The sequence below is a fragment of the Arvicola amphibius genome, chromosome 6, assembly GCF_903992535.2.
Source record: "Arvicola amphibius chromosome 6, mArvAmp1.2, whole genome shotgun sequence".
NCBI classification, from domain to species: Eukaryota; Metazoa; Chordata; class Mammalia; order Rodentia; family Cricetidae; genus Arvicola; species Arvicola amphibius.
The window spans coordinates 133,075,161-133,147,249 of record NC_052052.2 but is presented as its reverse complement, the minus strand read 5'-3'; the positions used below and the strand labels follow the sequence as shown (position 1 = coordinate 133,147,249).

At 44.5% G+C, this 72,089-nt stretch overlaps 1 protein-coding gene and 1 long non-coding RNA gene across 2 annotated transcripts; one reads left to right on the top strand and one right to left on the bottom strand.

Annotated features, from left to right (window-relative positions):
• The first annotated feature begins 25,552 nt into the window (after positions 1–25,552).
• LOC119817838 lies at positions 25,553–46,775 on the top strand. The gene is made up of 4 exons (XR_005285953.1): positions 25,553–25,681; positions 27,677–28,339; positions 28,691–28,820; positions 46,669–46,775. It is a non-coding gene; the product is annotated as an uncharacterized LOC119817838 (long non-coding RNA).
• A 15,041-nt stretch (positions 46,776–61,816) lies between these two features.
• Positions 61,817–62,818, bottom strand: Fam50b (family with sequence similarity 50 member B). Its single transcript, XM_038335578.1, has one exon. The coding sequence runs from the start codon at positions 62,816–62,818 to the stop codon at positions 61,817–61,819; it is 1,002 nt and encodes a 333-aa protein (XP_038191506.1).
• Positions 62,819–72,089: the final 9,271 nt, after the last annotated feature.

The following is a 72,089-nucleotide window of genomic DNA, read 5'->3' as shown; positions in this document are numbered from 1 at the left end:
CCCACAGGCTCTCAGTTAAAATAATTAATATTGCCAATGTTAATTAAAATGACCTTTAATAGTTAAAGTTTATTACCTAATTTCTAATTAAAAGGAAATGGTTGTCCTATTGCTTATCCGTTTAGTAGCCCCAGTTTCTGTTTTGCTAGTTCTTGAACCTGGACGAAGATAAAGGAGAACTCCGGGGGCTTGCAGTGTGCTTAATATACTGTAGTTCACTCTACTACGACCTCCAGTACCCAGAACTATTAAAGTTACCCATCTTCTCTCATCCACAACCACAAGCAGCTATTTATAGACTTGGCCAATGTGTTCTGTACACAGCTTCCCGCAACGGCTGTCCAGGCACAGTTTGTCTTCTCTGGAGGGACACAACATACCACGGGAAACTCAACAGCACTGCTACTATGCACTATCTTACCCGCCTCCCGCCCCCTGCACTTCATCCGGCATTATATCAAGGAAACATTCTGCCAAAGGTGGCCCACCTAACACACTCCTTAAGGAAAAGCTAGCACACAGTGAGTCCCCTTCAGATTCCACTGACAATATATTCATCACTAACAAATTCTACATGAATCTAAGTACTGTGGCTACTGACCACAAAGCCTGTCTTAAACGGGGGTATCTCCCACAAAAGACTCTGACAGCTGTGCGAACTTTTAAAATAGTGGCTGGGGACTGTTGAGTTTCAAATCCAAGATAACATATTTAAACATATCAAAGCAGACTGCCAGGTCCTCCCAGCATCCTTCAGTTCCTACCTGTTACAGGATATGGATCACAGCCTACCCTGAACTCTAACAGGGTCTTGACACAGTTGGAGGAGTTCTTGTAAAAACCAGTTTGGGGGTGGAAAGGGTTTATTTCATTTTATAGTTATAGCGCAATACCAGGGGAAGCCAAGGCAGTAACTAAAAGCAGGAACTGAACCAGGACCATAAAGGAATGAGTGCTGCTTACTGGCTTCTTTTTTCATGGTCTGCTCAGCTTGCTCTCTTATACAGCCCAGGACTATCTGCCCAGGGGTGGAAATGTTCACAGTAGGCTGGGCCATCCCACATCAACCATCAAATCAAGAAAATGTCCCCAAAGTTTTGCCTACATGAAAATCTGACGGAGGCTGTTTTTCAATTGAGGTTCCCTCCTCCCAGGTGATTCTAGTTTGTGTGTCAAGTCAACAGAGACTAACCGGCATACCAATTATGTAGAAACCCTGGAACCCAGCACCATACATCCTGAGTATGGTAGTGCATGCCTTTAGTTCCAGCACTCAGGAGAAGCTTCAGAAGTTTAAGATCATCCTCAGCTAGATCTCTAGTTCAAACCCAGCTGAAACTGACTCAAAAATAATTCGATTTAATTTAATAATTAAAAAGTGAGGAGGCACTTCTATCAGCCTGACACCTCTTTTTGTGTCTCCCAAAGTGCCTCCCAGATCACTGTCTATGGCCACAAGTCATTCAAGGGCTTCTAATAGATACAGCCCCTCTCAATCCTGTGTTCTACACTACTTAAGTTAATGTGACTGGCTACACACAACACGGTCTTAAAAATACTCTCTCAGACCACATCTGTCTGTCCATGGCACTTTGGGGCATACAAATAACCTTAAGACAAGATGCAAGTCACCTGGATCCTCTTGCATATTCCACCCTCAGGAGGTGGCCTCACCTGTGTTCCTTACCAGATGCTATAGTGCCTGAGGAGGTCCCCTTTCCTAGACTGTTTAGCCACCTGAAAACTCCCTTGTAACTGAGAGAACTGCTTTGGGAGCTCAGCAAGTATAGAACCAGACTTGCCTCCATTAAAAAATAAGTGATTTTCCCTGGCCAGGACACTCCTGATGAAGGATGGGCCACTTAAAGCAGTTGGCACTTGAGACTTTGGTCAACAAATGGCCCACTTCCATTTTATTACCAGTTGTTGGGCCATTGCCCAAGAGTTTCCATCAACCCCAGCCCCGCTCCAAGCCCCAGGCAGAAAGCCTCTGAAAATTTCTTGCTCCATACATCCCTACATGTGAAATCAAAACCACACATATCTCTACATAAATTAGGCCACAGCGCAAGGTCTTGCCAGAACACGCCTTCTCTCCTTTGGAGTTATAGCTGTCATTCAGAAAAACTGAGGCACATATATCACTCTTAAGTACACAGGCTGCCTCTTCATGAAGGTCACTGTAGAAATTTCATATCCACGATGAGGCTCTAATAGCTGCTCTGGTTGGGAGGGATTATGGCCTCAAGCAGGTGCCTTTCAAATCCTAGCATGGGAGTGGGTGTCGGTCTTAGACTAACTTAAAAAACTCCTCATCTCCCTTCCTTATATTTGCAAGATGTTGTCTCACTTCTTTGTACGTAATAACTTATTATAGAGAAGTCCCATTTGATGTGTTTGTCTGTGTCTTCATCAAGTTTTAGTGATCTCCTCCTGCAAAGGCTAGAGGTTCTCTACTCCTAGTATGTCCAGGGAACACTCTTGTCTTCCAGGTGGGGTCAGAGAGCAGTTTGCTGTAAGGCACGGTTCTACAAATGAAAAATGGAAGGACAGGAGAACTTAAGAAAGGTGACCCAAAACTCAAAGAAACAAAGATCTAATGTGGGAAGATGCTGAGAGTTTGAGACCTGCCTGGAATTCTTAGTGAATTTTAGGTTAGCCGGGGCTACAGAGTGTGCTGCTGTTTCCAAAAACTCAGCAACAACATTGGTGTTAAGAAACTTAACATGTTTATAACAAAAGTACATCTCTGATTTGAGTTCCAAGTTGTCTTTGCTTTTGTTTGCTATGAATGATATAAAAATTCTAATCCCTCCAATCTGTATTGCTTTTTTCATTCCTGTTTCAGAATACCTGGCAGAAAGAGCCTCAGGCAGGATGGCTTAATGACTGTGGTACAGTGTACTGTTCGCCTGTTCTTCGTGTACTACGGTACTACGCCTGTAGTGTGGCACCTGCCCTACAAGACAGTTCACTAGTCTGGAGATTTAAACATACACACAGAGAGACAGTGAGACAGTGACAGGGGTCATCCCTGAAGCAAGAATGCCCCCTTTATTATGTTCAGGGGCAGCTTATATAGTGTTCTGGCCATGCCCCAGCTCTCCGGATCTTTCAGCTGCAGGCCCACCAGAAATCACTCCCCTGCCATCAGGCTCGTGCTCAGAGCAGCTGCAAGCATAGGGAAAACCAGCTGTTTACTCCGGCACAGGAAATTCAGGGTCCAGAGATCCATAGCTTGGCCAATTAAGATGCAGAGAGCTCAGTGGGAAGACTAGACTATACCCCTCAGAGGCTCACCCCAAGAACCCACCTCCTCCAGTCATGTCAGTTACCTCAGAGGTTCCAAACTAGTGGGGACCAAATGTCCAAACTCATAAGCCTGTGGGAGACATTGAGCCCTAAACCATGGCGATGGAGTCTTAGCATCCATGCATTCAATGCTCCCCCTTTTGCAGTGTCTGGCTTTGTCCTGGCTCAGAACCATAGTCAAATGACACGGGCTTCATTGTTTTCAAAGGGCATTTCCACTTATCTACACAGGTTTAAAAGAAATATAGATGTAGAATTCCTTCTTTCTTTGAAAGAAAAATTGTCTCCAGGACTGGGATACAGCTTAGTAGTAGAGCAAATGCCAATCGTGGTCCCTAATACCACAAGATAAAGAGAAAGAGGAGGGGCGTTTGCATTTCCAGGATAGGTAGTAAAATAATTTTCTGAATTGTCACAAGAAAGGTGACTGAGGACCACAAATAAGACTTCATATCAGATTATCAGATGTTCTTTCATTTTGTACCCCTATTTCTAAATCACAGGCTGGAGTCCCAGAGTTCCTAGTTTTCCTTTGTTTTTTTTTTTTTTTTGTTTGTTTGTTTGTTTCTTCTGTTTCTGGATTGGGAGCTTTAATCTCTCCCTTTCTCTCTTTCTTCCTTCCTGGTTTTGTGAGTGTGTGTGTATATGTGTGCGCATGTATGTGATACCACACCCATGGAAGTCATAGGACAGAGTCCTTTCTCTCCGTCCTCCATGTGGGTTCTGGGGATCAAATTAAGAGCGGCAGCTACTTTACCTGTTAAAACTATTTTCCCAATTACCCCCTTTCTTCCTTCTTTCTTTTATTTGTCCATCTCCCCCTCTCTTGAAGATTTAACCATTCTGGAAGCTTGTTGTGGCTTCATCTCCTCCTTTGTAGGAATGGGATTGGCTAAGCACAATGCCTGTCTTCTCTTGGGTTCCCCTTCACTGTCTCTCCAACTTTAGTGCTTTTCTTTGAGTGGTTTTACTAGTCTTCTACCTGGATGCAGAATGTCCTCACACCTTCCTATTCCATCCCCCACATCAGCTGTGCAGTCTGATGAGCTACAACTGATGAGCCACACTGAGTGTCTTCATCACCCAGACTCTCCAAGTCACCTTTTGTGCATTCATGGTGTGTATTGACCTTCCTCTTCAGACTCCCAAGGAGCCACCAAGTGTTCTATGACAAGACCATTGCAGATACAGGACACAGGAAAATTGGCAATTGTAAAAGATCCTTAAGATAACGCATTAACCAACTGGTGCATTTTCCATGAAGGAGTGCTTGTGGTCTAATCCCTCACATAAAATTGTCCTTTATAATTTCATACATATATACAGCGAAATACGATCATATTCCTTTCCCATGTCCACTCTCCAATTCTAACTTCTTCTTAGGGTTCTCCTACTTGCCTCTTTGCTTAATGTCTTACAATGGGAATTAAGTTTGAATGTGTACATTGGTGGAGACATTTAAACTACGACAGGAACTGAACAAACTTTGGAATTTCTAGAGCCAGTCAGCAACAGATCTAGGACTTAAGGTGAGTCTGACTCTTCCCCCCCCCCCCATTTCCCTCTGAGTCTCCCACTCCACATACTGACTCACTCCAGTGAGGTGGTGTGATGGTTTGAATAAGAATGGCCCTCATAGGCTCATATATTTGAATGCCTAATCAGCAGGGAGGGGCACTATTTGAGAAGGATTAGGAGGTGTGGCCTTGTTGGAGGAAATGTGCCACTGTGAGTGGTATTTGGGTTTCAAAAGCCTAGGCCAGGCCCAGTCTCTCTTTTTCTCAGCCTAAGGGTCAAAATGTAGCTCTTACCTACTGCTCTGACAGCTCCCTGCTTGCTGCCATGTTCTTTGCCATGATGATAATGGACTAAGCCTCTGAAATTGCAAGCAAGCCCCCAACTAAATGGTTTCTTTCATAAAAGTTGCCTTGATCATGGTGTCTCTTTACAGCAATAGAACAGTGACTAAGACAGGTAATGTCTGCTGTCATCCAAACCAGGCTGAAAAAAAAAAAACATAGGAAAGACACTTAGAGAGGCACAAAGACGAAGGTTTGCCCATTCCATTTGTCTACTTAAGGCAAACTTTTAAATACGATATAAACTTTTGGAGGCTCTGTAATTATTAGAAGCCCCATGGCAGTCAGGGGGAGGGACAGACTTTCCATCCATCACCAGTTTCACTGTTTTGGGACGCTCAGAGTTGCACTTGTCTCTCTAAGCTCGTCCCTATCTGGCAGTGCATTATGCTTCCAACTTTGGGTCTGGAGTTTGCTTTGCCCTGGCAGGTATCAACAGTAAGCATCCATGCTTGGCATACTCAAATGGTGGGTGAAATAAAAAAAAAAAAAAAAACAGCTATACCCTTCGTCTAGAGCCTGGAACACAGTTGCTCTGCAGACATGAGGGGTCCCTGTAAGGATGATGGCCTTGACGTAGCAACGTCAAATTTTAGCTCCTGTATAACTGTCATGGAGCCTCCACGCAACTGAGGAGATGGCCGCTCAGTGCTCTGGCTCCTTCCATTCATATGTTACCACTCCTGATTTGCTGTTTCAAGTCACATCGAAGAAAGCATTTATTTAGTGGACAGCCTATCACAGGACATCTGTCTGCATAAAATGAGCCAATTTATAGCCCCCGCTGACAGCTGGTTTGAAGGGAAGGCTGTTTGCTTCCGTTGATTACAAGGAACAGGGATTGATTTAGCTCATCAGCCTGTGGTAGCAGATGTTAGAAAGACCCCATTGTGTCATGATCCCAGGTCTCCAGAGACTGCCACGTCTCTGCAGCAGAACTTCCTGACTTTGGCATGATCCAACGGAGATCGCTTAACCTTCCACTGACCCTTATGCTATTTTTAAAATGGAGAGAGAGAGAGAGAGAGAGAGAGAGAGAGAGAGAGAGAGAGAGAGAGAGAGAGAGAGAGAGAGAGAGACCATTTCTCCTTGGTAATGAGCTGTTAGGAGAGGGGAAGGGAATTCAGTAGCATCTCTTTCTTAGAACTCTATGGACATCAGAAAAGAGATCCTTCTGCCAAAAGTGCCCCAAAGGTACAGTAGCTGATGCTATAGTCACAGACAATATTTAAGGTGTATGGTGACACTGGCTTTCTTCCTTCCTCTCCTTTGCCTCTAGTGGTGTGGGGGGGAGGGGTTGGTATAGGACCTGATGGTATAGTGTCTAGAAGCTTACTTCTAGAAGCTTCCATAGAGCTGGAAACTTCCTTGAAAATGCCCCTAATGCTCTTCCCTGGGGACGGACTACAAGGACCATAGTCAGTATAACTTCTAGAGCCTTGCAATGGAGTCAAGATTCCCCAAGGGAATCAGAGGGGTAGATGAGACCTAGGGCATTGTGGAGGAAGGAAGAAGGGAGGTTGGGAGCAGAGGGGAAGGCTCTGTCATACACTGGCTGAGCAGAGCGATGCCAGATTAGTGGGAGATGATAGATGTGCAGTCTATTCTGCACTCTATGACTGTGTCTGAGGGTGAGTCCCCTCCTGTGGCACACATCTGCTAGGACCACCTACTACTGTTGCCAGGGGATCTGCTGGCCATCCTTCTTGCTTTCACATGTTAAACCACACTGAAGCATCTGAGCCATTTTGGGTTAGTGGAGTCTCTGAGAGGGGAAACTTGGAGGTGGCTGAGTGTCATGAGACTGTTCCTGGGGTATACCTGAACAAATAACGTCTTACCTCACACAGGAAGCCAATGCCAGACTAGCACAACAATACCACCAAGTTCAGCCTGGTGAAGCAATGAGTTTACAGGGTCGCTAACAGGGAAAGAGAGGACCCAAAGTCAGCTGCCCGGTGCCATCACGATCAACTTCATGAACTTTAGAAATACCTTTTTCTCTGCTGCTCTCTCTGAATCATTCATTTTGGCACCCTCATCTTACAGATACAGAGACAGTAGCCTGGAGAACTCAGCTTGTTCACAGTGGGGCAAGAGCTGAGCACCCAAGGCTCCTGGTTCCACAGCTCCTGCTGTGCCTATTACACAGCACTTGAAGGAAGAAAGAGCCCCTGTGGTGTTATCCTGGGAGTTCCACTGCCCCCATGTGCCACCCCCTCAATGGATGAGATATTCACTTTTGAACTTGTCAGATACCTGTGGTAGAGAAGGGAGAGTTGAAAAGAGATTGTTTCCCTACTCCAGGAAGTACGCTGACTTGCGTGTACTCCAAGCCCAACATTTTCACAGCCCAAGAGCCTTACAGGGATCAGGATTCAAGGACTGCTGGCCAGGGCTATGCCTCACATTTCCCAGAAAAAGTATGCTGCCCTGAGAAACAGCTGGTTTGTCTCTACCTGCACAGCTTGGAAGGTTCAGGAAGCCACATCTCTATGATAGGGTCGGCAGCAGTCGCTGAGGCCTCACACAAAGAGAAACACCCAGCTCATGTGTTGCTCCCTGGTCCTCGGAGTCAAGACACCTCCTCCCGCCTTCCTGCCCCCACCCCAAGCCACTGGCTTTGAATGAAAGACAGCGTGGCCAGTAAGAAGAGGCCTGTTCATTTGGTCCTTGTGGAACACCTTCTGCCATCTACTCCAAAGCAACCGCTTCCCACTGCTGCTCAGTGGGATGTAAGCTAGGAATGAGCGACTTCACACCTTGACCTCTGTCTGCTTAAAAAAAGGGTGACAGGGAGTCATTTCCTGAAAGGGGAAACATGACGGACAGAGTAGCTGTCAGTTATTTGCTATCGGGGTGATATTTATGGGATTGTCTGTCCCAACTCGGGCACTGCCAATGAATGAGTAGTTCAAAGTGGCTCAGAAGCCAAGCCCAAGGCTGCTTCTTTATTTATTTTTATTTTTTTGGTTTTTCAAGACAGGGTTTCTCTGCAGCTTTAGAGCCCAAGGCTGCTTCTAAAGCACCATCCTGTTGACTGTTTAGCCAGTGTGTTCTGGGGAGCTGAGCCTTGCATCATTTGTTTAATGGATTTGTTCCCCTTCCCCTGGAAACAGGAAGAAGAATGTCGGCTTTCTCCTAGGGTCTTTGACTGCAAGGCTCATGCAAGTCATTTTCCCAGCCTTGCCCAGCAAACAAAGATGCTTCCATGCTCGCCGGCACTGCAAACACCCTTTCAGCGGCAGCTGGTCCTGGGATTAGCTTCCCCTCCCCCTGCCCTTGTCCCAGCGTAAATCCTTAGACCTCGGCTTGGGTTCATTCCTTCCCTGCACACAGGCTCTTTGTAAATGGGAAGAAGAATCCACAAAATGTTACCCCATGTCCCTGGGGAACCAAGAGGGAGGAGTGTGTTTGCACCCATTCTTGCACCCGCTGCGAGCCAATTCAGAAAGCCGGTGACCTTACCCAGCTATGTGGATTCTTTCCAGAAACTGCTTCAGCCCCTTTCAGAAATTTAGCTACTTAGACAGCCTGCGGTATCTCCTGATGTCTGGAGAGGGCTGGTGAAGTAACCCCTGATAACACTGCCACAATGTCACCAGGCAACACCCCCGGCCCCCGACAGCGAGTCCAAGAGTGATTCCTTGTATCTAGGTGGCTGCCAGGACCCCTCTTGATGGCTCAGCTGAGACTCACAGAGATATTCATAGCCCATGGAGAACAGCTATCTAGCTAGGGCACCCCAAAGCATCCAGAATTTTTGATGTATTGTCTCATCCTGCATCTAGGTAAAACCTAGAGGCCTGGAGGAAAGCCACCAGATGTCTATGGATATAATCAGGCTGCTTTATTAGCATTACCTGTGTAAAGTTCCCAGAAGACAGAAACAGACACAGTACCCTGTCTCTCTGTTTTGTTTATCAGAGGGAGAGAGAGAGAGAGAGAGAGAGAGAGAGAGGGAGGGAGGGAGAGAGGGGAGGGAGAGATAGGGAGGGAGGGAGGGGGAGGGAGAGATAGGGAGGGAGGGAGGGAGGGAGGAAGGGAGAGGGACGGAGGGAGAGAGACAGAGAGAGAGAGAGAGAGAGAGAAGAGAGAGAGAGAGAGAGAGAGAGAGAGAGAGGAGAGAGAGAGAACCTAACAAGGCCAAATAACTCAACTTTAAGATTATGGAAACCTAAAATATTTCAGACCAGAGCCAAATCATCAGGGCTATTTTTAGTTCTTTGGAAGGCTGTTCACTGACTACACCTCCCTAACATCCTAGTGACTACCAACTCTTCCAGTGCATTCCCCACTGACCATTAACTTCTACCGATGGGAAAGCGACACCGGTGATAGACAGCACCTGTCCCTGTCGCAGACACTGCCGTACTTTGCTGCACCACCGCTGTGGTCCCCACCACTGCGTTCTGGAAACACTCTGATTTAGGACTGTCTTGTTCTGGAAGTGATAAAGCATCATTGTGTAACCAGTTCCATGGTGGAGGTGGTATTTGGGGGAATCGTGTTCCTGGGCCTGGTCATGCATATCTGGCTCCAGAGGGAACTGCTAAACTGAGCAAGAACTAAGCTTTTGCATTAACACCTGCGGGTCTTAGTGGAAGTAGGATTTTGTTGGTGTTTTAAGAGCTCTACTGTCAAACCGGGATTAACAGGAGCCTGAGCACTGTGTGAAAAGGAAAAGCTGCCAGGTGGTGGTGGTGCATGCCTTTCATCCCAGCACTTAGGGAGGCAGAGGCAGGTGGATTTCTGTGAGTTCAAGGCCAGAGGGAGTTCCAGGAAAGAGAGACACAGAGAAACCCTGTCTCGAAAAAAAAAAAAGAAAAAGAAAAAAGAAAAAGAAAAAGAAAAGGAGAAAGGTGCAGTTGGACTGTTTGCGGAAGAGAGTCCATGTTGCCAGCATCTCCAACAAGTCTGTGTTTATGTCACCTCCACCCTTGTCTGTCTCCTGCACACTTCCTGTCCTGATGGGTCCTTTCCTCTCTGGGAATTGCTGTGATGTAGATAAGTGTCACCCAGAGGCTTGCATGTTAAAGGTTTCCTTCTCATCTTGGCACTGGCGAGAGATGGTGGCACCTTTAAGTGGAGTGGGGGGCGCTAGTCTTTATTTAAGCCATTCAGGGTACAATGGAAGCGAATTATGGGATTCCAGCCTTTTCCTCTATCACTCTCTTTTCACGGCTAGCCATGATTGCTTCACCAGAGGCCTGAAGCAATAGGACCAACTGACCATGGCCAGAATAGTGAGCCACTTTTCTCTCTTTTAGAGTGACTAGCTCAGGTGGTTTGTTACAGCAATATAAAGCTCACTAATACAGGAGCAATGCTTAACACTTGGGTATGTGTTCAAGGCACTTTTGGTTCACATTTTATTTTCTTAAATCACACTGCCAATTGATCCCAAGTTTCCTACAAAAAATAAGACGGGCAGGTACTTTTGTCTTAGTTATTTTTTTCTGTTGCTGTAATAAAAAACATGACCAAGACAACTTCTAAAAGGAAGAGTTTGTTTGGACAAGAGTCCATCAACATCACCATCACAGCAAAATGGCAGCAGGTGGACTTGGAGGCCGGACAAGGCAGCCAAGAGCTCACATCTTGAATCATAAGCACTAAGCAGTGAGAACAAATTGGAAGCGATATAGAGACTTTAAGTGCTCAAAGCCAGCCTCCAGTGACAAACTTTTTCCAACACAACTGTTCTCCCTAAACCTCCCCAAACAGTGCAACCAGCTGCAGACCAAGTAAGTGTTCAAATATCTGAGGGTATTGGTTTATAAAGAGAAAAGGGTTACCTGGCTTACAATTTACAGGTGTGAATCAGACTGGATGATTTATTGATTTGGTTTTCGGTGGAGGGTACCAGGTGATAAGAGTATGCCAGAGCCACCAGCTAATAGTGAAAGCCAGGTAGTGGAGAAAGACCGAGAGACAAGAGCTCCACAGTCCCCTTTGAGGGTAGAGCCTCAGTAGCCTAATGGTGTGGGATGCCCCTCTGTGTGCTGTGAATATGTTTTATTACCTTTGGTTAATAAAGAAGCTGATTCGGCCAATAGCTAGGCAGAATAGAGCCAGGTAGGAAATCCAAACAGGGAGACAAGGAAAAAAGGGTGGAGTCGAGAGAGATGCCAGTAGTCACCAGACGAGTAAGATGCCAGAGAATTATTAGTAAACCATGGGCCATGTGATGATGCACAGATTAGTAGAAATGGGTTAATTTTAATATGTAGAGCTAGCCAGCAAGAAGCCTGAGTCATCAGCCAAATAGTTTGTAATTAATATTAATGGCCAAATAGTTTATAATTAATTTAAGCCTCAGAGTGACTGTTCAGGACTTGGCGAGCAGGAGAGAAACTTCCAGTTACAGTCTGAGGTCCTCCCAATAGGCGCTAGCTCTTAAAAAGTCATAGCACCTTCCAGTAAACCCTGGGGACCAAATCGTTGATGTGTGGATGCTTAGATAGCATCTCTGATATTCAAACCACAGCTCAAGCTAGTCAGTAATTGGAGTAAGGATGATATAACAGGCACCTTGGGCTTTGTTGTATCTGCGCTACTATGACAAAGTACCTTAGCCTGGGTAATTTATATACAACATAAATTTATCACTCGGTTCTGGGGTTCAAGGAAGCCCGAGGCCAAGGCGCTTGCAACTGTAGTGCTTGATAATGGCTTCTCTAATGAGGGTGTTAATCTCAGGGCTGAGGTGTAGCTCAGTGTTAGGACGCTTGCCAGGAATATACAGTGTCCTAAGGTCAATTCCCAGCACTGGGGAGTAGGGAAGGCACTAACCCCATTTGTGTGGCCTCATTACCTAACCACCTCCTAAAGGCTCCATATCTTAATTCTACCATGTTGTGATTAGTCTCCAGCGTGTGAATTTTGAAAGGACAGCAATATTTACACCATGGCAAGCATGTTTTATTTGCTCACAGTGTAGATGGCTTGTTGTACTAATATGAAGTTGTATTGTTCACCTTCCCGTAGGGAAAATGGAACTTGGAAAAATTGGAGTGTGCATTATGCAAATGCTTTGGAGAGCAAGCAGTCTGTCACTTTCTCTTTAACAAAGATGCATTTGTTGTTGCTTCTTAGCATCTGTGGAGGAGGTGGTCCAGGACTCTCTCTGAACACCAACATCTGGGGATGCTCACGTGCCTTATGTAGAACCGTGTAAGATTTATACCTCACCTATACACACCTTCCCCTCCTTGTTAATCATCTCCAGATTACCCATAATTCCTAATTCAATATAAGTGTTTGTAAATAGCAACTCAGCGAGTAGTTATCATATGGATTGTTTAGGGGATAATGGCAAGAAAAAATAAAACATCCTGGAAAGCTCCACACAGATGCATTGTTTTGGGAGTATTTTCTCTGGGCAGTTGGTTGAACGTGAGGATGCAGCACAGAAGACTGAACACTCACCAGTAAGTCCTTGTACACAAGAAGTCACTGAAAGGGCTGGTGCAGAATGTTTGTAACGCCAAAGCAGCAGCAACCTAACCCTCCTCAGGGAGAATAAACTGGTTTGTTCACTCAGTGCCCCGGCTGGAATGAAGGTTTTCAGTCTGGGAAGATTTCAACAATGTCTGGGCGACATAACACTGAGAAGAAAAAGCAGAAAATACAGTGGGTTATCATTTATGTGCATCTCAGAAGCAGTCACAATAACAATAGATGTCAGGAACATGCACAATCCAGCAAAAAGAAGTCAGCCCCTGAGGTTGCCGAATGGCACAATGGCCGCCTTTACACGCAGGAAGAGGACTGGCAGCCTGGGTGGGTGCTTTTGCTATGTCAGTTCTTGGTTATTGTTCTGAGTCTGGAAATGGTACCCAGTGCCTAGTGCCTTGTGCAGAAGAGTTCCTATTCAACCATGATCAGGTCCCATGTTTTAAATGGAAGAGAGTACAGCAGTGACTGAATAAAATGGTAAAATTTGTATTTTAGTGGTGAAATACAGTTAGAGACAGTATATAGATATATGTTATGCTACTTTTTGTGTATTTGAAACACTTCATGAGTCAAAAATATAACTTCTATAATTTTTTTAAAAAAATTGGAAACAGGAGAGAAATGTATCAAAATGTCCATTGTTGCTTGTGGCAGCAAGGAAGGAATGCATGGCTTCTCTCTTCCTTGACTTTCTACATTTTATGACTATGTTATTTTTATAATGAAAAAAATGCAGATTTAGGTTTCTTTTAAAAGTGATTACATGAAAAAGAAAAATGAATGCACTACCGTGACAGAGTTCCTGAGGCCTGTGGCTTTGCATTGGCTCCTGGCAAATAGGGAGCCCTTTGTGAGGTGTGATTAATAAAATCCTCAGGGCAGCGTGCTAGCAGGCCGTATGCCAGGCTCATGTCACACAGTGAGCACAGTGTTACCTACGCTGACACCAGTATTTCCGCAAGACCCAATTGATAAAATCTTTCTGAAGGCATCATCTGTGCCAAATGGGGAAAGGTTCCCGCTGGCCAGCCAGCCTCCAGGCTGCAAAGGAACAGAGCAGCTTTTATTCAGATTTCACTGCTGCCCATTTTAAGCCAACATCTTTGTAGCAACCATGTTAATTCAACACGGATTTTGCTGCATTAGGTCCTGGGCCTATACAAAGGCATATCCAACTGTCTGTTACCTGAGGTCCTTGGAGGCCCTGAACTATAAATAAAGGTCCTCAAAGCTCCAGAAGACCAGCATCCTTTGGGGATTTCCAGGAATGATGAAGCTCCTTTAAGAGTCTCCCACCATTTCTAGCTGCTTCTTCTGGAATTCGTTCCCAAACCACCTCGCTGGGGGAAATACCTCATACCTCATAGGTAGGGGTGCCAGAAATGATGTCATAGCACCCCAAAGCCCCTAACAGTGGACGTAATTTTGTCACTGTATTTAGGGTCCTGTTACAAATTCCTCTGTTCTGTTTGGGTCTGGAACCCCTCAGCAGCTCTCTAATGGCCTGCTGTCTGCTTTATCTCTCTCTGTGGTTTCAGTGACCTCCAATAGGCCACCATCTGAAATGTTAAGTGGAAAACTCAGTTCAGAAGCTTTGAACATCTTTTCAGTATAATCTGTTGTTACAGCTGTTCTGTTTGCTGTTTTTATTCTTGTTGCCTCTTACTGTGCCTGTCTTTAAGTTAAATTTTATCACACGTATAGTCAGGAAATATATAGGATATATTGAGTTCACCACTACTATGGTCCAGCATCCCTGGGGCTGCAGGGTGAGTTTCTTGTGGGTGTGTAGGGTCTGCTGCACAATCTTGACTCCTGTTTCATTTCATTATCTGTCGCCACCCAATTTTATCTATCTTCCCATTATTTTTGGTATGAGTTCTCCTAGCCTGTCAGGTCTAAGACAGCTAGAATAATTTTATTAATAAATTATCTATTTATTATAAATTAATATATCTGTTGATCAGAATAATTTTGATCTTATATTCTGTCTTCTCTCTTAACTTTGTCCCCGAAGCTTTTTGTTTGTTTGTTTGTTTGTTTTTGTTGTTGTTGTTCCCTCTACATCACCTAACAAAATGTTTGGTTAAAAAAATGCTTGTGTTTTAGTGATTCTGCACTGACGTTTAACCAACGACAAGCTGGCTGCCAGAGTTTACTAGAAAGGAGGGTTTTTAGAGGGAAGCAGACCTATTCAGTCAGAAGAGCACTTAGAATTTGGGTGTGTCACCTCAAGTGACAGGGATAACCTCTATCGGGGCTGATGTGAAATCACCATTTGATGTCACATGGATCAGTTTCATGACGTATGTGCCTTCCTGTTGTTCATGAGCTAAATGATGATATATTTGTGGTTAAAAAATTGAATTCTTGTTTTGTGAATGTTCAGCAAGTCAGCCCTAGTAGGAGCTGGTGGGTCATTGACCCAGGCCTGGTAAAATGTTTATTGAGTGAAACGTGAACTAATGAGCCTTGAGACAGAAGGCCTTCAGGAATAGATTCATTATGAAAAAAAATATGTTACATTTTCATAAATATCAAGAATAAGACCAGTTCAATGTATCCCTCATTGGGTCCCATCTCAGTCTAACAGGGCCAATATCTTTGCTCACTTATAGCTTCCTTATAGTATTTTGATGCAAATTCTAGGTATCATATCATTATACCTGTAAATATTATAGTATATGTTCCCAAAATAGTAAACCTCTTTCAAAAAACATAGTATTAATATTATACTTAACAAGTAATAGCATTTATTTTCAAATTTTGCTGTCTCATGGAGTTTTTAAATGGTTTATTCCAATCAAGATCAATAAAAGGTCAAGTTGTTACAAGTAGCTGTTAAGCCTCTGCAGTATTTTCTGATTCACAGTGTTTTGCACTGGATCACCACCCCACAGAAAATCGTACCACTGAATGACAGGGTCTCAAAAAATATGGTACATCCTTTTAATTGCAACACTCCAGAGGCAAAAGTAGTCAGACCTGTGTGAGCTTGAGGCAAGCCTGGCCTCCATAGTTCAAGGCCCTCTGGACTTTGCAGTGAGACCCTGTCTCAACAAAGAAAAAAGAGATCAGTTCCACCACAGAAGATGGGTAGTGAATACCAGCCTCAGCGCTATGAGTCTAGTTCCCCTTTCTACAGAGGTTCATCCAGTGCTGTGATCTCCTGTAGTGAGGGGCTGTGGGCAGGCCTGCTTTTCATCCTGCCCGGCTCCTGGCCACAGGCTAGCTTATGCCCTGAAATAACAACACACAAACTGTATTCTTTTAAACACTGCCTGGCCCATCAGTTCCAGCCTCTTATTAGCTTATTCTCACATCTCTTGCTTTAACCCGTATCTAATAATCTATGTAACACCACGAGCGATGTCTTACCAGAAAAGATTCAGCATGTCTGACCTGGCGGCTAGCTTCATCGCAACTCTCTCCCTGAGAGACATGGCAGTCTGCTCGGAGAGGCGAGGCGGGGCAATTGTCTGAGCCATCTGCCTCACTTCCTTTTTCCTGTTCTGTCTACTCCACCTATCTAAATTTTGCCCTATCAAAAAGCCAAGGCAGTTTGTTTATTAGCCAATGAGAATCCTCCATCAATCTCCAAAGCTGCCTGGCTTCATCTAGTGATTCACTTGAGAGAGCAAGAGTTAGGAACTGGGATAACCAGGCAGTGGTGTTACACACCTTTAATTCCAGCATTTGGGAGGCAAAGGCAGGTGAATCTCTGTAAGTTCAAGACCATTCTGGTCTACAGAGCTAGTTACAGGACAACTGGAGCTGTTACACAGGAAAACCCTGTCAAAAAACAAAACAAAAACAAACAAATAAACAAAAAACACCTGGGGTACTCCAAGTATTCTGCTGGGAGATGGCTCAGTCAGTATAGTACTTGCCCTGTAAACATAAAGCCATGGGTTTGATCACCCAGAACTCATGTTAAGTGCTGGGCACAGAGGTATGTGCTTATAATCCCAGTGCTGGGAAGGTGGAGACAGGGCTCACTGACCAGGTTATCTAGCTGGGTAGGTGAGTTCTAGTTTCAGAGAGAGACCCTCTCTCATCACATGAGGTGGAGAATGATTGAAGAGGACACCCAGAGCTGACCACTGACCTTGACATACATGTATACACATTCTTACGCAGTGTACATATACACACATGCACACACATGGACATGTGTACATACAAGTTAAATAGAAATCAAACTTAGTGAGGAGTTTCTGGTAGGGTTTGCTCATCTTTCATCCCATGATGTCACTGCATCCTTGATTCTTAGAACCATTGACTTGACTCCACAGAGCCTTGTGGACCATCTCAGCTCATATTAGAGCCTATTGTTGCCGTAGAGATCAGTGTTTTTATTGTACATGCAAAGATTTTGTTCTTATCAAAGCATAATGGTTTAATTATAAGGAAAAGATAATATTTTCTTATTGCATATGAACATCAAATTAGAGCATCTTTAGACTGATCTGTATACAATGTTTGATTTTAAAAATTGCTACTTGAGTTGACTTGAGTTTCATGAAATAATTGTAAAATAAATTGTGGCTTAGGATTAGGACAGAATTTCAAATAATTTCTCAAATTGTCTAAACATGGTGTTGTCATCTTGTAGTATATCCTTACACAAAGCAGTGTTCTCAGCATTGGTGATTATGTATAGGTCTTGTGCATGCAGTCACAGCTGCTGTGTGTTCGTGTTAGCAGTTTTGCTGTCAAGTCTGGCAAATATTCTATCAGTGGAGATATTCACTACCTCTGACCTTTATGGTCTTTCTACCCTCTCTTCTGGGATGATCCCTGAGCTTTGATGGGAAAGGTCATGATAGAGATGTCCTAGTTAGGGCTGAGCATGCCACAGTCTCTTCATCTCTTCAGGTTGACCAGTGGGGGAGGTCTCTGAATTAATCACTATCTACTGCAAAAAGAATCACCTGATGAGGGTTGAAAGATACACTAGTCTATGTGTTTAAAGATTAGAACTGAGAGGGGACAGCTTATTACTGTGCCCATTTAGCAGTGTTAGGTTTTCCACTGGAGCCTATGACTTAGCCAGCCACAGACTTTTTGACCCAGCTAATAGTCCCAGACATGAATTTTGTCCTTTGGATCAGGCCTAGAATACAATCAGAAAGTGGTTGGTTACTCATAATATCCATGCCACTAAGAAGGCTGGCCCATTCTAGTTTGATTTCTCCATGCCCCATGATTCAAGTGTGTAGTATCATTAGCAATAGGTCTTGTCATATACAGTTCTAGAAGGTAACCAAAATAGTGATAGTAGCCTGTAATATTTGCGGAGGTCTTGTGATCCCCTAAAAATAAGTCAAAAAGAACTAACCCATACTTGGCATTGTGCTTCCTAGAATATAAAGCATGTGGGGAGTCATTTTCCCCTGCTATATAAACTCCATTCATATATGTTGGTGTGTATTTTAGGAAATTTCTATAGTAGTTCATTCACTATGTCATTATTAAAGTTTATATTGGCAAAATGAGGCCCTTTGTTGCTTTAGTTTTGACAATTTTCCTTTTGTTTTGTCATTTTATACTTAATTTATAAATAGTAGAAATAGATTTTAGATTTATAGCTCTAGGATAACAAGACACTGTGTTATAATAAAAATTAAAACCCCGCAGGTTTGTGGGTTCTGTTTGCCATTTATCTAGAAGACATTAACTTCCAGTTGGGTGGGAAGTGATTACAGCAGATTCCATTGGCGCTGACCTGACATGCATTATCTCCACGTAGGTCTGTTTGGATGCTGTAACAAAACACCGAGGGCTGGGAAACTGAGACAGAGCAGAAACGCACGGTTCATGGAGCCCTCCGGTCCAACATTCAGTTCCCGCAGATGTGGGTCTGATGAGAGCCGCTGTCTAAGTTGCAGATGGCACCATGTATCCTCACAGTGACAAATAGTCCCTTCTTCACGAGAGAGGTCCTGAACCGTGTTCAAAAGGTCCCACCTCTTACTACTATTACAGTAGGCCGTGGTTTTCAAATGTATGAATTTTACGGAGATGAAAACATCCAGGACACAAAACTCACCTTTTCTAATTTTTTTTTGTTTGTTTACTTTGTTTTCTTGAGGCAGGATTTCTCTGTATGTAGCCCTGGCTGTCCTGGAACTTGCTCTGTAGACCAGGCTGGCCTCGAACTCACAGAAATCTACCTGTCTCTGCCTCCAGAGTGCTGGGATTAAAGGTGTGCACCACTACTGTCTGGCTCTTTTCTGCTTCTTAAGAGACTCATAACTTTGTTCAGCTATTCTGTATTCCCTGCAGTTACTTGTTTGAAGGAGAATGTCAGCTTCTGAGTTGACATCCTGAGGTTCTGATGACTTGAAGTCAGTCATAGCAACCCACGTTCTTCACTAATGATTGGTTTAAATGTGAGTAAATGATCCATTTTGTCCAGCAGGACTCAAGGGACAGACTGGGGTCATGTTTTCAGAAGTATTTTTTGCTGTTAATGAGATACACTGCTCTTTGGAAATAGGGATGTCTGGCTGTTTTCTTTGATTCTTTTTTTAAAATTTTTAAAAAAATATTTATTTATTTATTTATTTATTCATTCATTCATTCATTCATAATGGATACAATATTCTGTGTGTATGTCTGCAGGCCAGAAGAGGGCACCAGACCACGTTACAGATGGTTGTGAACCACCATGTGGTTGCTGGGAATTGAACTCAGAACCTCTGGAAGAGCAGGCAATGCTCTTAACCACTGAGCCACCTCTCCAGCCCTTCTTTGATTCTTCTATCTCATAAGCACAAGGATGGAGCTAGAGTGTGGAGAGCAGAGAAGTAGGAAGATGAAAATGAGTCCCGAATAGTCCTCTGAAATTGGTGAGTCCTGAAAACGATGATCCTTGGAGCGCCTCTGCCCTTGACTTCTCTTTCCAGGAGAGGGAGTCTCTCTGCTCTTTGGAGACTGGCAATGGGTCTGTTTGAGGATGTGCTCCTCGGCCCCCTCCCCTTATGAGGTGTGGAGTTCTTGTAGGCCTGTGGGTCCAGCACCTAACACAAGAATGACGTCCAGAGGGAATGTGTGAGATTGTGAATGAAGAGACCTAACCTCTAGACCACATGAGCCGCAGTGTACGCTGTTTAGATGTAGAAGCAATGCTGGTGTCTGCATGCTGAAGCACATCAACCTGAGTGAGGGAAGCTGCTCCTAACTGAGTTACATTGGAAACCATCACAGAATGACAAGTATCCACATAATGAAGGCATATTAGAATGATTAATAGGCGTGCAATCAGAAGCTCTTTGGAAATGGTAAGGAACAATAGAGCCTAAGCAAAGCTCAGGCTCGGCTCAATAGCTGGATTTTCAATGCATCAGGCAGCATGCAACATCCACAATCCACACTAACAACGGCCGGAGAAAATACATATGATTTTACAGAACAATGAGCCTAACTAAGCAGGCAGATTTAGTTCTTTTCAAAAGGGAAGGCGGGAACCACAGCTGACTAAGACAATGTGGCCACTCTCCGCTCCCAGCTGGAGACTTAGAGGAAGACAAAAATGAATCTCTTCCTCTCATGTTAACTTGGTAAAAACCAGCTCTTATTCACAAAGCTGATTGAGAACGGTAGTGGAAGATACCACTGCTGTAACTAGAGCTGTGCAGCTATGCACTGTAGGAACGGCTCAGTGAGCTCCACGGGGTGGAGAAGCAATGAATAGCATTATTTTCCTTTCAGATGAAACATGAAGAGACTGTATGGATGCCCCATTTGTACGCATGACAGCTTTTCAGCAACAAATAAATCTCCAATACGACACAGAATTAAAATAACCAAGCCCAGAGTCCTGGCCTTTACAGGCTATGAAGAAATGTGCCAAGAAGAAAAAAAAAATCACAGATTCCCTCTCCTGGTAGATCTTTTTTTTTTTTTTTTATTTATTTTTTTTTTTTTTAATTTACAAAAGTCAATGGCATGGTAAAGGTTGTATAGACAGATTCTGAGACTTCAGACCAGAACCTGTGAACGCTAGAGGAGGGCAGGCCAAGGGATTTGGTAAAGATCAATTATCTGGCCTCTTTTCTGCTCATCTTAACTTTTGATAAAGGAAAGATCCAACTATTTATCCAGCTCCCCCTGAAGGAAAGACACTATAAGCGGTAAGAACTGGGCCCTGGACGTCTAATTTTAAAAGTGACATCCCCCAAATGGACTAAATCTGAAAGATTCATCAAGGAAGTTCAAGATCTCAGCAATGAGAAATTTAAGACATCAAGAAAAGAAATTGAAGAAGACACTAGATGTTGCCAAAAAGGTTTATGCTCTGTACCACGTAATTAATATTGTGAAAAATGTCTGTCTTACTGTAATATATAGATTCAAGGCAACCCCTCCTCAAAATTCCAAAGATACTCCTCACAGAATAGAAAAATAATTCTAAAAATCATATAGAACCACAGTAGATCACAGCTAGCCCAAAGAACCCCTAATTAGAACGACACCGCTGGAGGATTCAGACATGCCTTTCCTCAACCTACATTACAACAGCAGCATGGTGCTGGCACAAAAGCAGGCATTGTAGAGCAATGAAAGAAATGGGACCCAGAATTTCTAGTTATTGCTGTCCTAGACATGTGCCCAAAGGACTTTATAGCCTGCTGCAGAGATATTTGACAACCAGATTTATTGCTGCTCTACCAATCATAGCAAGAAAACGGAATCACCTTTGATATCTTTCTACAGATGAGTAAAACAGAAATAATGGAATTTTATTTCACTATCAAGAAAAGTAAAATTACAAAATTTGCAGGAAAATGGGAGGATCTGGAAGCTACTATGTTAAGTGACGTAAACCAGATTCAGAGAGATAAATACCAACTATTTCTCTCATATATGAATCCTTGCTTTTAATCTTCATGTATGTATGTTTATACAGGTGGGTTTGAATATAGGCCACAGAAGTGGAGAGGGGACCCTAATGGAGGGAAGTGGCTTTAAGGAGGGTGGAGGGAAAGCAGAGCACACGTGAAATGACAGGAAGGGGACAATGGAAGGTCAAAGGGTGCTGGGAGACAAAAGGCTAGATAGCAGGAACAAGGGAGGAAGGGCCAGACAAATAAAGTGTGTCTGAAGTGTCACAATTAAACCTCTTATATTGTATGTGAATTTTAAAAACAAACAAAATTCTTTTAAAGAAAGACTTACTCAAATCAAGGCTGACATACGGTCTTGTGAGATCTCACAGGGAGCAACACTGTGGCGGGGGTTAGAATTTGGAGTACTCATTCCCCCTGCCTTCCTTCTCCATGCTCAGGCTGGATGCTTCTGTCTCAAAGGTATTTGCATAATTAGCATGCATGGCTATGGGCAGATTCACAGTGTTTTGAAGGAATGCTTCCAGCTATGGTTTTATAATATAGTTGTCCCTTGATGTCTCTGGGGCATTGATTTCCAAGACCCTGCTTTGTATGGATAGATGTTTATCCTCAGTTTTTCCTCTATGTTGTTTTCATTATTATGATTTTACATTTGCTTAGTGTGTGTGTGTGTGTGTGTGTGTGTGTGTGTGTGTGTGTGTGTGTGTGTATGAATGCCATTGCATACATGTGGAGGGCAGAGGAGTTGGTTCTTTTTTCCCTCCGTGTGGGTCAAGAGGATTGAACTAAGTCGTCAAGCTTGGGGGAAAGCGTCTTTAGTTACTGAGCTGTCTCACCAGTCTCTCTACATTATTTTCAGGGACCAGCCCTGTGAACCTGGAACTCAGCTGATTTGTTTAGATAGATTAATGGACCAGCAAGTCCCAGGGATCCTCCAGTATTGTTTTTACTGTATATAGTTTTACTATATTAGAGTTAAAAATGTTTCCTTTTTATTTCAACGAGAGAGAACTGTTGTGGGAGAATTATTTATACAGACATTCAATTGTCCCAATAAAGCCACCTTGAATCATAGGACTGACTCGAACGGTTGGCTGACCAAGAATAGTAATAGAGTTCTTGGAGGCTGAGGAGTTCTTCTAGAAAGAACAGAAAGAGAGAAGGGAGGATTTCTGGGAGAGGTGGTCAGGGAAATACATGAAAAGGGGGGTCAGCCAATTGACTCCCTACTGTCCTTGGATTTATCAGATCTTTATCTCAATTTTTGAATCCTGAGTTTTTATTACACTGAAAACAAATTTAGATAGCTGTTATGGTCCTCCCATTTTATAGAGATACCAGTCACCCTAATGACCTCAGTATAAGTCAACCATCCCTTTAAAGCCCCTATTGCTAATTACGGTGTTGGTGTCATTCTGAGGTAGTAAGGTTACAACTTCTAGCCATATAATGGTAGGAGGTATGTCCCATCTCAGTCAGTGACATGCTAAGAGAGGAGGTTCAGGTGGAGGTTTTTTCCAGAGCAACAGGTAGCCCTGAGGTCTTGGTTCAGCTACTGATAAAGGCTACCTAGGCCATTTAAGCCAATATCATAACATCCTAAGAAACTCGAAGTCAAACATTAAGAATTATAGCCAAGAGAGACACTAGGTAGCAACAGGGCATCAGAGTGACAGGAGAAGGAAGCAGAGAGATTAGCTTGGTTTGGGGCTACATCCTCCCAGGGGTGCCTGGGGGCCAAGAGGAGTTCCGGTAGGGTTGTGGTCACAGGTCCTTGCTTCTGATTCCAAGCTCTGTTTACACTGTGGTGACTCTGAGCTCGGCCGTTAATGATTTTGAGGGGTTTTTTTTGCTTGTGCATTTTTATATTTTGCCTCAAGAAAAATCATTTTGAAAGACTTTGACAATTCACAGCCATCTTAGGAATGCAGAAGCATTTGGCCTCTATTTTTTTTTTACCCTCATTCAGGCCTGTTTCAGGATAAAACAAAGTGGCTCCCTCAAATCCCCAAGATGAGACATGAATATCAACCTGGCAACAACCTGGAGAGCATTCGGTGCAGGGGAATACAGCATCGAAAGCTTATCACCATTTATTGCAAGCTTATTATGTGCCAGGTACTGTAATAAGTTCATCTTCCTATCATAAACCATGTGGGCTCTGCCATTTCACAGGTAAGGATGCCACAGCTCAACACCCATAAACTGAAGCTGTTAGTGTGGCAATACCTAGGAGGCAGGGTCTTAAGGAAAATGCAGGTCATGAGGGTGGGGCCCCAAAGGATTCTCTGGTCCTTTTTCTGATGTGGGAAGATACAGTAAGAAGGCAGAAGTGCTGGCTACCTCTGGTGCTGTTCTTCGACTCCATTCTCCAGAATGGAAGGAAGTTTCTGCTGTCAGTAGCTGCCTCTGTTGCATGGCTACAGAAGCCTCAGCATGCTCAGCTCCTCCGCTGGGCAGAACCTTGCCCAAAGAATGTGCAATAGAACATGTCAGAGTTGGCATTTCCAACCCAGTTCCCAAACTAGCCCTGCAAACCCCTGCTTATAGTTTGCTTCACCGTGCATTTTCACTGTTTGGTTACATTCCTGATGATAGCTTCTGGAATTCAGCATTGCCTAGTCAATCTCAGTTGGCCAGACTACATATACCTTAGTCCTTAGTCCTAATCAGCACCACTTTAAAGGAGAGATTTTGGGCTTCTTCTTCTTCTTCTTCTTCTTCTTCTTCTTCTTCTTCTTCTTCTTCTTCTTCTTCTTCTTCTTCTTCTTCTTCTTCTTCTTCTCCTTCTCCTTCCTCTTCCTCTTCCTCTTCTTCTTCTTCTTCTTGAGATAAGGTTTCTATGTGTAACTTTGGCTGTCTTGAAACTCACTGGCTCACTCTGTAGACCAGGTTGGCCTCAAACTCACAGAGAGCCATCTGCCTCTGCCTCCCAGGTGTTGGGATTAAATGCATGTGCCACCACCACCAAGCTATTCTTTTCATTCTTAAGATAACATCTAAGCAAATGGTAAGTCAGAAAACGGATTCTATCTAAAATCTTTGCCAAAGTTCAGATGCAGTGCAGAACTGTCCATTATCCTTAAACACAACAGCAAACACGTTCACAACTGTAAGAGACTCTGGTTTCCGGGCCAGGCAAGTGAGCCTGCCATGTAAGCGAGGGATATGGAGGTAAGGAGCCCAACCCAGAGTAGAACCCAGGTAGCAGCTTCAGGGTGGTCTTTTGCTCTCTAATCTACTACATGTGGGTTCATCTGCAGCCTGGCCTTGCACCCCCAGATGCATACGAGCTTCTCTCCCTGACCAGCAAATCTGTGCTGGAATTTTAGTGACCCTTTGTTCATCAATCAGGTCCTTAAATACCTCTGAGTTTCATTCTGGGCTTTTGTTGTTCCCGAGTTGCCCTGTAAACATTCCTGTTGGAAAATTCCAATCTACCCTCAGATGAAGTAAGAGGAAAAGCCATGTGTCCACGCCCAGGCCAGGCAGCCAAGGAGAACAGAGGGCCCCTCCAGGACTGGCTTTGTCAGTGTGGCCACAGTGTGGCTCCAGCTGGAACTCATGAGGAGCCTGTGGGGGCTATGTGGCAGGGAGGTGGACAAGTGATCTCAGAGACTCGGGATCTCGGTACATGGTGGTGACAGTTGTTCTAGAGAACCCAGAGCTTCTCTCTTCACAGCCAACATTTTTGTCCTTGTTGCTGTGTGTTTGTTGGCACAACCCTTGCTGCTCAGCTTCATATCTGCCTCGGACTCCTCACTACGCAGGACCTGGGAGCCCAAGGCTACTCACGCCAGCGTCTCCAGAGCCCAGGTAGAGAGAAACATACCATCAAAATGAATGCGTTGTTTTTAAAATATATGGTGTGACACCGACCTCTGGGATCTGCCGCGCTGGTCTGGTCGTTTTGAGAGCTGAAAGAATACTGAGAACCGCTCGCACCTTCGCAACGTGTTGTTTGGGCTCAAGTTTGAGGAGGGGTGTTGGGGTGTGCACCCTAATGCCACCTCCAGCAACCTATCCGCCAGGTGGCGCTCACCTCTTGGTCTTAGTTCCTGCCATGAAAAGTCTGTCACTTCAAATCTGCTCCAGAACCATTAGGACGTTGACTTCCTGTAGCCCAGTTTGTGCGCTCTGAGCCTGCCTTGGAGATCTGAATGCTGTTTTCCTGGGGACACAGGACTTGGTGAGGTGAGCCACCTTTGACACTGAAGTCTGGCGAGCCTGTTAAGAGGCACAGTGCCATGTGTCGCATAAACCCCGTGGCTTTCATTTGGGCACAGGTGTTAGGACAGTGACGAGGGCGAACCGGTTGAGACACTTGCTCTGTTGGACACTGGCCTTGGTAGCAGGGCTGCTGTCAGCTTTTGAGTTGCCGTCGTGACCCCCTGCCAGACAGACCTGGTCTCTGTAAACACGACTGAGGTTTGCGCTTACAAGAAGAAATTTACAGAGGAAAGATTTTTTGATCTGTGGGATTTGTGAAAAGAAGTTTTAATAAAAATACTCCAGACAGGCAGTCCCATATGGGCCAGGGAGAGAATTTTTGAATGACCTATAGTTTTTTTTTTCCACCCCTTTGACTGCTTAAGGGGTTGTACTTACTCATGGGCTGGTACTGCCATCACAAATATTAAATTGCATCAGATCAGCTTCCTTCAATACAGTCTTCCAACAGCCCTCCACACTTGCCTCCAGGTAGTTTGCAGGATAACGAGACAAACGCCAAGGATGTTAACCTGGCCCACTGACAGATGTCCAGAATCTTTGGGACAAACTAATTCTCACCAGCCTTGAAATAACCTGCAGGGGGCCATCTTCCTCACTGCCTCCCTTCACCCCACAGGCCTAGATCCTCAAACTCTGGAAATGCTGGTTTACTTGAGGTAGCAATAAGTTCATTTCCTATGAAGCCTATAGGGGCGATGATTCCAAAATGCCAATTGCGTTTTAAGCAGTGTGCAATATTTTCAAATGTCCCCCTTGAATGACGTGAATCTGTCATGGTACTGCAGGGCTGGATGGTAAATGTGCACCTACTCTTGAGTTAGTCCTCACGGCAGCCCTGTGATATCCATTGTGGGGAGGAAATGCAGACTTGAGAAGGTGATGGTATGTACGAAGTCATCACCAGGCCAGTATGTCTCGGACCTGTATTGGAAACCTCCCTGACGGAGTCCCAGCTCTCTCGTGTCCTTTACTAGCTCTGGGTACCAGGCTCCGCTGTGGATATTAGGAATACAAACAGCTTCTACAGAGCCTACGGCTTTGTGATGCTTACAGTCCAGTGGGGAATGGGAGCAGGCAGGTGGGGGGGCCAAACTGATGCATTAATGGGTGATGAGATCTCAGGGTAAAAAACTAGGAAGGTGGGGCCCCCAGGGGCTGGCTTGACTGGGTGCTGTGGCTTCCATTCATAGGATTACTGTCTTTATTCGATGCAATGATGCTTACTTTCCTTGGAGTAAGATATGTGAAGTCAGCAGTACACAGAAACAGTAAACGGAAAATTCCAGAGAGACCAAAATGGTGCAGTATGTTTTTAGTGGCAATATATGTATTAAGACAGTCCTGTTTATTATTAAATATTACTGTTAACCTTGTTCTTGGTCTGGTTTGTAAACTAAGTTTGATTGTAAGTGCACAATAACAGACAGCATAGCATGTGTAGGATCTAAAACTGCCTGATGTTTCAGAGGCAACTGGGGCCGTTTCCCTATGGAGGAAGGCAGGTCATTGTGTTACTACCACAGCCCCCATCACACTAACCTCATGTGGAAACATGCCTGGCCTGCTCTACTTCATAGTATCAACATACAAAAGGAAGGTCCTCCAGACCTGCGCTTCTGCAGAGGTCTTTAGAGGGGCCCAGAGGGACTCGGGAGAATCCTTCTGTAGCTTCCCATTCATTATTCCCTTTCACACAAGGGCTGCACTTCTTTGTGGCATTGCTCTACTTTAAACAGGGTGTTTAGGCCACATTTCAATAAAGGTCTGAACACGGGGATTGAGTCAAGCGCAGTTCTGGAGGAAGAGTTTGGGGCAGAAGAGAAAGCTATCCATCACGGTGGGAAAATCGAAGTGGCAGGAGCTTGAAGTATCTGGTCACATTGTGTCCACAATCAGAAAGCAGAGAACACAAATGCATACTAGTGCTAACGCCCCCCCCCCCCTTTTCATTTACAGGATCCCCTGCCTAGGAGGACAAGAAGAACATTAGTCGCAACAGGGCAACTGTCTGCAGGAGAAACAATCGTATCATCATGAACCAGTGTGAGGTTCTCAGGGACTACTTACTGAGAGGCTGAAGCTGGCTCACTCACGGGGATATTATCCAAGACATATGAGCTAGAGACAGAGATGTTCAGGCCATGTTTTATTGAATTTGTACTTGCTAAGTCCTTGTCTTGGGGTAAAAAACAAAACAAAACAAAAAGAACCCTGGCTCCCAGTCTTGGTCTCCTGGGTTTAGTTATGGGTCACCTACTTGTGTGCACTTAGAGATGTCTGCAAGCTTGCCAGAATTATGTCACATGACCAGATTTAACAGTGCTATTTCTGGCTTAATTCTATCTGAAGTTCTTTTCAAATTCTCCAGATTTGCTGCAGCTGGGGCTTATTTATTGGAAGGAGGTTAGATTGGATTCCAGATCTGTCTACGATTGCCTGCCTCTGATCAGGTTTGAAGTCAGGCCAAGCCCAAGACCTGACTTGCAAGGAAGACAATGGCCTATGCAAGAAGAAGGCAAGCCTCAAAGAGTCAGAGGCTGACTAAGAAGATGGATGGTTCCCTTAGATCTGAGGAGAAGCAGCAATAAGAAAGAACAGACCTCAGACCTCAGACCCCAGGTTGGAGACAAATCCATCTGTAGCAGCTAAGATCAATGATGCAGGGGGTGAAGTGGAGGATTGACTCCTCTGACATCATCTCCTGGGCACAATGACAAGCTAAGGAACCCCAGGACCCATGAAAGGAAACCAAAGTGAGAAAGTAAAGAGCGGGGGTAATTCTGCACTAAATACTCTTTCCAAACAGTGTATCCAGGAGGGGAACAAGAAGGCTCAAATGTGGACAGGGGAGGGTAGCCAGCCAGTGTGAAAACTGTGTGTGTGTGTGTGTGTGTGTGTGTAGTAAACCACATACTGAGTTACTCAGGCACGGTTTACTAAATATAACCTTTCTATCCTTATTTGCTTTAGGGGCACAAAGGAGGAAATTACACAAACAGAGCATGGGCCGTGGGATAGCCGCATCATCAGAAACTGACCGAGCAGTGACATCATGGAACTGGAATCTCTTCACTTGGAAGAGCTGCAAGTGAGCCTTTAGGTACTCAAAGTCCCGATTTTTATGGCATTTTCTTTTATTTTGAGTACTTGCAAAATGCTAACATGGTAACAGAAACAAGCTTAGTTTCTTTTCAGTATTGATGGAAGGGGAGTTTTGAATTTCTCTCTGTTTTGCAGTTTAGAACCAAATCTCCAGGGTTAAAGCCAGGTTCTTCAAAATTCCCCAAATTGTTCTAGCCTGCAGCTGACTCCATAGCTCCCAGTGAACCTGGGATTCCTTTAACTTTCTCCAGTCTGCATGAAGCTAGAAACACAGAAACTCATTGACATGGTCTTTTGATTAGTCAAGACTCAGAGGCATTGCTCTATACTGCACACGCAGCTGCCCACCCTGGCACATAGACTGGCCACAGAATGGTCTGTCAAGGCTTGAGTCCAACATGAAATATTCCAAAGGCAGAAGCCTTCAATGTGACCCTCACCCCCCATCCTGTTTGTAAAAGAGAGTTGCTGTCCACACAGAAAATTACAGTCTGCACACATGTGGGTTTGGAATCTGAACAAGTATTTTGTTCTGGAAACACATTGCCATAGATCGACATGACGACTCCTTGGCAGTCACGATTTCACTTTGCCACGTTACCAGGGTGCACAGAAGGCTAGGGAGCTCTGGGCTTTGCTGTTCTCAAAACTCAGAAACCACATGAGGAACGTGGCAGTCATCTGAGCCAGTATCTTTTCTGGAAATAATTGCTCTGTGAGAGCAGAACTGTGGAAATCTGCAGAGCCCCATAACAACATCCAGGCGAACCCAAATAAAGAGAACCAAATTCCCTTCTGTTTTGTTCACAGCTGGGCCTAAGACTCCCAGACAGTGAGAGGCCAGTCTTTACCTACAATCCACTTAGGAGTCAATGTCATGGTCACGGCCTTGTTAAGCAACAACAGATTCATGTGTAGGAAAGTTTCTAAGAAAAACTACAGAATTGCCTTTTGTTGTACAGTTTTAGGCTTTAATTCTTGAAGCATGAAAGCCAGGCGAGACGCTTCTGGTCTGCTATTACTACCAAACTCTGTCAGGGTGTTCTGTGTTGTGTGAGTTGGTCAAAGAAAGAGGTCACCCCAAGATGAAATTTGAAGGCCTGTGTAGCTGCAGGAAGGTCCAGTGTTGAAGGGAGTGGCGGGGCTGTGTTCCGCCACTCGGCTAGCTTTACCCAAAATAATTACATGGAAACTGTATTCTTTTAAATATTGCCTGGCCCCTGGCCCGTTATCTGTAGCTTTTTATTGGTTGATTTTTATATCTTGCTTTAACCCATATTTAGTAATTTATATAGCACCACGAGGTGTGGTTTACCAGGAGAGATCTTAACCTGCATCCATCTTGGAGAGGAGAAGCATGGCGACTCACTATGGCGACCGCCTGAAGTGTCTCCCTGACCCCCTTCTTCCCAGCATTCTGTTCTGTTTACTCCACCCACCTATGTTCTGACCTATTGGGCCAAGCAGTTTCTTTATTAATTAACCAATCAAAGTCCTCCATCAGTCCAGCCTCTCATGAATTGAACTGAACCTCCAACAGCTGTGCAAAGGCGTTTTTATTGATTGTTACACAAAGCTGCTTTTCTGGCTGTTTTCGCATACCAAGGTCCCTGTTCTAATTCAGATGTCTCTCTAAAGGAAAGCATCACACGCCCCTGCTGCTTTAGTCCTCACTGGGTACCCTTTGCAGGACACAGTAACCCAAGAGCTTCAGGTGTGCCAGAAGTGGCTTGTGACCAAAATTATCCAAAAGCTGTAACACCCCTTCAGAAAAACAACAGCAAATCATGGAAAACAATCACTGTTTGCCACAATGAGTTTTCAAGGTTAAAGTCCTAGCAAACAGCTGTTTACCCTAATGATTTACCTTAGATACAGTGACTGCTAGATTCCTACAATAAAACTCCATCCCAGAACTCTGTTGCTACTTTTATCTACATAAGTAGCATGTAATTAAATAACAATGTTTGGCTTGGGTTTGTGTGTGTGTGTGTGGGTGGGGGGGGGGTTTGGGGGGATGCCTTTTGGTATTTATTTGCTTTTTTTTGGAAACAAGGTTTACTTTATAAGCTCAGACTGACCTCAAACTAATGTTCTTCCTGCCTCAGGCTTCTGAGTGGTGGAGTTCAGGTGTGTGTCACCATGCCCGTCTAGTGTAGCACGTGTGTAGAATCTATACACACCCTTCCATGCATTTGAAGTCATCACCAGATTTAATGTGCTACCTAGGACAATAGAGAAGCAGTTGTTATAATCTACTGTTGAGGGGATAACGGCAAGAAAAACCAGTCTGTGCATTCTCAAGACAGACGCACTTTTTAAAAAGTGTATTTTCGATCTGAGGGTAGTTCAGTTTGCACATGAAGAAACTGAACTGAGGAGCAATGCCTGAGGATACAAGATAAGCCCACTTTCTCACAGAAGGGCTTTGGACCCCAATGTTAAGGCTCTTCACTCTCGGCCGACGCAGTAAGCCAAATCAAGCCGAATTTAAAATAAAAGACCAGGTTTAGCGGACAAACTGCTCCTGGTGACTTTGTTGCCCCCCCAGTGATGAGACCGGAGAGATCAGGTGAAACCACGTGGCCACTCTCTATGATGAAGTTTAAATACTCTGTTGGTGTGGTCTTGAGCAGCTCCGGGGAGTCATTGCTTGGTGGGCTTTCTGAGAGGGGTGTGGTTTGGGATGGCGGGGAGGGAGTGGGACCAAAGTGGACTTCCGACTGAACATTCATAAGTCAATTATTGTAGGTATTTCACTGTGGTGATGGAAAGTTGAGTAACCGGGGTGCAAAAAAGAGAAATGTAATGACTTGATTTTTCTCTTATGAAACTTTAGCTTGTCTCTGAGATACAGGTAAAGCTTTTTAGTCTTAAAAAATTGTATGTGTGTTTTTGTTGTTGTTGTTGTTTGGTTGGTTGGTTATGTGTATGTGAATGCTGGTGCCTGGGGAGGCTGGAGGCACCAAATTTGTCTGGAGCTGGAGTTACAGTAGTTGTGAACTGCCTGATGTGGGTTCTGGGAACTTAACGCATGTCATCTGTGAGAACCAAGCCATCTCTCCAACTCCACAGCTGCATATGGAATGACAGAATTTAATCATTCCCTCAGTGCGTTGGCTGAATGTGTGATTTGAACAAAGTAGATGAAATCCCAAGGAGCATACAAACATTTTTATCATAGGAACGCATCAACGGATGTGTGATTACATTTTTGTAATGACATTGCTCAGCAATGGGACTTGGGATTTATTTGCTGCACAACCAAGCAGAGACTGTCTCAGAATAAAGAAGCTGCTTGTGGGGGACGTTTTCTAATGGGTAGAATCACGTTGAGGGGAAGCCTTGGTGAATTCTCAAGGTACCATAGCAGTGTCAGCAAGGAAGGACAGACAAGGAAGTGTCATTCATTTATACAGAGCCAAATTTGTAGATGTGATGTGTCACTGGTGGCCATTCCTACTACTGAAACAGAACATCCCAGAAAGTGCAGTTTGCCTCACTGATTGCCTTGGAACCATGCAGGAATGAGAAACTGATTCTTATAAGAGGATCTCTTTAACCCTGAAGAGACGATGCGGCCAGAGTCTTCAGAGAGCATCTAACCCAGGCATCCATAGCATGTGGTACCCCTTTAGTTTCCCTCTGCTAATAAATACCCTCCAGCACTGTTTCTTTTTTTTTCTTTTTTTGTTCTTCTGTGAGACGTCTTCATGCCTTCCTTCTGTGAACCCAGTTTCTCTGTAAGTGGAGCAAGTGGTTCACCCAGCACTTTCTGTTCTGCCTCCTAATCTGGTCATCACTGCGCAAATCTGGTCATCACTGCTCAAATCTGGTCATCATTGCTCAAATCTAGGAATGTGCACTTGAAATAATTTTACAGATAAATTGAGAAGGAAAGCTTTGGTATAGGGCGATAGGATGTGAAAGATGTGTTCTTCCACCGACACAATATTTCAAGATTAGATATGGGCTCAGGGCGTCTTCATCTCCCACAGTCTGAACATCCCACAGCCGTTGTAATGGGATTGAGATAACTCATGGACGTGAACAGTAGTGACGCTGCTGCTATGACAAGACTTCTGATGACAGCAACTTACGAGGAGAAAGTTTTATTCTGACTCGTAGTTTTAGAGACTTCAGGTTATGGTCATTTGGTCCCAGTTGCCTAGGTAGGATATTCTGTCAGTGGGAACATTTAGCAGAAGAGAGCTAGTCTCTTTATGACTGCCAGGAAACAGCAAGCCCCAAGAAGTGGCCAGGGTTAATATTTTTCCAGATATCTGACTCCAGTGATCCACTTCCTCTAGTTCAATTCAGATCCTAAAGTTTCCTTAACCTCCCAAAATACAGCCACCAGTTGGGAACCAAGCAAACATGTGAGTCTGGTGTGTGTGTGTGTGTGTGTGTGTGTGTGTGTGTGTGTGTGTAGGCTCAGTTTTGTGTTCTTGTGCATATCTAGCCATTTTCTTCTCACCTACCCCTAATCTATATCATTCTTTTGGATTTCATGCATCCCCTGATTTGCCTGAAGTTCTGTTAATGTGTGTCATACCCTGGTGCCATCTGCTTCAGAAGCAGTCTAAAGAAGTCTTTCTTTAGAGCCTATTTAATACGCAGTCATAAACAGACTCACTTTAATGTTAAAATCACTTCCAGAAGTCAAGCACTGAAAGTATCCTACTGCCTCGGAAGTTTGATCTGTTGAAACTCGGATGCATTTAAAACAGATGTTGAACAAGAAGGAAGTAGTTTGGTAAATAAGATACAAGAGCATGGAATATTATGATAGGACTAAATTTGGGATTCGGAAGTCTGTTTTGAGATGTAAGATGGCATGGCATTTTATGGAAGGATACATAAAAGCTTTGTACACACGGATTTTAACTATGCTAAATGCCGGTATCCCAGAGAAGTTAGATGCAATATGCGAAACATGGTGGGGCTATGCATTAACTGTTTTAAAATATTTTATCTTGGTGGGGAATTATAGTTACAATTTTTAAAGGAAATATGAGCCCTTTCTCCTTCCTGTTTGCCTTAAAGACCACCCAGTGCATAGTAATAGAGTATGTGAATGTAATGGCCCCATCTACCACATACACTAGGTTGGCAGTTGGAGGAGTCTCATGTTATTTCCACACCGCAAAACCAGGCGGTATTTGACAGTGTGATGCTGGATCCTGTGGGACACATGAAGGTGGCTGACTTTGGCATGTGCAATGAAAGTGTCTGGGAAGGGACGACATTTAAGACATTCTGTGGCACACTAGACTACACAGCACAAAGATCATTGCTAATCCATCCTCAGGAAAGTCTGTGGGTAGGTGGGCATTCAGAGAATCACTGTACAAAATGTGGGTCAGGTAGGCCCCTTTGCCTAGCATGCCAAGACAAGAAGACTTTATCCCAAGTCTATGCCTGAGGAAGTAGTGTCCATCTGCAGAGGGCTAAGGATAAGACACCCAGATAAATGGGTTGAAGACCTGAGGGGAACATGACGTGGAAGTATGTGTATTTTTTATGGTAATTGAGACAAACTTGAACACACAGAGCTTCCCGCCTCAATATGAACCCAAAGCTCTGTTTGATAGAGATACCCAACTTCAGGAAGACTGATAACACTACATTCCAGTAACAACGGGGAGTTGAGAACTGCCATGGGTGGCCCAGAGAAGGAAAGAATAGAGCCTTGTTCTTGCTTTGACTTGGGGAGAGGGGTCTTAGGACACTGAATTTTGGGAAGGTAAGAACGACCCAGAGGCCAATTCCCAGCTGAATTAAGTGTGCTTTCAGCGCTGTTGGGTCGTAACCTTGCTCAAGTACACTAGGGAATTTTCTTTCTCTAATTATATATTCCAAGTCTGTGAAGGATTCAGGCTGTCTGATTTGTCCAGAGCTGTGTGATATTATATAGTAATAGTTGGAGACACAGTGGGAAAATTTGTTCACTCAAACAATATAGCTACTAGGACACCCGCTGTACTAGACTCTAGAGAACACATTCATTCGTTTCTTTTCTTATTGCTGTGGCACAATACCCGACAAGAAGTGACTTTAGTGGAGGAAGGGTTTGTTTCAGCTCACATTTCAAAGGGAGGTAGTCCATCATAGCGGAGAATGCATGGTGACTGGGGTGGGAGGCAGTTGGTCACTAATAGGTTCTCTGTCCCCTGATGATAGTTTTCTCTGCCAACATGGTAAACCAGATCAAGCCAAATTGAAAAAGTATAACAACAGGTTTATTTGAGCAAAGCAACTCTCAGATGGGTTCTCCAGTCCCAGAGACAGAGGATAGAAAAGCCAGACACCAAGCTAAAGCAGGGAGATTATATAGGTTTTAGGTGATAGGTAATGACGAATCAGCCACAAGCTGGGTTTGTGCCCAAATATGATCCAAAGCTGACTGTTTTAAATGGAGACTTGGGGGGCTGGCAGCTTTCAGAGAGGAAACAGCAGTAGCCACCAAGAATGAGGAACTGGGCTTTTTTGGTGTTTTCCCTTTGTTTGGAGACTCTCTGAGTGGGCAGAATTTGAGGAGGTGGGGGAGGGAGGAATGGGACTTTACAGATCAAGCAGGCATGAGCTAGAGGTTCCTTGAAGGGGGAAGAGAGGGAGAAGCGGGAAGGAGAGGGAGGAGAGGGGAGTGCTAGTACTCAGCTCATTTTCTTCTTTAGATTTTTTATTTATTATTAGTATATGTGTATTCGTAAATGTGTGTGTATGTGTATTCATGTGCATACGCACTGTGCAGTGTTTGTGAGGACCAGTGTGCACACACGATGGTGTGCCTGTGGAAGTCAGAGGACAACTTTGAGGAGCTGGTTCCTTCTTCTCACTTTAGGATCTAGGATGTCACTCAAGTTGCCAGGCTTGTGTAGTCAGGGCTTTGACTCAAAGAGCCACCTGGCTGGCCTGCATATTTTCCCTGCACGTTCAGTCTCGGATCCATCCCAGGGAATGGTGTCACCATATTTAACATTTCCCATTAACCCAGTCTAGAAACCACTCCCAGACATGCCCCAAGGTGTATTTCCATGATTATTCTAAACCTGGCAAGCTAAGCACAAGATTAAACCTGTAGAGTTTGTGGTAGATGGGAGGTGGGTGAGGACGGCCAAGGTCACCCTACAGTTGAGTTCCACAGCTTTTCCTAAGGCCGGCTGCTAGAATCTGGGGACATTTGACATGATCTACTACTTGGCATTCATGACTTAGGTTACCCTGTACTGTGGGAGGAAGAGGATCTCTTTCCCAGTTAAGAAGCAAAAAGGGTTTAATTGTCCTTCTTACTGCAAGAAGTGTCCATGGGAACAAGTATGATAATTCAGATGTGTCTCCTGGACTCCGGGCCCTGAGGAAGGGTAGGGCTTGGGAGTCATGTTTAGAAGCAAAGGCTAAGCCTGGCTGCCTGACCCTGGTGGGAGCTGGCTGCTTGTCAGGATTTCATTGCCTCTCTGGATTGTGTCAGCCTCTGATCCCGGTCCATTTGTCTTCTATTGAGTCTATCAGCTGGACCGACCTCCTCCTTGATCTCTGCCCACCCCTTTGCCTTTCAATAAATTCTTCAATGCTTGTCTTGGCCAGAGCTGTTTTCTGATGCTTTCAGCCAAAAGCTCTAATGAATATAAGCAAGGATGCCTTCTACTTGGTTAAGCATAGCAGTTAGCAAGGCAGCAAACCTAAGGTTAATCCGGCTTCAAATGCTTAGAAACCTGAAGTTTCTAAATCCCTGAATAACTCGGTTTCCTTTCTTGAAACGTGAGAATAACACCTACTCCCTTAGTAAAGAGCAAGTGGGAGGATGCTATGAAGTCATAGGAAATTCTGCTCAAGCTGGAAGCACTCTGTGTGTGTGCGCACGCGTGTGTGTGCATGTGCGTGTGTGTGTGTGTGTGTGTGTGTGTGTGTGTGTAGTGTTGGGAGTCTAAAGGAAAAAACTCCAAATCATCCTAACACTCTACTTAAGCCCCATGTCCCCCAGAGCTGCCTGAAGCTGTACCCCCAAACTGGTTGTGGACTAATAGATTTGATGTTTCCCTGAACTGATGACTTGGTTTCCTTCTTAAATCCAAAGCTTTCATTCTCCTCTTTGGAACACACTTACTTTGAGCTTTGCCCAAACCTGAATCTGCCAAATTACAATTCCTAAAGCTCCCAATAAAGCTTTTTAAAATTCTTTATCACTTTGATAGAGATTGCTCATTGACAGTATAAACAAACAAAAGGACCTGGCAGTGTGCCTGGCTCCTTTTAGGACAGTCCAAAGGAGGTTTTCTTATTGGCCTCAAATAGTTGCCTGAGGCCGTCTGTTGGCTGCAGAACATTAAAGCAAACCAAGGAAACAGGAATCTATTGTTCTTTGACCCCTGTTTCCAGTTTTCTCTTCCTTAATCAACGCTCGGAATTCATTGGCCGGGTATTTATATTTATAAAACTAGATAACTGGATTTATAAATTCTAAAACCAGCATACAATTTTCTAATGGGATCAAATAAGGATTTGTTGACAATAGCAAAAAAATGTAATAATGCAGTTTTGTTGATTATATTAAAAAACAAAGCAACTCTCATGGCTCATGGTTGCCCATGAAGGGAAATAGAGGGAATTGTACCCTGGTGAAATATCACACAACAAAAACAAAACTTCCTAACTACTTTACTTTATAAAGTGTGTGTGTGTGTGTGTGTGTGTGTGCGCGCGCGCTGCTCCAAGGGATAGTTGAGGGGAAGGTTTCTATTGTAGATGTGAGGGAGAGCACAGCCAGAGGCATCTGAAGGAGCCCAGAGCAGAGAAAGTAGTAGACTGAACCAGGCCATGAAAGGAGAGCAAGAAGAGAAGAGAGGAGAGGAGGAGAGGAGAGGAGAGGAGAGGAGGAGAAGAGAGGAGGAGAAGAGAGGAGAAGAGAAGAGGAGAGGGGAGGGGAGGGGAGACAGAGACAGAGACAGAGAGGAAGAAAGAGCCAAGAGAGAATGAGCTGAAGAGGCCCTGGAGGGCCAAGAGAACTCAGGGCCCAAATGGCAGGGTTGCATACACATAAGTATGGGGGAAGGGAAGCCCATGAGCTGTAGTTTAGGGTAGGTGGCAGGGTGAACAGAGCTGAGAAGAGTCTGGCTTTCAGCTTGGCCTCCTAATGGGTACTTTTTCAAACCCTGAGAGAGTCTGGAGGCCAGCATTGCTTTGATATGCTAATAGAGGCACCTCAGTTAGCCATTTCTCCTCGGTTTCTTCTGGACCTGACACTTAACTAATGTAGGGATACAAACCAACCCCATCAAGCAGTGCCAGTGAACATGAGGGGTCACAGGGGTAGCCCCAGATTAGCTGCCCTGTCATTTACGAATTTGATTTTTCCATTTTAATACTTGGCTCACTGCAGAAGCAGCATTTGCAACCTGCTGAGATGAAAAGCGTTTGGATTTTGTTTTATAAATGATAAGTCACACAAACACCTTTTGAAACCTGTGGAGACAGGTCGGACCCATATATAATTAGCCTAAATTGGCATACTTCCCCAGGTGCTATAATTTCTTAGTCATGATATGTGGCTGAACAGAGCCCACACGGCTCGAAAATGTGCCATTAGTTGTCTGTGAGCCTTGAAAAGGAGAGAGGGGTAGTTTCGAAAAGCCAGCATGTCACTGTTTTTGGGAACAGGAGCTTAGTCCTGCCAATCAGACTGGGACTGTGAAGGCTCCATTTGGACCAGTATGTCCTCTCATCTCACACCTCAGGGATGCAACCACATTGCCTGTCCATAAATTGAAAGGTTACAGATAATTTCATTCTACAAGATAGTTTCATGTACTACGTAAGCAATCGTGGTGATCTTTGATTTTTTTTTTTTTTTTTGACTTGGACCCTAGAGAAATAATCCAAAGGCAGAAACAAGATTTTTATCTTGGCTGCAGTAAGCTCAGTATCGAATATCAAGAAGGATAATATACTCATCCTTTGGTTCCTGCAGTGAACTGATTCCAAGGTTCCCCCAAATCCAAGGATGTTCAAGTTCCTTATATCAAACAATGCAGTGTTTGCCTGTATTGCATATACACCCTCTGAAATGTCCCACGCGAGTGAGAAGAAGACACGAGATGCAAACAAACCCACTTAGGAGTTTATTAGAAGAGGGTGGTGCTCACAAGCCTGAGGAAACATGTACGGAGAAAGAGAGAGAGCGCAAAGATGGCCCATTCAACTTTTAAAAACTGCCTAGCACTTGAGCACAGGGGGAAGATGTGACAAACGCCGATGACGGCAACCCACGCCTTGCACATGCGCACAGGGGGTTTGCGTGAGCACGTCAGACACTGATGACGCAGATGGCAGGCGACCCATGCATGCACACAAGGGCTTTAGTTGAGTCACACTTGAAGGTAATCACACATGCTTGCACTTGGGTCATGCGGGCCTTTTCTTCCCAAGGGTCCACCCACATATGCCTGCCTTTAGGACCCAGAAGTGCAGCCTTATGGGTGGTTGAATAATTACACCCTCCACATGCTTTAATAGTCCCTGGGTGATTGCTAGAGCATGATGCTCTGTGTGTAGCCACACAGTCTCCTTTAGGGAACAGTGTCAAGAAAACATCTGAACCTGTTCAGAACAGATGAAAAGATTTGGAGCAGGAACTATTTTGGATGGTTGGTTGATTGAATCAGCAGATGTAAAACTTCTGGAATACAGAGACAGGAGGACTGGACATCTTTATTAGTGAGAGGTGCAAATATGTGTGAAAAATATTCAGATTTGGTTAGTTAAAATGTAAGAAAATGTTTAGTGGTCACAGAATAAACAGATGAACATTGAATATTCTTTGATGACATTATTCAATATTCAAGTAATAAACTTGATGACAGTTTATTACTCAACAATGAAATCAGTTAAGCCAACATCTTTTAATCCAGTGGTTTTTAAAGCAAAATATTTAGTAGCTCCTCAGTTTCCATGGACTAGAAAATTGAGAGCATCCTTCCAACGTGGTCCCAGCTTGGGGTTCTTGCATGAAAATTGCAATTGGTTTTGAAAAAGCACGCCATAACCCAGAGATAGAGCAGAAGAATCTAGCTTGTCCCATCACAAAGACAGCAAATTGGTATCAGTGCTTATCTAGGGGGCACCAGTTTCTCTCTATGTGATATTCTTGCTTCGCTGTGTGAATGTCACATGACTTGGTGGCCAGTTCTTCCCTGAGCTAGCAAGCCCAGGAGTCTAAGAGAGTGGGTCTTAACTGAGGCTTTGCCCCACCATCCTAAGAATATTTGGCAATTCCTGATGATATTTTTGCTGTCAACTGAGCTCTGAGTATGACCAGAATGCCTGTTAATATCTTATAACCCACAGGACTCCACCACAACTGTTAGTTATCATCCGCAACCAGCCAGGTAGTGGCCAGATTCAGGCTGTAATGTAATCACAGATACTTTGGAGGTTGAGGCAGCATAACTGAAAGTTCAAGGCTAGCCTAGGCCACAGAGTGAGTGCAAGGCTAGACTGACCAGTTTAGTGAGATCCTGTTCCGAAGCAACGAGTGAAGAGAGAGCTGGCATTGCAGCGTGCTTGCCGAGCATGTGAGAGGCTCTGGGTTCTAGTCTCAACACTGTGATCTGGGCTCAAAATGTTGAGCTCCAATTCTTTGTTGTAGGGCTATGAGTGATTCTCCCCTCGGCTTATCTCTATTTTCTAAATTTCCTGGAAAGAAAATTAAATTCACATAGTAATACATACACACAGTATGTGCCCTCTTCCTGTTGTTCTGCTTGGGCAAGAAAATGGAGCAGCTCTTCTTGGGCCCTGAGCGACGATCCCTTCTTAGAAGCTGGTACCATCTGCACTTTGACACTGGAGCTTGTCTTGAGCATCTCTTCCTCCCATGGTAACTTGCCAACGAAAGCCTAACTGCCCAGCAGCACATCAGAAAGGGCAGTGCCGCGACACAGGTGACACAGAGAGGACACCAGCCACCCATTTTGTCCCCTCAACAGGTTTGTTTGGCTTCTTTCAAATTCAAGGGCAGAATGTTCATACTCTAAAAAACTGGCTTGTCATGTACTAGGGTGAGCTGGGAGTCAGGTCTGTTCCTCCTCTGAACCCTAGTTCCATGGGGCATCTTTCATTCTGCCATCTCCACCCCATCCTTCCCTCCACCCCGACTAGCCCTCTCACCTCGGCACAGGCACACACACCCTTCCATTCTCTAAAGTTTGAAGGACAGACACGTGATGTCATCCCTCTCCTCCCCACACAGCTCTAGTGACTGCTGGATTTTTCTCTTTGAATTCTGTATTTACCGCCCCCAACTTTCTCATCATCTCTTCTCTTCACCAAGACTAACAGGCCACAACTTTTGCTCTCACTTCCCCCAGTGTTTCTCAGAGACTGGGCCCTCACACATGTGTAGTAAAATCATTTGCAGGTCTGAAATGAGTTCCCTGAGTGGGGATCTGGTAGGGTCACCAATTTGGAGGTGATTTCCTGGAACTCAAGTTCACTCAGCTTTGGAAGCCACCAGTACATTGTCCAGTCAGCATTGGCTTGCAGGTTCATTCCTAAAGGCTCTCTGTGGCCCAGGTGCCTGAGAGGAACTCGAAGGGACCAAGGATTTATTTCAGCTGTCCATCATGGAAGACGTGGAGGTGAGAAGGTATGGAGGAGGCCCCTCCATCATGGCTGACCAAGAAGCAAAGGGAAAACATGCTGGACCCAGAAGCAGCTAATACCTTCAAAGGCCTGCACCTGCTAACCTGCTTCCACCAACAAGGCTCCACTCCCTAAAGGCACCAGGGAACAAACGTTCAAAACACAAGGCTTTGGAGACCACGCAGATCCAAACAGTATCAGCTTCACACAAGAGATACCCAGGCCCTACACACTGTGTTTTGGTGTTTCTTTCCAAGACCTAGTATACAACAGAAATTCTCACAGTGTGGAATCATATAAAAACGGCAAAATAAGGGATACAACCGTACAACATTTTTATCCTGAAGACAATGACAGCAGTTTGATTTCATTTCCTGCTTCTCGGTTACCTGCTGAAAATGGAAATCAAGGTTACTGTTGGCCTCCTATGCTTCCAGTCTTAAAGCGCTGGTGGAGATTAGAATCACCTCTGAACAGCTCAAATCACAATGACCCATCTGGCCCAGTTAATCTGACACAGAGAAGACCCTGGAGGGAAATGCGCAAAGACAGAAGCAGGTTTTGAAGAACAAAGTAATTCTTTCTACTGTGGTATTTCATAGCTGATAGTGCATGATTTTATCAGTGGCTTTATACGCTGAAAAAACCCAGCAGCTCACTGTCTTGAGAACTGTCTCTAAAAATCAGTGGTAACATAGACACTGACCCATGCATTTTTTAAGTCTGGAGTTTGTAGACTGCATGCTGACAGAGCTTCTTGCTAGGTCCAAAGACATCCCGCCCCCACCAAAGGGCAGTGCTGGTGGCATTACCCTAAACAGAAGGGCAGTTAAACAAGCCTAAAGGCAGATTTCTGTTCACCGAGAGCTACCCTCCATCCTCCAGCAACCTCCTCTAACCTTGCCCCAAAGGTCAACTCTGTCAGGCAAGGACTCCAAATTCCAGGGCAATGGACAGCCTGAATCAGCTCAGATCCCCACCGTGCTGACGTCATATACAATCTGCTTGCTTTCCCACCATTTTTCTCCTCTACCACCCCTCCTCCACCCCGCCCCAAGAGATGGCTTTGGCAGTTTGATCCACAATAAACTCTTCTATCTATGGAGCAGTCTAGTCTGATAGTTTCTCTCTAAGTGGGGGCAGGAGTTGTGAGTGAGACCCAAGATACAGAAAAGGCCTATCGTGTTTCACCTCTGCAGGGAAACACAGACTCTTGGGGGACTCTTCTCTGAGAAGGAATCCTTTCTAAGTTTGTAGGGCTCTCATCTGAGCAGGTAGCATCCCGTGGACAGATAGTTAACCCCTGGACAGCCAACCCTTTTCCTTGCTGCAGAAGGGCCTCTCTTCTAGTGTGGTTCCTGCAGTCACGTTACTTCTCTTGGCAGGATCCGGGATGTCTCCATTGTCTCCTCGGTTTCTATCTAGTAGCCCCAACTGTAAGAGCACAGGGGGAGGTCACTGTACACAGGTTTTCGAGATTGTTCCAGGCCCTCAGTTGGTGTGTTTTCATAGGAATACGGAAAGGCTTTACATTGAATTACCTTGCCTGGCCCAGAAAACCTGGTACATAAAAAGGCTCCGGAAGATCTTAGCACTTTGATTTCTTTCTATGCCTTGAGATGGGGAGGCATGGGCAAAGCTGTCTTAACATTAAGGCAGCATTTAGGCATGTTCAGGTATTCCAACATGCTAGAGTGGTAAGGAGGTGAGAAGGGGTTTGCAGATGAATATATAAGATGAGTAATACATTTTTTTAAATTACAAAAAATTGTATATATAGTTTAATGACAAAATATATATCACATATACAGGCATCCACGATCAAGATGAATAGAAGGAAAGACTGTCAAAATAATAATACATGATTCTTGATTAATAGTCTATGAGTGATGTTTCTCCCTTCTATGAAAAATTCTCTGCAACAAACATGTTAGATTTACAAAGTGCAAAATAAAACTATAAATGTCAAATTAAAAATAAATAAAAAAATCTAGAGAAGGCAAAGAGGAACAGGTTAGACCGTTTTCTGGGATGGTTGGTTAAAATTTTGCCCCTAATTTCCCATTGCTTTGGTAACTTCCTGTGCTCTGTGAACTGACCTACTTTGCACTCCAGCTGTGCCCAACTCCTCTTCTTCCTGCGTGGGCAGCAAGTCCTGTCATCTTGATGTTATTCAAGCTCCATAAGTCCACAAATGAGCATGCCCCATTTGTCACCACACAGATGTTAGACATGGGCCATTAGGACAAGTGAGACGATGCCACAAAATTTTACCCAGGGAAGAAGAAGGAAATGGAAGACCCATGTGCTGCAGAATAACAAAGAACATCTGTCACACTCACTCACGGGGCCAGCCTCCGCATCTCTTAAGAACAAAGCCCTCACCATGCTCCCAGGAGCAGCCTACCTCTTTTAGCCAGGATGGGGCTGCAGGATTCCCTTTTCAGTGCAGAATAGGACCTTTTTCTTTGTAGCTGTCTTCTGGTCAGTAATCTTCTAGTTGGCTGATGAGTGGCCAACTCATCAGTTGTTGAACATCAATCACTGGGTGAGACAAATTCCATGGATTTGGCCCTCTCAAGACTAGTCCCCGACTCAGACTTCTCTCCCTCTTTCCCTCCCTCCCACCTCTCTCTTTCTGGGGGTGAGGGGGAAAACAAATATGAGGGCAGATGTGAGCCTAAGAGTGTCTCTGGGATCATTTTAGGATCGCCCAAATAAGAGATGATCTAGAAAACATGGCTTTGTAATTTGTGAGGGTTGTTTGAAAGGGACACCTAGCAGTAACCCTTGTCTACAATGTCGCTTTCCAAGGTTTTAATTGCTCTTATTACAACTGTGGTCAGAAAACATTAAATGGGCCAGGCAGTAGTGGCACAGGCCTTTAATACTAGCACTTGTGAGGCGGAGGCAGGTTTGAGGCCAGCCTGGTCTACAGAGAGAGTTTCAGGACAGTCAAGGGTACACAGAGAAACCCTGTCTCCAAAAAAACAAAAACAGAAACAAAACAAAAAAGAAAACATTAGATGGAAGACTTCAAGAGTAAGTAGTCTGTAAGTTTTAAATGGCACACTATTTTGAGTAGTGCCAAGGAATCCCTTACCATCTGCTGTGTCCCCATGGGGTGCTAATCATGCTTGTGCCCAGTGTAGACATTGTATACATGGATACCCATTGTTCATGTTGTGGTACCTCAGTTAGCAGAGAGAAGTCCGTTGGAGTCTCTCAGCGTGAGACAAACAGTATTGGTTGTGATTATATGTAATTGAATGTGATTGGCCCTAGTAAGCTTATAGAGTGTGGCACTACTAGGAGGTATGGCCTTGTTGGAATAGGTATGGCATTGTTGGTGGAAGTGTGTCACTGTGTTGAGGTTTCCTAAGCTTAAGCTTCACTCAATGTTTTAGTCTACTTACAATTGCCTTTTGATCAAGATGTAGCCATCAACATGTCTACCACCATGTCTACCATGTATACCACTATGTTCCAGCCATGATGATAATGGACAGAACTTCTGAACTGTAAACTGCCACCTAAATCAAGAGTTGTCATGATTATGGTGTCTCTTTATAGCAATAGACATGGCCATACTGGTAGGAACATGGAAGACAGTGGTGCTATGAATTTTTTGAACTGTGGGGAGCTCACTCAAAAGGTTTCAGAGGAGAAAAATTTTAATATGTTACCTAGTGATCATTTTCATGATATTTTGGTGAAGAAAGTGGCTGCCTTTGGCCCTTGTCCAAAGAGTCTGCCTGAGGCTAAAGTGAAGAGTTTTGAATTAATTCCATTGGCAGAGAAATTCTCAAAACAAACTAGTATAGATCTGTTGTGTGATTATTTGTGGTAACTTTAATGAAGATTTATAATGAAAAGGAGCAAGCGAAGCAGGGTAAATTACAAAATGTAAATTTTGAGGAGAAAAAGAATACCAGGAAGTAGAATGGAGCTAAATCCTAAATTCAAGGAGATAAATGGATTAAGAAATAGAATAAAGGGCGTGGTGACCTCAGGACAAGATGCCACCCAGCTAAATTTCCAATTTGTGAAAGGGAATTAAAGAAAAGCTTAGAGCCGGGCAGTGGTGGCGCACACCTTTAATCCCAGCACTGGGAAGGCAGAGGCTGGTGGATCTCTGAGTTTGAGGTCAGACTGGACTGCAGAACAAGTTCAAGAACAGCCAAACTCAGGCAGTGAAGGTAACAATCAAAGCCAGAAAGCTGGTAAAGATGTAAATGAATGAGAAGAGCCATGTTCCAGCCCTAGCAAAGTAGCAGAACTTGGCAGTTTCTGCCACACAAGTCTGGCTTTAGAATTAAGGATAGAAGAAACACGTTATAGAATTTGACCCTGCACCTAAAGAAAGCTGCTCCTGTCAGGCATGTGTCAGGGGTGTCCCTGAATGGAGGCCTAGAGTGGCCATTGTGTGAAGCTGTGAAGTTGAAGCCTGGATTGCCTTGGAGACCCCAAGATGTTAGAGATGCCAGAGTCATGGGACACTTGCTGAGGAGAGTTGCTAACAGGGAGTGGAACCAGCCCAAGAGAAAGAAGTGTGTTGCAGTCAACAAAGCTGAACAGAGTTGGATATCTAAAGAGTATTTTGACATCAGACATGGAGATGCAGAGTTTGGGGTTTGCCAAACTGGTTTTTGGTCTTGCTTTGGTCCAGTATTTCCTCACTATATTCCCTTTCCTATTGTTTTATCCTTTGCCATTATATATTAGAGGTAAGTAATTGATTTTTGATTTTGATTTTAAAGATTACAATTAAGAGATTGCATGAACTTGGAAGAGACTTTGAACTTTGGACTTTTAAACATTGTTGAGACTGTGATAGACTATGGAGATTTTTGAAGTTGGACTAAATGCGTTTTGCATTATATTGTTACAAGCTTATGGAGGCCAGGGGAAAAAATGTGGTAGTTTGAATGTAATTGGCCCCCATAATCTCAGCACTATTAGGACATTTGGTTTTATTTGAGTAGGTGTGGCCTTGTTGCAGTAAGTGTGTCCCTGTGGGGGCAGGTTTTGAGGTTTCCTATGCTCAAGATACCGCACAGTATCTGAGACCATTTCCTATTGACTTCTGATCAAGATGTGGCCAGACCATTTCTGCCTGCATGCCGCCATGTTCCTTGTCATGGTGATAATGGACTGAAGCTCTAAAACTGTAAGCCGCCACTTCAATTAAATATTTTCCTTTATAGGAGTGGCGTGGTCATGGAGTCTCATCACAGCAATTAAAACCCTAACTAAGGCACTGGTAGTTCTGATATTGCAGAGAAGATACTCAGGATTTTCTCTAAGTGAAAAGGTAAGAATTCTTGACCTAAAAAAAAAAGTCATAGTGAGACAGCTAAAGCCTTTTAAAAGGTATTTTAAAAGTCTACATCTACCCGAATGGTTAGAATGTATTATTATAAATGATCTATTTTATTACTAATGATTGTTGTTAATCTCTTACTGTGCCTAATTTAGAAATGGTTTTATTATAGTACATATATACAGAAGACATAGCATATATAGTGTTGGGTACCCTCTGTTGCTTCACATAGGGACTTGGGGCTTGTCTTAGAACATGTCACTGATCATTAGAGGAGATGATGGTAGATTTTCTCTGCCACCATCTACTCTTGTTCTACTTTGTGTCTTCTGGTAGCCACGGAGTTCTGTTCCCTTCATGAGTTTTATCTTTTCCCCTGAGCCCAGGAGCCAACTGTCTCATCTCTCTGTCTCTCATCTCTCTGTCTCTCATCTCTCTGTCTCTCAACAAAAAAGGTAAAAAGGATCTTGGCTACTGAAAACACAACCTTTTCCAGACTGTGGCTATGACACATCAATGGCCCAGGAAATCTGTGTCATGGGCTAAATTGAGCATTTCAAATGTCTAGAAACGGAATGGGGATGAATGCATTTGTGATGAATAATCTTGGTGCAGCACAAAGGAACACAATAATGGTTATACCTGAGAATCACAAGAGAAAAACCAGCCCCACAATTCTGATCCAAACTTAAATCAAGCATCAATGAAATACTGGCCAGGATGATGGACTCTGGCCAGGTCCATTTTTGAGTTCCCAGGAAATGGCTAGGAGTCATATTGTGCAGAGGCTTCAAAAGGCACAACCCCAAGCCCACCATATTTCCCATCAGGTCCAATCTGGGGCAAGCATACATCCTGACATATTTCCTGCCTGCGCTCCTCCTGTGCACATCGAATGAAGCTCATCCGGTGCAAATAAACTTGTTTAGGGGAGTGAAAACATGCGGTTTGTTATTTCCCAAGAACCACAGCTCCCAGCATTCCAGGAAGCTATCTGTCCTTGGGCAAGTGGGGTTTACAAATTCACTTTTGCTCTTAAGGAACAAAGCAAAAGTAATTTGACTAGATGGTTTCTCTTTCTGCCAAAAGGGTGCACCAGGACCCAAACTGTGCTGGCACACACTTCCACCAAATTGGAATCTGTCTTTTACCTCTGACGTAGGTAGTGACTCTGCCTCATCTCATTGATGGGAACTCAGCTTCACATGACATGGTTGGCTAATTGATGCAAAGGAAAAAGGGGAGGGCCCTTGTTGAGCTGCCTTTGATAGGAAAAAGAAGTTTCTCAGAATAAGAATGAATTGAAAACATCGATCGTTGCATACAGTGGCGTACCATTCTCTACAGCTTCTAGTCCAATTATATGTAAGAAAATGCATGTGTATCTTGGGGTGGGGTCTATGCACTCAGCTGGGAGGTGAAACCTATTTACCTCCCAGCTAAAGAAGTTTGAAAACTACTGGTATAGGAGGTGGGGAGATATACAAAAGTGCCCCCACCCAGGATGACATTAAGCCCTGATAAATAAACTGCCAGGCGAAGACGTTATCAGTAGAAAATCCAGCTAATCTCTGTACAGCCCAGTCTAGGCATGGCTTGTTTGAGACACACAGAAAGAAGTAGAGCTCATTCTGCTAGCAAGGAAAGAGTCCAAGCAGGGTCTGTATTGACCATATTATCTACTGAATGCACAGCAGATGAAACATTTGAAGCTGAACCATTGTATTTAAGGACCATCTTTGAGTTTGGTTCTTGTCCCTAGCTCATGGTGCAGAGCTCCCAAAACCCTTCGCATTTCTTAAGTGATGGAAGTCCCTGTTGTTATTCATAAAAGTCCTCTTTATAACCATATTTGTGTATCTGAGTTTGTGTTAACGCAGGGGCTTTTGGTGAACTAATGGATAGCTTCAATTAAAAAGAAATCACACTTCTCACGGCAACATGGTGCTAACGGCTATCATACTGGTACACCCTATAGTTAGTTGTTTAGTATTCAGGGAGAATAAGTACCCTTCCCCAAGGCAACTTCATGGAAGAACCAAAATGTTCAGATAAATAGCCATGCCTTGAACCCATGCCCTTGGTCACTTTGCTGCACGACACCAAAGTGTGGCGCTTCTCTGGACAGTGTAGATTCCAAAGTAAAGGGAAGGCTCCAAGGGAGTAGAGAGGAGAGCAATGGAAAGGTGAGCCAGGACCCAGGATGCACTGAACCAGAAACAGCAGTAGGGAGGGGCCAGCAGATCAGACTTTGTTGACCATGAGGTGCAGGTTATGGGGAAGTAAAGAGAAATATCTCTTACCAGGTGAATGTGACATTTGATGGGAAGCTGTGGGGCCAAGCTCCACCTGGGGTAGAGCGCTGAAGGGAAGGGATTGAAGTACGGCCCCTCCAGCTGGGCATGAGTTTATTCTAATGCTAGATCTTCTAAACCACAGCCAGATGTCCATCATGTAGCCTCTGGGAATGGCTGGGGCACACACAAGTCTCTTGGCCTTGCTGACTCGGGGTGTCCTCCCTCCAGGAGCACCACTTGCAGAGTGAGGACAGTGATCCTGACATCCAGAAAGGTTTCTTCATTTCAACACAAGCAGCCCGCTTCTGCTTGATTGTAGTCATTTTTGTCTACTTAAAAATAATCAAGTTAACCCATAATTTATCTTGAAGCTCCCAATCTCCTCCTCAAAACTAGGCTTTCATCACAGGATTCTTCTGCGGTTTCAAAAATTTTACTTCAATTTTCATTAACATTTATATTGCAAGTGTGTTTTATATTTTAGTGGATAGCACAATTCAAAAGGTACAGCCTGCTCTGCTGTGGAAGGATCTTTCACACTCTTGCCTCCTAGCCACACTGGTCTTTCATTCCAAGCAAAACAAGAGTTTCTAGAATCTTGTGTATTTGCTCAGAGATATTTTCAGTGCCACATACATGAGAAAAAAAAATCCTGTATCGGTTTCCTGTGCTCTCTTTTACACAGTGCCATACAATGCATTCAGAGAGTTTATATATGCTCATATATGTGTATACACACACATATACATATACATAGGACTTTTTATTTTCCTACTTAAAAAATGTGTCTCGAAGCACAAAGCAGTGTAAAGAGTTTAGGAAAATCGTCTCCCCATACAGACATTTATAAACTGATTAAACGTAGCAAAATCGAATCAGTAGAACTCTCTAAAGTGCTCATAGGAGACAAGAGCGAGCACAGGCACTCAGCACAGTCTGCAGAAACAGCGAGGAGGAGGGGGGCTACTGCGCTCAGTTCTGTGTCTGTGAGCTGCTGGGGCTGGGCAGAGGCCCGGGCCTTTGCTTCCTCCAGTTCCCTGCAAGGAAGAGCCACTCCCAGTCAACTGAGTTGGGGTGGACAGCTTCCAGCTGGGGAAGTCTGTCAGAACGTAAGGTGTATGTGTGCGTCAATGTTGGCACATGAATGCTGGTGACCAGCTCTCAGAGCTCATTTAGCACCCAACCCAGAAGGGATGTAGTGAGGATGATGCCAAGCACAGCCCCTCAGTCCCTCACAGCAGTATTGGTGGAGGAACAGCTCGGCTGTGCTCAGACATGCCCATCTGACAGATTCCTGAGGTGGAGGCACTACTCCAGGTAGACTTGGCAACCAGTCCCATCCTCGGCTCTGGGGACCTAACCACACAGATTAGAAGTGGCATTAGTTCCCTTCAGCCGTACATACCCAGTTCCTGCTCAGTTTGGAGGATGCAGGTGGTCCAGTTGCAGAAGACAGCCCCACCCTTTTCCACAGTGTAATCTCTCTTGAGGAACGCCTTGGGGCTAGCTTCAACAGTGGCCACACACCACCCCATGCCAGGCTCTGCTTTAGCTGTATAAAACAGTAGATTGACTTAGGATCCTGCATCATGGTTGAAAACAATAAAATAACTAACTAGTGGTTAGTGGCGGCACACAACTAATTGTTATAATAAGAAGAAATCAGACTGGAAGATAAAATCTAGGGCTTTGAGCAGAGCAGAAAGAGCTTCAAAAATGCAGAGACAATACAGTCAACGGACTAACAACAGTGTCCAGGCAGGAGATGAGGATCCGGAGCTGGTTGCCTCCTGAGGACTGAAATGTGCAGCTTTCAACAGCAGTTATGAGTCACACGGAGAGACAGAGAAGAGCAGCCCAGGCACAGGAAACGCTAAGCAGTAGGCAGGACCTCGAGAGTACGCAGATGTTGGGCGTAAGGGAGAATGACACTTCAAAGCAGCTACCACAACCACGTTCAAAGAACCACAGGAGACCACTTCTGAAGAACCAGAGGAAAGAGGTGCTCATGTCTTATGAAATAGAAGATGGTGTACATCGTGCCTGAAACATAGAACCAAATGAAAGTATAAGAACTGAAGTGAAAAAGTCACAGACTCGACAGCAGATCTGAGCAGGGAGGGGAAGGAAGGAAAATAAAAACAAAAAAAATGATGCAGGGGTAAAGATGGAGATCATGCAAAGAGGAATAATAATAAACTGAGCCTCACAGGATGGTGGACAGCATTTAATATACCAATACATGTATACTGAGTATACCGAAGAGAGAAGACACAATGAAGTGTTCAGGGTGGGTGTGAAGGCTCAGCAGGAAAATGGACCTGCGGCCATGGCTGACAACCTGAGTTTGATCCTTTCCTAGAACCCAAGGAAAGAGAATGGATTCCCACAAGTTGTCTTCTGATCTCCACAGGTCTACTAAGTCATCTGTGTCTCTACTCTCCAAATAAGGAAATAAAAATGTCTTAATTTTAAAAGTGTTCAAAGAAGTAATGCCTGGCTGGCACGGTAGCACACACCTTTAGCCCCAGCATTTGGGAGACAAGGCCAGGCAGATCTTGAATTTGAGGCCAGCCTGGTCCACATAGTGAGTTCCAGGTCGGTCAAAGTTATTTAGTGAGAGCTTGTCTAAAGAAGACAGAACAAAGCAAAGCAAAACAAAACCTACCAAACCAGACAAACAAAACAAGAAGGAGGTCTAATCTGAGGATGAATCAGTGGTTAAAACCACTGGCTGCTCTTCCACAGGATCGGGATTGATGCCCAGTACCCATGGTGGCTCAGAACTTGCTGTAACTTCATTCCCAGGGGAGCTGGTATCCTCTTCTGGCTTTCAAAAGTGTTGCTCACTTCTGGTGCACAGACATACATACAAGGAACACGCACACACACACACACACACACACACACACACACACACACGGTTAAATAAAACAAATCAAGAAAAGTGAATAGCTGAAGGGGTTGCTATTTGAAGGTAGGAAGGGAATCGAGGAGGCCACGGGGAGGGGGAAAACAGTAGAAGAGGGGGACAAAGGACAAAGTAAGATGATGTATCATAACGAAACTCATTACTTCATATGCTAACTTCAAAAATAACTTAAGGGTGGATGAGGCAGCTCAGTGGGTAAAGACACCTGCTGCCAAGACTGAGAACCTGAGTTTAATCTCCTGACCAACATGGAAGAGAGAACCCACTCTCACAAGTTGTTTTCTGACTCCCACTGTGTTGTGGCACATGAACACACATGTATATGTATACAAAATGAATCAATGGTAATTTCTAACAAGTTTTTTTTAAAAAAAATTAGGTAAGCATGTTTCTAAGTAATGACTAAAAATTTCAATCTTACTGAGAAGAATTTATTTGTATATCTGAAGAGCTCAACCAATTCTAAGTAGGATTAAAACAGGGTCACAGACAAGTAGGGAGGGGTGAGGTGAGAGCAGGTGATACAGAGAGAATTTTGAGAGCTGCAGAAGAAAAATAGCCCATCACCTGCAGTTGTGTGATTTGCCTCTGCCCCTGCGACCTAACTTCACCCCAAAACAATGGAAACCAAAGACTACATTCAAAACTGTTTCTTGTAAAACCTGAGGCTGGAGTCACCCTTAAAACAGAGGTTGAGGTTTCCAAGAAGATTGTCCCAAGTTATCCTGAGGTAGACCAGTCAGACTCCCACAGAAGGAGGACTGTAAGCACATCTGTTGGGGGAAGGTAGTCTCCAAGCCCTGCGAAATCTTCAAATATTTAGAATGTAGTTAGGGATTGTGCTGGTTCAGTGAGGTAGTGTTTGTAGGTTCTTTTCTAAGATCCCTGACTTAACTAGTCTTGGGTAGTTACCTAGGTTACCAGTACCCCATTGTTACCTTCATATTGAGCAAGTCTTAAGTACAATTAAAGAGCTGTTGGTTACCACCAAGGCATGCATGCCACTCCAGCACCCTTAGGCTTATTGTGCAGTGCTGATGGTTTTTGTGCTTCATAGGTATCATAGCTAAGTAAGGCTGTTGGTTGGTTGCTTCTTTCCTTTGGAAACTTGCATGGTGCCTTCTGGTACCAGGAAAGCCTGTCCTTAGGGGAGAGGTTTTTAGGTCAGTTCCAACTCAGAGGACTCTGGGCCCTGTGTCTGAAGTGTGTGAGATCTTCAGGAATGAAGACTTACTGTTTTCCACCTCTGGGAGGAACCAAGGACAATGGCAAATGCTAGTAATGTTTTGAGAGTCTCTTGCACAACTCTGGCCAACAGCTCAAAAGAGGACTTCTTAGGCCTGGTATTGGGGTTCATGGTAGATGGTCTCTGTCTCTTGGAGGGAGCATTGTTAGTCCAGATGGGAAATTTCATTTAAACTACGTGTGCATGTGCGTGTGCGTGTGTGTGTGTGTGTGTGTGTGTGTGTGTGTGTTGACTTATATTGTATAATAGGTATTTTTAGGTAGATAATAGTATGATTCCTTATTTTTACTGAAATATCCTTACTGTTATTTTACCCTACTTCTTTTGTATTTTCCCACTCACACCTCCTTAATTAGAGCTCCCTGTTTTATATTAATAAAAAGTTTCTAAAGTAGGCAAAAGAAATGGGCACTTCTTCAGAGACAATGCACAAATTGCAAATAAACACAAAAGAATGCTTAATATTAATAACTATGAATATAACATTGAAGCACCACTCCATAGCCACAAAGACAGCTTTAATAAGAAAGATGGGTTTTAAGGATGAGGAGGTGGAGAATCCGAAAACCTTCAAAATCGTTACTGGAAATGGGAAATAGTGTAATTGCTGGGGAAACATCCTTAAAAGTTACACACAGCTACTGCGTGACTCACCATTCCACTTCCAGATATAACCCCCAAGTAACTGCAGGATCATATATACACAAAAGCTTTTGCACGAATGTTCCTTAGTAGCATTCTTGACAAAACCCCCAGAGAGGACACAACCCAAAGCCCCATTGCATTAGTTGCTCTTCTGTTGCCACAATAAAACAGCATGACCAGAAGCAATTTATTTTGGTTGAAAGTTCTCTCCTAGTTAAGGTTCCTAGTGCTGTGATGAAACACCACATCCAGAAGTAATCTGACCAAGAAAGGGTTTGTTAGCCTCATACTTCCTCATCATGATCCATCACTGAAAAAAAGCAGGCCAGAAACTCAAGTAGGACAAGAACCTGGAGGCAGGAGCTCATGCAGAGGCCATGGAGGAGTGCTGCTTACTGATTTGCTTGCCATGGCTTACTCAGTCCTGCTTTCTTATAGAACCCAGGACCACCAGCCCGGGGTGGTCCCACCCACAATGGGCTGGGCCCTCCTACATCAATCACTAATTAAGAAAGTGCTCTACAGGTTTGTTTATAGTCTGATCTTCAGGAGGCATTTTCTCAAGTAGGGTTTGCTCCTCTCAGATGACTCGTCTGTGTGAAGTTGACATAAAATTAACCAGCACTGGTCCTAAAGGGATTACTGTCCATCCTCAGAGTTCAGCAGAAAGCTGCAGGAACAAGAAGCTTAGCGCTCACATCTTCAAATACAGTCATGACACTTAGAACAAGCAGGAAGCAGGGTGAGACTATGAACTCTCAAAGTCCATCCCCCAGTGTGAAGGTCTCATACCTCCCAAACCACCAACAAATGGGGATCAAATGTTCAAGTATCTAAGTCTTTGGGGGACATTTCTCATTCAAGCCACCACACCCAAAACCAAAGTACAGATGCATAAACAAATGGTAGATACAGTAAATCTGTGTGATGAATATTATTTGATCATAAAAAGGAATAAAATATTGATTACAGTATGACATGGATGAGCCTGGAAAAATCATGGTAAAGATATACATGAGATAGAAAGACCACACATTGCATAATTCCATAGATCTGAAATGTCCAGGATTGGAAAATCTACAGAAACAGATAATAGCAACTTCCCAGAGCTGGGAAGAGGAATGGGATTGGAGTCTGGAGCCGGCACTGAGTTTAAACTGTTTTGGGAGGGACAAAAATGTTCCACAATTATATTGTGCTAATAATGTTTGCAGAGCTCTGGGGACAGACTAAAGATCGTTGAGCCGTGCACTTTAAGTGGGCGTGTATATATCATGATGAGAAATGTGTGTGTGCAAATACAGATGCACTAGTTGCATACAGCTGTGGCCTCCCGTGAGACAGTCAGGTTGCTGGCTGGCCTGAAGTCGTCTGAAAGCCTGATGGGATGGGAGGAGGATATAATTCCGGCACTGTGGCCCTGTTTGTGGTGGCTGCTGGCAGATGACTTTAATTCATTGTTCCTCGCCAAGTGACCCTTTGCATGAGGCTTTCTCATTCTTCTTAGAGTATAGCAGCTGGCTTTTCTGGTCACGAGTGAACGAGAGAGCAAAGCCTGTACCTTTTATGACCTCATCGTCTGTGTAAGGCAGTTATTTCATCAAAATCCTATTGATGGCATAAAGGTGTGGAAGTGGCGGGGGACTGACTGGAGGCCTGCTGGGAAGTAGGCTCTAAGTGGTGACTAAGTCTACCTGCCTCCTCTTGCCCAGCTCATTAGTTATAGCTTGCCTACTAGGCAACACCTTTCTGTGTATACATCCAAAAATCCATATCCAAATGTGTATACACACACACAGTCTCTTTTGTAAAACCTGACTTGGTCTGAAGGTAATAGATTCTTTAGAGGTAAATTTCCAAGATGAGTTAACATGAGAGAAGCTGTTTTCTGACTATCATACACTGTAGCATTTGGCAAAAATATGTGTGTACAGGAAATGTCTTTTCCTGTTGCCATCCCACTATTAGGAAGTGGGAAGCTCCAATCCTCTTGCTCAGAACCATGAAAAGCACAGACTCAGTTTGAATCAGGCTGCTTAAGCCTGTCATTTATACGCTGGCAAGTTTTGTTCGAATGGTTTTCTTTGGAGACATTTAAGCTTGGGTGGTCCTCCTGTTGCCCCTGGGTGAGAGGATTGTTTTGCCCTTATTGCACAAGCTTGTTGTTGTATCTATTCCCCTAAAGCAGCTGAAAAGAAATCAAAAGGCACTTTCCTGTTTGCCAAAGAAAAGGAACCGAGCTTTACCCAACTAAAGGAGGCAGAGCCAAGAGAGCGGGGATAGGGTTCTGCAAATTCTAATTGGTCTCTCCTGGGCATACCAACAGGAGACTTTCATTTTATTTTCAATAAAGAGATCTCACCCAGTCAGAGTTCTGGGAAATCCTGAGTTTTTATACCACCCCAGGGTACCTGAGGCAGGGTGAAGGGAAGAAGGGACCGGGCATCAGAGCTCTCTGGTTTAATGCTGCTTTGCTAACCAGGCCTGCCACCCTGGGACTGGCACTTCCCTGTTGTGGGCCTCATTTCTATTCTGTAGCATGAGACAACTGGACTAGCTCCAGGGTCCCCAGACTTTCAGATCCCAATGGCAGCAGGGATATTCACATGATGGGCATTTCCCTCTGTGGCCAAATAAAGATCTATTCCCCCTCCCCCAACACACACAAGCTCAGTATCTACAATTGGTGTGGGAGGTCCTTCTGTCTATGTGTTGCTTTTATTGGCTAATGAATAAAGAAACTGTCTTGGCCTATAACATGGGAGGAGGAAAGCAGAGTTAGAGAGAAGTCATGGAGTTGCTGCCAGAGTCAGACATGACGAAACTTTGCCGGTAAGCCACTGCCACGTGGTGATATACAAATTAATAGAAATGGGTTAGATTAATATGTAAGAGTTAGCCAAGAAGAAGCTAAAGCTAATAGACCAAGCAATAGTCTAACTAACACAGTTTCTGTGTGATTATTCCTAGTCTAAGCTAGCCGGGCGGCTGGGAACTAACAAGCAGCCTCCCACTACATACAATAATCAGGCTTTCATTTTAAAGATTTTCTAGCTCTCCCAAAAAGAAAAAAAAAATTACAACCTCCATATAAACACATTCATTTAGTGGAAAAACCAGTTATACAAAATACTCAATGTCTTTCCTGCCCTCACCCTCTGCACACTTTTGAAAATGCCACTGGTCATCATTTTGGGGTCTCAGGCACTGCCTGTGCAGGGTCGCAGGATCTCCTCCCTTCCAGGATGCATAAATTCTCCAACAATGTATATGGCACACCCAGGGCCCCATTGCTTCCCAAAGGCTCTGAGGAACAAGGCTGGGGGAGGCCTGGCAGGAAAGTCTAGTTTTGCCCTCCCCTGTCTTACCTCTCTGGGCACCAGTCACCAAACTCCTTAGGTTCAGCTGTCATCTCCCCCAGATGTGTTGGCAGCAGCTACTTGTGCTAAGCATTGCTTCTCCAAAGGGCAGAAATGCTTTCACTGTTGTCTGCTGCTCACCAGTAGCACACCCAACTCAGTCTGACATAAAGCTTACTCCCTTGGAGGGAAGGGTGGGAATTTACTCCCCTTACAATCAAATCCTGCCCTAATCCCCATGCCAGCAGCCAGTGTGGCATAACCATGCCCCGCACCCGGATGTATATGTTAAAGCTTTAAATCCCAATGAATTTACATTTAAAGGTGAGAGGTAATTTAGGGTTAGATGCTTTCATGAGGGTGGGGCCTTGTGATGGGATTAGTCAGTCTCCTTGTAGGGAGAGACAACAGAGAGCTTCCTCTATCTTGACCCCTGCCCTCTTCCCTCTCCTGGCAACACACACACACACACACACACACACACACACACACACGTCCAAGAGATAGCAACCAGGACAATGACAATGTGTACTGGCAAGCCTGAGGGGTAGTCCACTGTCCTTTTGCCATACAATGTAACAGCAGGGGTAATATGGTTGTTAGATATGAAGAGGCAATAGGTGGGTTGATTTGAAAAAAAAAAGCTGACATAAGATCACCCTTCCAGAATGGACCTCATGACCACGGGAGCCATGGTGAGGCCTTGAGGTGGAAGGCCTTAGAGAAGAGTGCATGACACGGGAATGACACAGAGAAAAGTGAATGTGGCAGTAAGGGGAGGGAGAGGCTTCCTCCTGGGAAGGAGTTTCATTAAGAGGGATAGTTTGAGGGGTGGGAAGGGTTGGGGAGTGTTTGTTGTAGGGAAATGTGGCGGGGAGAGTTGGTTGTGGGGAGGGGTGTGTGTGTGGCCTTGTTTCTTCAGGCTATGAGAATCTGGAAGTTTAGAATGATCAGTGTCTTAAAAGGGCAGGCCCATATCCAACAGTGGCGATTCCCTAGAAGAAACCTGGGGAGACTTATGTACAGCCTATTTGCTCTAGAGAGTGACTCATGACTACCAAAATGGTTGAGCCACTACCAAAGCCAGGACTCTGTACAAAAACCAAGACAGTAAAGACTGTTGGACCTCAGTTTTGCCCATACTAGCTGAATAACTTCCAGAAAATCACTAAAGCTTTTCGGACCCTCAATTGTACGATGGGGATCATAGAGTTTGTCTCAAAGGATCTGCATAAGAGTGGAATTAATGATAGCAGTTGAGGTGTGAAAATAGGTGGTACAATCTACTGAATGCTGGCTCCTACTATGACTGGCCATTTGTAAACCTCTAAGCATGAATGAATAGAGCTGACTGATAATTCACACGTCAAGAGAAGGAATTTTGAATGTAATGTCTCAGTCAGAACACAGAGTTCATCTTAGAGGTGGTATAGTGAGGAACATGACTTCAGAGTAAGCTTGGTCACAGGGTCACAGGGGTGGTGTGTGTCTTTGGAGACTCTCATGGGGCATTAGAACCTCTGCGAAAAGGCTACAGCTTTCCTGCTAGATCCATTCTAAGCAAACCTGCTAGTCCTGTCTATCTCAGTCTTGAATTCCACTGGAAAGGTGTGGGTCTGGGTGCACCAGGTTCTTATTAGGACATTCTGAAGAGAAGTTTCCTTCATCCAGTCAAATCAAATGGCTCATGAAGTCCAGGGGGCTTCTGAGGTCATGGGAGGCAGAAGTCATGAGATCTTGAGAGTAACACACAGAAAGAGAGAAGAGGCCTAGCCTATTGGATTATGTGATGCCTGCTGATGTGGCAGGAAACAGAGTGTGTGAGAAGTCACTTGTGTGTTAAGACTTCAGAAGGCATGGGTTTGGCAGAGCAGGGGGTGTCTGTCTGTCTTGGAGGAGAAGCCCATGCAGCAGGCCTGCACAGGATGGTTCCAGAATACCAGCTCTCATCATGGAGAATGCCCAACCTGGATTGGGGGGGGGGACAGGAAGGCTTCAGAACAGTTTTCAGTTAGCTGAGATGATTGTTGGCATGCTTGCCGACTCAGTCTCAAGACAGGAAACTTTGGGTGTGGTATATGAGGAAAGAACACTGTCTGACAAAGAGTCCACTAACAAATGGCTGCAGCTCTCCTCATTGCCGGGGTTCTCTTCATCTCAAGATGTTCTCTGCAATCTTCCTCCTTCTTGTCTTTGAAACCCCTTGTTCTTCTGTACCTCCCAGGGTCCACCAACAGTCCTCCATGGTGTGAAAGGCACCATCTACTGCAAGCTTTTGCTGTCACTCTCTCCCAACTAAGCTCGTTATCACTGGAGAATGTCTGGAACTTTAGGTTGACAACACTGAACTAAGACCCTAATACTGACAGGACAAGAATACAATTGACACAAAGTATGAGGCCCATTTGATAACGACACAGGAGTCAACCAAAATAGAAAACAAGAAATGCTAATTCCAGAAAAATAATATTTTTCACAATATATTATGATTGGGTATTTATAATGATCATATTGTAAACATATGAATATTAATCTATATGAAATTGCTCTTTACTTCTGGAAGGATTGGGGTGGGGAAGCTATATGTATGTGCTTAGGGTAGGATTGGTACCAGAAAACAAACAATACAAGAGGCAGTGGGATACATGTACTACTAAGGGATATAGAAGTACATTTCCAGTTTCTGCTAAAAAGCCATTACATTATCTGAATGTGGGAGGGGAAGAAAATGTGGTCTATACTCAAAGGAATACACTCGGTTCTGGAAAAGAAGCCTTATTTTCAGCAGCCTAAGTAGAGTGGAGTATATTATGCAATAAACCAAACACATGAAGATAAAATACCACATGTCCTCACATGTGGAATATAAAAGAGTTCTACTCAGGAAAAGGGGAGGAGGACAGTTGATGGAAAAACAGTCAGAGGGTCCAAGTCTCAGAAAGAGGACTAAGTCTGAACTTTAAAGACAAATGCACAACATGTTGAATATACCTGTTTTAGATACTATACATTTCAATGCCTAAAAACATTTCCATGTCAATACAAAAAGTTAAAATACCTGAGATGTCTTAATTTTATCACCTTGCTCTATTTTTATTGTAATTCAAAAATTACAATATGATCTTTAATCCCATAAATATATGTAACTTGTCAACACATAATTAGACAAGGAAGTGGATGCAGGTGTTAGAAGGTGCTCGGCGCTAGTTTTGCGCTAGTTTTTAAGTGAACGCAGGACTGGAGAACTGGACTCAGGCCTGTAGAGCATTAGCAGCTGTTGAATCTAGGTCTTGAGCTGACGGACCAAAGCGTTGACTAGAGAGCAGACATCAGACCAGCCAGATTCCCTCAGTCTCAGGAAGCTTGAGTCACACAGGGATCCTGCTAGGACTCACATGCTGACTGAGCAGGTTCAGGGTGGGGCCCGAGACTCTGGGGAGGATGGATGTGTGGAAGTGATTCAACAACACTTCAGAGGCCCTAAATTCTTCAGGCTTGCTTGCTGCTACAGAACTCTGAGGTAGGGGTCAGGGGTTGAGAGATTTCCCTCAAGCATTATGCTCCCAGCCAGGCGACTCATCAAGGACCCCAGGGCTTCAAAACAGACTGATGCCTCTATCCTGTCCTGAGAAAAAGCTTTGGGTGCAACCTGGCTCTTGAGAAAAGTGTATATGTGATCCTGAAGTCAAGCAGTGCCCAAGACCACCAGCGTTGGGAGAATTCTTGTTCTTGGGCTGGCATGAGAACTAGGTACCAGAAACAGAGTAAGAGGTTCATCCCAAGCACTTGTCTTGGTCTTTAACGTTAAAGAGGGTAACCTAAAAATTCTGAGTGATGCATCATATTTTAGATGAAAGTTAGCACAACACTCAACAATAAATAAAATAGAAAAATGTAAAGGGTGGAATTCATAGTAGTGCTATGTGGAGTCCTACTGGAGTGTTTGGATTAAGGGAAATCAGTGATACTGATTTTCTAAGCTGTATACCAGCTTTCTGGTCTCCCAAGCCCTTGGCTAAACCATCCAGTTAAGGATGCCCAGAGGTGGGACCATTTGCTGGGCTTTGTGAGGCTCCTCCCGCCCTGCATTGTCTCTGACACCAGTGATGTGCTGGTCTACCCAAGTCCTGACATTTCAGAGTTGGAACACAGAAATTCTTTAAAGTAAAGCAACCGGACCCACAAAAACAACAACAGGTGTTTGCTGAGCTTCAAGGGTCTACAGATACTAACTCGCTCCTCAACTTGGGCCTTGTGGAGTGTTACTTCCTAGAACAGGTGGGAAAACTGAGTTACTCAGCACAATGGCTTGCTCACAACTACACAGCAAGTAAGACATTGCGCAAAATCAAACTCAGTCTGTCGGCCCGCCAAGTCAATGAGCACAACTACATAGACGAAAAAAGTGTCCCTTATCACACGGAGCACAATAGAAACGTTAAAAATACAAACAACAACGCCAGCAACAGAACCAACACATCCGATTCACAGGACCCTCTGTATTTATTGAATTTGGGTAATAAGAGAGTAAGGCTATCAACCGAGGCTCAGCATCACCGGATGGTGTACCTGTCCCATTTCTTCTCGGGATCGTAGGGCTCCCAGCGGCTGGCGGGGAAGATGTGTTTGTTCTTCTCGTACCAGCTGCGCAGCACCACCTTGCCCGCGTGCGACTCATCTTTCTCCATCGTGGCATCGCTCAGCAGTCGCACATCGTCGTGCACGTCGAAGCTGAAGAGTGGCCCGCTCTTGCCCCGCGCCTTGGCCACAATGAAATCGTAGAAGGTGTGGTAGTGTGGCAGGATGAGGTCCTCCTTGACGTACATGAGCTGCTCCACGCCCACCGCGCGCAGCTCCCGGAAGTCCCTGCGCAGCCCCTGCAGCGCCCTCTTCAGGAACTGCTGCACAGTGTTGCCCTTGCGCATGCGCACCGTGCGCCGGTGGCCGGAACCATCCCAGTAGCTGAAAGTGATCTCCACCTCCTCGCCCTTCACTTTCTCGCGCTTCGCCTCCCATTCCTGCCTCAGTTCCTCCCGCAGCCGGTTCTCCTCCTCCTCGCGCTCACGGTCGGGCAGGAAGCTGGTATCCACATCGGGGTTCTTGCCCAAGTTCTTCTTGGCCCCACCACTGTGGGCCTCAGTGCCCTCCGCCCAGCGGCCATCCTCTTGGTCATCTTCCTCATCTAGAGTAAAGGACAGGTTGGAGATCTTCCTCTTGCGCTCCCGCCGACGCTCCTTCTCGCGCAGCATCTCCAGCTGTAGCCGGCGCTGCTCCTGCTGCTCCCGCTTGGCCAGTTGCATCTCCCGCTCCCTCAGCAGGGCTTCCTGCTTGGCCTTCATGTCATTCAGAGTCACCAGGCCCACCGTGCTGGACTTCAGCTCGGCCTCCACAGCATCGTAGTGTGCCGAGAACTTCTTGTCCACCTTGGATTTCATGATGGTCTCCTCTGCGATGCGCTGCTTCAGCACCTCCATCTGTTCCTTCTGCTTCTCCCGCTTCTTGATCAGGTGCATGGCCCGGCCGGCCTCCCGCATGGTGCCCTTGTACTGTGCCATGCCTGCAGCCCAGCCCAGCCCCTATGGCCAGTCCAGTCTCTGTGTCTAGTAGCCTTCCAGGTCTAACATCAGATTCTACACCTAGGAAAAAACAAACAAAACAAACGGTTGAGGTGGGAAGGTCTACAAGAGCATGCCTTAATCCCAGGCAGAGGTAGGCGAATCTCTGTGAATTAGAGGCCAGCCTGGTCTACAAGAGCTAGTTCCAGGATAGGCTCCAAAGCTACAAAGAAACCTGTCTCAAAAAAAAAAAAAAAAAAAAAAAAAAAGGCAAAACAAAACCAAAAACAAATGGTTGAGAATCGAGCCGGCACAGCAACGTCATTAATGATCTACACCATCGCCTTGTGATAGAACTTCCTCTCTGTCGGATCTGTCTCCAAGATGTAGTGATATTTCATTTGTATTTTAATAAATAAAGCTTACCTGAAGATCAGGAAGTAAAATAGCCACACTGGTGAGCCATACAGACCAAGCAGTGGTGACACACACCTTTAATCCCAGTAGCCACACTAGTGCATCATAGAAACTCGGTGGTTGTGGTGCAGGCCTTTAATGCCAGAACTAGAGAAACAGAAGCTGGGATCAGATAGGAACTTGATCTCTTTCAAAGTCAAAGGATTTCTTAGAGGTAAGAGCTTTAGTGGCTTGGCTGTTCTGCTTTTCTGGTCTTCAGGTTGAACTCCAGTATCTGTCTCTATGTCTCTATTATTTGTGCTACATTGAGGTGACCCAGTGTGGTAACTACTGGCCATGTAAGGCCCTTGAGTCCATGAAATGCAACTGCTGTCACTAAGGAAGCAATTTTACTTCAAGTTGAGATAGCCTTGTGTGACTTCTGTACAGGGTGGATTTGAGGAGCTGCATGTGGAGATTGACCTACAGAAAAAAAAAAAAAACCCATACCACATGCTGCCCAGGTATCTGCTCCAGCATAGCCGTGTAAGAGCAGGGCACAAGAGAACCTGTGCCTGGGCTTGTGAGAACTGGCCATAGAAACTGTATCTTCTGATGAGGAAAGTTGGCCCTGCAGGATGGCACCTGTCTTTGTTGGAAAGCAAGGAAAGGAGAAGAGTTATTAGGAGCTTTTCTATATTCACCTCCCTGGAAAATTGTGGTGCTAGATTAATTTTCCACTAGTGTTCTGGTCATGGCAAGTCCTGATGAGCTTCCATCACTACCACAGCCCTAGGAGTGATTTCTGCATGGAGTGCTAGTTGAACTCACCTGGTGTCAGTGCTAAAGCACACAGAAGCAAATCAACACTGAAGTCTCCCTCCCTTGATGTGAGAACGAAGACTTCAGAGAAACTGCATGCAACAGAAGCAGGCTAACCACAAAATACCTTCTCCTTGCTTCAGCCAAAGCAGAAGAGAGACCTCCTAACTCAATGGACTCAACTTGAATTGACCACTTTCTACTAGTACCACTTCTACCTGCCTTACCCTTCTGGAGCTCCATCATTACTCCATGGACTCCCATGACAACTGACATCCTCTTATCCAGCTGTTCCCATACTCCAAACTGGTCCCCCATGCCCTCTGGAACACAATGTGTCAGCAAAGTCATAGGACATCCCCTTTAACCTTCTGGGAGTAGACTGAAGCCCAGGTCTCCTTTGAGGACACCATTTCTCAACATAGCTCCATGATAATGTCTCGCTCTGACATTCTCCATCATGCTGCTCCCTGGCCCGCTGATGTCCCCACTGCTCAAATTCCCTGTCTTGCTAAGTCCTTGGAGATCATTAGCACATGGCTCACTTGCTGCCTTCTTTCATCCTAGCCCATTGCTGTCCTGGATGTCATCAGCAGGGGCCACCTCACTTCTAACAACCTCTTCCCTTGTCCACTCATTCTCCTGTCCACATGGTGATGATACCTTAGCTATTATCACAACCAACAGATTCATCTTCAATTCCCTACATCATTCCTTTGCACTTATGTTCTCTGGTTGTCTGGATTCCAACTGTCCTCTGTTAGCTCAGACCTCCACATCCAAAGGCTCTCTGCACCCATCCACCCATTATTGTCACACCCTCCTATACTTCTGCCTTTTCTACCCATCAAGGACCAAACGTCTTCCTAACCCTTCACACCTCTTGCCTGATGAAATTTTCATCTAAGAAATCCTAATCCTGGCCGGGCGGTGGTGGTGCACACCTTTAATCCCAGCACTTGGGAGGCAGAGACAGGTAGATCTCAGTGAGTTCAAGGCTGCCTGGTCTACAGAGGAAGTTCCAAGACAGTCAAGGTTACACAGAAAAACCCTGTCTTGAAAAACCAAAACAAAAAAAGAAAGAAACAAACAAAGAAACAGAAAGAAAGAAACAAAGAAATAAAGAAGAAACCCTAATCCCAATTAAACCTGGAGTATCTATCAGCCCTTACATTCAAGTAGTTGATTGACCAAGAAAAAAAAAACCTGCCAGCCACCCTCACTTTAAATTCATGACTATAAGCCTCTATAAGGACTCAACACCATCTAGAAATTCTGCCACACTGCCCCAATGTGTCTGCTGTCCTACTCTCCAAGACAGAGCTCTCATTCATCCTTCTCCATCTCCATGTAACCCCTGATATGGCCCAGTGGCCGGGGATCCTTTGTTGCCGCACCTCTTAGTTCTCATAGCTGTTGTTTGATACCAGAATCCTAACTTCTCACAATGTCATGACATGTAGATTGTACTTTGCTGTGGGAGCTCCTTCAACTCCTTCAGCCAATAGCCTTTAAGACACCAGCCCACTTGGGCGTGGTCTCTTAAACTATAAAAGCAGCTGTAAAACATGCACTTGCTCTCTTGCTTCCAGCTCTTGCTTCCGACTGTTAGACTCTGGTCCCCATTAGGACAGTGATCTATGAGGCTTCCCTAAATAAATAACCCTTTATTATATGTAATTCTGAACTAGTGTGGGATTATTTTGTATCTTCCGCCATCAACGCTTGCTTTGTTAGATCACTTTAACACAGCACTTTCTCTAAATATATTATCTTGGAAAGAGGTTTCTAAGCTCAAGTTAACAGTGGGAAACTGGTCTTGAGGCTTTACTGTAGCAATCCTCTAATCTGCTTGCCTCCAGGAAGCAAGGTCAGGGCACATGTGTGAAAGGCAGAGGGAGGCAAAGCGCCATCCTGTTTCTAAGGTACTGCATCTTCGGTTTCAGTATCATAATGTGTCACCAAAACACAGCTTGAAAGTTTCACCAGACAGGACACCAAGACATGACAGAAAACAAGGGAAGAGGTTTGATACCTGTTTACATCAAGGTATGTAGACAGAAGTTTTTGTCCTGCTCAGTCCCACAGCTGTTCAGTCCCAAAGAAACACACAGAGGCTTATATTAATTATAAACTGTTTGGCTTATTAGCTCAGGTTTATTATTAACTAGCTCTCACAAATTAACCCATAATTCTTGTCTATGTTTAGACAAATGGCTTGGTACCTTTTCTCAGTGAGGCATTTTCATCTTGCTTCCTCTGCATCTCGATGGTGACTATGTTTCTGCCTTTCTCTTCCCAGAATTCTCTTAGTCTGGCTCCTCTGCCTATACTTCCTGCTTGACTACTGGCCAATCAGCATTTTATTAAACTATTTTGAGTGACAAATCTTTACAGTGTACAAGAGCATTATCCCACAGCAAGGGTATGTATAATTGAGACCAGGAAACCAGAAATTTAGCATCCCTTGAAGAGCTGCTCCTGCTGACCTCTCATTCAATAACAGCCCCCCACCCTGCCACTGGAACCAAGGTCAAGTCAAGGTTGAGTATCAAGGCCCCTTTGAGCATTGCTTCACGTCCAGATCATAGTTTTCTTTAAAAGTAAATGTTTTAAACAGGTCAGGAGTGGTCTCGTTAAGTATTTACATGAAGCAAAGAGGAGTGGCTATGTTATTAAGAAAAAAGTAGATACTGCCTGTCATTCAGCATCTTCTTCCAACACTGTCTACTCTTTCCAGCTTTTCCCATGACAAGTTTAAACCTGCTCCAAGTCAGTGGAAGGATGAGCTCGCTCTCTCTCTCTCTCTCTCTCTCTCTCTCTCTCTCTCTCTCTCTCTCTCCCCCTAGGCAGTCAGTCCTAAAATGTGCCTGTGAAGCAGCTTGGCCCTTTGCCAGCCCCTTCCTCTTGTTTTTGATATTGTCACTGATGAGGATTATCAGTGACCTAACACCACCATGGCCTTTCTTTGCCAAACTGAAAGCAGATGGTTTCAGTCCTGGTCGGGGGACAACATAAGAATAAATGATTGCCTTCAAACTTGTATCTTTTATCACCTTGGAGCAGAGGCAGCTGCTTTTCTGGGTCTTTGTCCTGTGCTCCGTGAAGGCCACACTCCACGTAGTTAATGCTAAGACCCAATAGAGTATCCTGAGTGTCAGAAGGGTTGACACACCTAAGAACTGCAGGGGTGGATGAGGGAAATCCTGTTTCTGGGGCTACTCTCCAGGATCACAATGAGATGGAAGATCACTCTAAAATACCAAGGTCTTGGTTTGAAGTATGTGGGGAATGATAGCCCAATCCACTCAGGAAATCAAATTCCAAGATATTAAGGTGCTTTAGGACCTAGCCTTGACCCGGTGGACAAGAGGGCTCTTCTGGGGAACCATCGCTGTAAAGAAAAGCAGAATTTACTCCATCAATGTGTTCACAGGGTTACTACAGTGTCTTTGTTGGTGTCAATAAGGACAAATGTGCTATTTGACTCCATGTGAAGTTTTTCTTTATACTTTCAGTCATTTGGTAGAGAATTCCTTTAGCCAGCCAGAGCATTCTGAATATCTACCTCCAATTGTCTGCTCAGGGAGCTACTACCCTGGAATACCCTAGAGCTTTTGTTCAAACACGTTTCTATTCCACCCTTCACGGAAAATAAGGCCGATGATTTTCCCATCTATCAGGACTTTCCAGGGACCCACCAGCCCCAGAGGAGTTTTGATTTCATCTGTGGTTACCTCTGCGTATTTCACTTGGCTTATTGCTGTTAGGTTTTAGACACTAAACAGGCTATGAACATGGACGACACTGCCTCAGAGACAGGATAATTTTTGCAATATTTACACAGAACAAGAAATCCAGAAACTTGTAACTCCTTGAACTATCTTCTTACCTCCTCCATTTTGACCTCTTTGACCTTTCTGTAAACGCGTCTTTTCCATCATAAACTCCATTGTCTGTGATAGCAAACTAAAAATGATTTTTAAAAAAGCAAAACAAAACAAAACAATACTCAAACAAACCAAAAACAGCCAACCAAACAATAGTAACAAAAACAGAACAACAACTTGCTGGCCTTTGTTCTTGCCACTCGTCACTTTGATTTGGAACTGTATAAGCGAAAATACATAACTAGCTGCTTACAGTTTATTTTTGGTTATAATTAGACATGTGGCTTTATCGAAGGCTTTTTATCCCCCATTAATTTTTATACATGCATACAACACAGGCCATTCTTTTTGGTGTTCAGCCATGGAAGTTTCCACAAATGCCCAGGTGCCTGTACGTCTTGGTAAACTGTAGTCCTCATTTCGGGAACACCTATGGTGGCATACCTTTGGCCCCAACAGGCCCTGGGACTGCTTTCCTGATCACCATGAGCAGAGTGCTGCCCGAGGACACAGAGCTTGGTGCAGTCTTAGGGTGGCGCTCCAGCTCCGTGCTGGGGTCCAGGCAGGCACAAACAGCTGGAGCTGATAAAATCCTGAACTCTGCCATTATGCACCTCCCTGACCTCCACCCCCTGGCTGCAGTGCCACGCACTGCCGTGTTATCAGTTACTCAAACGAAACTCTTAGCCCAGGACTTCCTGTCTCAGTGTTGTGGTTGAAAGTTCAAGACCAAACAAAGGAAGGAGAACGGATTGATTGACTTTTGATCTGGGTGAGATCTTCCTGAAGCTCTGTTGTCAAAGACTCTCGGCAACATCCTTAAGAAAACGTTAGAGTGAAAGCGGTGGAGCTGTCCCAGCAGGTGGAACCCTGACGACCCAGGTTTGTAGTCTCATGTAAAAAGGAGTCAGATGGAATGGCCCAGGTCTGCAGCCCAGCAGTCCTGCGGTGAGAAGGGAAGCAAAGACAGCAGCATTCCCCACCCGGTGAAGCTTAGAGGCCAGCTCATTAGAAATTTGCTGCCAGCTCAGCAGCTGAAACAAGCCCCTCCCCCAACACACGCACACTCACACACACACACACACACACACACACGAACAATTTTTAATATTTTACTTACAATGAGACTGTCCTCTTTCTGGTGCCCAGCACTATGGATGTTAGCTTGTGCACAATCATGCACAGCAGTTTTCTCTATCCTTGGTTCTGCTATTCAGTTCCAGTTATCTTCACCCAGGGACTGGACAGATGGTCCAGTGGTTAGGACCACTTGATGCTTTTGCAGAGGACCTGGGTTCCATTTCCAGCACCCACACAGCAACTCACAACCGTCTGTCCCACCAGTTCCAGGGGATCCAGTGCCCTCTTCTGGCCTCTCCAGGCATGTGCGTGTATGTGGTACACAGACCTGCATGTAGGCAGATCACTCATCTACATACATTTTTTAACAAAAATTAATTATACAACTCAACAACAGCCCAGAAAACTTGAAATGGAAATTTCTGGAAATTAACAATTCATAATTTTTAACAGCATGGTGTTTTGCTGTTCTCTTTGATAGTTTTGAGAGTTCCTGTTGTCTGTATGTAATTTCTTCATGTGACATGTGACCTGAAAGGATTTTTAGCTTTTCTTTTAGACTTGTTGGTGTCCTTTTTAGAAAAAGAAACACAGTTTTTAATTTTGATGAAGTCCAATTTATCTGCTGTCTATTTATAGATCATGATTTTGGTATTTAAACCAAGGTTATAAAATTGGTTTCTTATGAGCTCATCTAAAAGTTTTGTAGTTTCCCATTTAGATTTATGACCAATTTTAGAATTATTTTGAAATTTCCATCTAAATGTTGAACTTCCTTCAGCACTGGCAATTGTAAGTAACCAGTCTGCCACTACAATCAATCCTTCCTTCCTTCCTTCCCTTGTTGTCCTTACCCCCCCCTCTTTCTCTCTCCTCTCTCCCCGCCTTCTCTCTCCCTCCCTGTCTCCCTCATTAGGTGTTAGGTGTAATGATTCAGCCACACACAACATGGCTGACATTTCTGGGTTCCAGGGCTATGCATGTATAGACAAGCCCTCAGGCAGAAGTGCCTAATGGCCCCAGAAATCTTAAAAGACCTCATGTGACCCACATGCAGCATGGTTGCATTATCTATGTATGATGCAGCTCCACAAGCCTTTGCACACATGTGTGAGATTCGTCATCTGCATATGACGCAGCTCCGTCATCCCCTGTGAGCATGTGCTAGAAGGCCTTTAACAGCTGGACATGGCATCTTCAAGCGCATGTGCGCTCTCTCTCTCTCTCTTTCTCTCTCTCTGTCTCTGTCTCTCTCTCTGTCTCTCTCTCTGTCTCTCTCTCTCTGTCTCTCTCTGTCTCTCTCTCTCTGTCTCTCTCTCTCTCTCTCTCTCTCTCTCTCTCTCACCTGTACAGCCCTGCCCTCCTCTCTCACACACACACAAACTCCTAAGCAGGTTTGTTGTGTGTTCAGTGTTTCCTTCTCACTCGCGCCAGGTAATCTCACTAGGGATGGAACCCAGGCCATCACACAAGGTAGGTAATCTCTGTGTTACTGGTCTACCACTCCAAACACATTGCTAAAATTCCTAAAAAAATGGACAGTACCTTCTCTGTGTGTTGTGAATTCATAGTATCAACAGAAGAAATTTTACTCAGTAGAATATTGACAGGGGATCTCAGAGACTACAGAAGACAAACGGGCAACATCAGAGTGGTGGTTCGAATAAGTTATGGCCCCCATAGACTCATGTGTTTGAAAAATAAGCTATGGCCCCCACAGACTCATGTGTTTGAATGGTTGGCCTAGAGGGAGTGGCTCTATTAGGAGGTGTGGCCTTGTTGAAGGAAGTGTTACTGTGGGGGTGGTTGAGGTTTCAAAAGCTCCAGTCAATTCATTCCCTGCTGCCAGCAGATCAAGACCTAGAATTCTCAATTCTTTCTCCAGCACCATGCCTGCCTGCATGCTGCCATGTTTCCCTCCAAGACAACAATGGACTAAACCTCTGAACTGTAAGCCAGTGCCAAATAAATGTTTTTTCTTTATAAAACTTGCCAAGGTCATGTTATCTCTTATTTATTTATTTATTTATTTATTTATTATGTATACAATACTCTGTGTGTATGTCTGCAGGCTAGAAGAGGGCACCAGACCTCATTACAGATGGTTGTGAGCCACCATGTGGTTGCCGGGAATTGAACTCAGGACCTTTGGAAGAGCAGGCAATGCTCTTAACCACTGAGCCATCTCTCCAGCCCCCATGTTATCTCTTCACAGCAATAGAAACCCTAGTTAAGGTAATCAGTCAGGATGCTTGGCCCTGTCCATGGCTCATGCTGAGACGTTGATGTTAATGGGGATGACTCCCATCTCCCCAAATGCTTCCCTAAGACAAGTAAGATGCCCATTCTTGATACAGGAAGTCCACTCTCCAACACACTACTCATAAGATGTAGGAGGTTCAGAGTTTACTGAAAACGAGCTGTGCTTCATTTGTAACAAGAATTAACTGCCTGAATTTCTGCCATGCCAAGGGATTGATTATCTATATCACCCATGGGTTAGGATTGGGTCATTGTGCTTTAAGTGATCAAGCCCCTTGTCCTCCCTGGCAGAACTGTGACGCGAAGGATCCTGAAATACGGAGCAGTGACAGGTGGAGGTGCTATGGGTTTAATATAAAATGCTCTCACAGATGTGTGTTTTGAAAGTTTGTTTCCCACTTGTGAGAAACATCAGGAGCTCGGGCCTACCTGGGGGGAGTGGGGTTATGGAGCTTGGGTCCTTGTGGGTAGGAGGTGTATTTGTCCCCTTCCTGTCATGCTCTCTTTCCTGGCTTGCCCTAAAGTAAATAACTTTCTTACACCACATGCTCCCATAGCCGTGATGTCTTTTTCAAGCAAGTGGGACCAAATGACCACGGACTGAATCTTTTGAAACTGTGAACCAAAAGAAATTCTTTCTTCATCAAGTTGCTTCTGTTGGGTCACAGTGGTGAGAAGCTCACAACCAGAGGATGTTTCTTACATTTTATAATCCTGAGATTATCAGAGTGACCACCAACCACAGCCACCGTGTCCCCAGGGCTCGCACCTACGAATTGATTGCATTTTATATGTTGCCAGAGGGCTTTGGTGGAGTGCAT

Excerpts from the sequence above, each read along its gene's own strand:
- Fam50b (XM_038335578.1), bottom strand. The coding sequence starts at position 62,818 with ATGGCACAGTACAAGGGCACCATGCGGGAGGCCGGCCGGGCCATGCAC.